The sequence below is a fragment of a genome, unplaced genomic scaffold (assembly GCF_019419815.1).
Source record: "Pyrus x bretschneideri cultivar Hongxiangsu unplaced genomic scaffold, Pyrus_bretschneideri_v1 Contig72, whole genome shotgun sequence".
Lineage (NCBI taxonomy): Eukaryota > Viridiplantae > Streptophyta > Magnoliopsida > Rosales > Rosaceae > Pyrus > Pyrus x bretschneideri.
This window is the reverse complement of record NW_025999812.1, coordinates 940,467-1,012,555: the sequence shown is the minus strand read 5'-3', so window position 1 is coordinate 1,012,555 and position 72,089 is coordinate 940,467. Positions and strand designations below refer to the sequence as shown.

Sequence of the window (72,089 nt, the reverse complement as noted above, 5' to 3'; positions counted from 1 at the left end):
TTGTCCCCAGAGTCAGCAGAGGCCCCAACAGACTTTCTTGCCACCACATGCACCGATCCAGCAGGTTCCTGGTCTTGGTAGTTATGGGCAAACGGGTCAAGGTGGTGCCTATTACTATCAAGGCATTTATATTCCTTATGCCTTATGACAGTATCCATATCCCCAGGATCCATATTCTCAGGGTGGTTATCCCTAGTATTCTGGTGGCTATATGTTGTATCCTCCAGTTCCAGCAGGTAGGTCACAGTGGTTTCAAGGAGGATAGCCTCAGCAGGGGGAGATTGCTGCGGGTAGTGAGGGGTCTTTGAGGCAGTCTGGTCAGCCCAATCAGAGGCATGGTGCACAGAGTCGTGAGGGCCAGATGAGTAGAGGTCGTGGTGGACGACAGCAAACCCAGAGGCGTATTCACAATATCTCTCTGCAGGACACTCAAAATAATCCAGACTTGATCATGGGTACATTAAATATCCTTGGTTATTTTCCTAGAGTATTAATTGACTGTGGTGCTACACATTCTATGATTTTTCATACATTTGCTCAAGTGACGCAACCTCACCCTACGCCTCTAGGGTATGATTTAGAGTTTGCTATGCCTAGAGGGGAAAGATGTATTGTTAATTGTGTGTACCCAAGATGTCCAGTGATGGTGGAGGATGTTATTATGCCAGCTGATCTTATCCCGTTGGATATTGTTGACTTTGATGTGATTTTTGGCACAGATTGGTTGCATTTCAATCGTGCCAATAGTGATTGTTACGAGAAAATAGTTACTTTCCATCGTCCTGGATTACCTGTGGTTACTTTTGTGGGTGAGCAGAGTGGGGTGAGACATGGCGTTATTTCTGCTATGCGAGCGAAAAGATTGTTATCTAAAGGTTGCCAGGGGTACTTAGCTTATGTGGTGTTGGACGATGCTGCTCCTAGTAGTGTAGAGGATGTAGTCAGGCATTTTCCTGATGTTTTCCCTGAGGATTTACCTGGTTTGCAACCAGACCGAGACGTGGAGTTCACCATTGATTTGCTTCCAAATACTAATCCTATATCTTTGACTCCTTATCGTATGGCTCCTACTGAGTTGAGGGAATTGAAAGTTCAGTTGCAGGATTTAGTGGATAAGGGTTTTATTCAGCCGAGTACTTCACCTTGGGGAGCCCCAGTGGTGTTTGTGAGAAAGAAAGACGGAACCTTGAGGTTATGTATTGATTACCGGCAACTAAATCGGGTAGCAATTAAGAACCGTTATTCGTTGCTGCGTATTGATGATTTATTTGATCAGCTTCGGGGTGCTTATGTATTCTCCAAGATTGACTTGAGGTCTGGATATTATCAGCTGAAGATTAGTAGGGAGGATGTCCCTAAGACGGCTTTCAGGACTCATTATGGTCATTACGAGTTTCTGGTAATGCCATTTGGACTGACGAATGCACAAGCTGCTTTTATGGATTTGATGAACCGGGTATTCCAGCCATATTTCGATAGGTTTGTTATTGTCTTCATTAACGATATTCTAGTATACTCTAAGTCTAAATCGGAACATGTTCGACATCTTACTTTGGTGTTGAAAAGGTTGAGGGAACACCAATTGTATGGTAAGTTTAGCAAGTGCCAGTTTTGGTTAGACCAAGTTGCATTTTTGGGGCACGTCATTTCAGCTCAGGGTATCTTGGTGGATCCTCAAAAGGTGGCAGCTGTGGAGAAGTGGGAACAACCGTGAACTGTCACTGAGGTGAGGAGTTTCCTTGGTTTAGCAGGTTATTATCGACGATTTGTTAAGGATTTTTCTGTGATTGCTTTATCATTGATGAGGTTAACGAGGAAAGATGTTAAATTTGAGTGGGATGATAAGTGTGAGCAGAGTTTCCAGCAGTTGAAGTATTGTCTCACTCATGCACATGTTTTGGCACTCCCGGACGATAGTGGTGATTTCAAGGTCTATAGTGATACTTCTTTGAATGGTCTGGGATGTGTGTTGATACAGCATGGTAGGGTAATTGCTTATGCTTCACGACAATTGAAACCTTATGAGTTGAATTACCCTACGCATGATTTGGAGTTAGTTGCCATTATTTTTGCGCTAAAGTTGTGGAGACATTACCTTATGGAGAGAAATGCAATATCTTTACCGATCATAAGAGTCTTCAGTATCTTTTTACGTAGAGGGATCTTAATCTTCGTCAGTGGAGGTGGTTGGAACTGCTTAGTGATTATGACTGCACGATTGATTATCACCCTGGTCGTGCAAATGTGGTAGCTGATGCACTTAGCAAGAAGTCTCAGGGCCGTATCAATGCGTTGTACGCTAGTCACGTTCCTTTCTTGGCAGACTTAAGATCCACGGGAGTGAGGTTGGAGGCAGAAGATCAAGAGGTGGCTTTACTTGCTAGTTTTCAAGTTAGGCCAATTTTAGTTGATCAGGTGCTTGAAGCTCAGGTAGCTGATGAGGAAACTCAAGAAATAATCCAAGCTCGAGATCAAGGGAAGAGGAGAGACCTCAGAGTTCGTGAATCGGATGGCATGCTAATACAGGAGGGTAGGATGTTTATGCCTAATAATTTGGATTTAAAGAAAGCAATTCTTAATGAAGCACATATCTCGGGTTATGCTATGCATCCAGGAGCTACTAAAATGTATCATAACATTCGACCATTTTATTATTGGCCGGGTATGAAGAGGGAGATAGATGAGCATGTGAGTAGGTGTGCTGTTTGCCAGCAAGTTAAAGCGGAAAGGAAGAAGCCTTTTGGGTTGTTGCAGCCGTTTCCCGTTCCAGAGTGGAAATGGGAAAACATTACTATGGATTTTGTGTACAAGCTTCCGCGTGCACATAATGGTTTTAACGGCATTTGGGTGATTGTTGATCGGCTTACTAAGTTAGCACATTTCATTCCAGTAAGGGAGAAGTATTCTTTAGGTCGATTAGCTGAGTTATTCATCTCGAAGATCATGAAGTACCATGGTGTCCCTGTGAGTATTGTCTCGGATCGTGACCCAAGATTTACTTCCAAATTTTGGGTAGCTTTTCAGAAAGCCTTGGGTACAAGACTACTTTATAGTATGGCATATCATCCTCAGACAGACAGACAGTCAGAGAGAACCATTCAGACGTTGGAGGATATGTTGAGATCTTCGGTGTTGCAGTTTGGTGATGCTTGGCACAAGCGATTGGATTTAATGGAATTTGCCTACAACAACAGCTTTCATTCGAGTATCGGCATGGCACCATTTGAGGTGTTGTATGGTAGATCTTATCACACACCTTGTGTTGGTCAGAGGTCGGAGAAAGAGTTTTGGTGCGCCTGGAGATTGTTGAGGAGACTACTCAAAATGTTTAGGTAATCAAGTCTAACCTGAAGGCGGCCCAGGATCGACAAAAGAGTTTAGCAGACCGGCATGCTACTGAGAGACTGTATAAGGTTGGCGATTGGGTATTTCTGAAGCTTTCACCGTGGAGAGGCATTGTACGATTTGGAAAGAAAGGTAAGCTGAGTCCTAGGTATATTGGACCGTACATGATCACTGAGCGAGTTAGTGAGGTAGCTTACAGGCTGGAGTTGCCTTCTGAGCTAGCTAAAGTACATAACATTTTTCACGTGTCCATGCTTCGACATTATGTTGTGGATCCGTCTCATGTGATACCTCCTCAACCCTTGGAAATTAATCCGGATTTGACTTATGATGAGGAACCAGTGACAATTCTGGATTAGAAGGAAAAGGTTCTGAGGAACAAGACTGTGTGTTTGGTGAAAGTGTTGTGGAGGAATCATTCCGTGGAGGATGCTACTTGGGAAACTAAAGATCGGATGACAGATTTGTATCCTTGGTTGTTCTTTGATCGCTAGTGGTTGCTGTGAGTGGTTGTTTTGAATTTCGGGACGAAATTTTTTTTAGGTGGGTAGGTTGTGACAGCCCATCCCGGACTTTTCGTACCGTAGGGGTGAAATGACGGTTTTGCCCCTAGTATGTTTGTTTCGTTATGTGGTTGTTTTTGGGTTTTGGTTGGCTGATTTTGGACCACACACACACCCACACTTATTTCTCTCTCTACCCCGTCCCGAGTCATTCTCTCTCTCTCTTTCCTATCCTTTTTGTACGGACAACACCAAAAACCCTTGGATTCGTCACGGATTGAGGAAACAAACTACATATTTGTGCTCATGAGGTCCGTAGGAGTTCAACCATACCCATTTCAGGTAACGGAACCTTCATTTTCACGTCAAACCCGAGAGGTGTAGATCGGGGTACTGTTCATGCACACGTTAATTCTTGTGTTTTTAGGAATTTCAAGCTTGTAGGAAGCTTGGTGAGGTCCTTAGGAGGCTTGAGGTGGTTCATTTGAAGGTTTTGGACGTCAGGATCATGAGTTGCAGGTTTGGCTGGAGTTGCTGGTGTTTGCCTAGCGAGATTCTGTTGGTTGTGGTGCTTGAAAGTGGTAAGGATTTGTTCTTCTTGTTGTAAGCTTCATTTTGGTACCAATTTTGTGAAATTTGGATGAAAAACGAGTGAGATATCAAGTTTTGAATTTTCCCAGTTTTCCTGTGTCGGCGACGGCACCAGAGTTTGGCCAAAGAAGATGACGGAATATTCCTAAAGGCATTAACGGAATCAGTTAGACTTAACGGAATATTCCTGGCGGCATTAACTGACGCTGTCAATGTGCCAGGCACGTGCCTGCGCGTAGGCGGCGCGTGTGGCTGTGCCTTGGTCGGCGCGTGGGGGCGCGTGCGGTGTCAGAAAATTATTTTAAAAATATGGGGATGTTTGTGAGGTTGAGTAGATCACGTTGGTGTATTCATTCACCCCATTTGAGCATTGTATGAGAAGTTATTTTGTAATGTTGGTTATGTGCTTTAAAATTTACGTTTTTATAGTTGTTTCACATATAGGTGAGACCTATCCCGAGAACGAGCGCAGTCACTCGAGGCAAGGGGTTTACGACCCTTCTACATACCAGTGAGTGGGCTTTTGGTTTTCCGTATATACCTATATACTTATGTTTTTCCCAGAAAGTGAAATGAAACGTTTATACGTTTATATGCCATGCATTATGTTTGCCCATTTAATTATGCATTATTAGTTGTGCATATATATATATGTTGGTGCTGCAGACACAGGGGTAAGTGCCAGGTATGTTATGGTTTATATTTATGTTTAGTAGTGATTCGAGATGCATAGAGAGCTCATAACCTGCAACCCCGGTGTTAGTGCTCCCGCCTAGAGTTAGGCACAGTCCTTCATGTGATGTTCACCTCCCGCACCACATGCTCATCTTAGATCCAAGTTAGGTGCACAATCCTATCGTACAGACCACTTTAGTTGGTTACGACTCATAGATGACCTGCGATCATTTGCCCAGTCTTCACGTGATCGTAGCACTTGAGCGTATTTATTTTACACCCAGTCCTGTCGTACAGACCACTTTAGATGGTTCCGACTTGTGTGCAGGTATAGTTAGTGAGTTGGGGATTTGAGCTCTAGATTCAGCCGTACAGGTCACGTTAGGTGACTCCGGCTGACAGATTACATGGCATTGATTAGCATTACCTGAGTACTTGGATTTTATTTAGAGGCTTTTGACATGGCATATTTCTGAGCATGACTTATATATGTATGTATATTCTATTTTCTGGGAAGTATACAGGTTTTACGGCGAGGGGTTAAAACTTTGTTTATGAAATGATTTTTGAAAAGCTTTGTTTTTGCCCACTCATGTTTTTTGTTTTGCGCCCTTCCAGGTTCTAGTTTGGCTAGCACTTTTGGTGGTTCCCCAGAGGATTTCCCAGCTTATCTGACTGATTACCACCAGTGTAGGACCACCTTTGGGTGTGTTTATTTAGTGTTGTTTCTCTCGGACTGCACTAGGTCTTCCGTGCTCTGAACTTTGTTTTCCAGACTTACACTTGCACATTTATGTTATTACCTTGTGTATAGCTAGGTTTGTATTTATTCGTACTCTTATTATTATTTATTAGCTTCCGCACTGTGCACATGGTTACGTCACTTCTACGTGGCGGCTAGCATGCCCTGATCTCGATCGGGGTGTGTTAACAATCCTTCATGGGAAATACCCTTATTTTTGTATGCTACAGTTGACAAATTTTAGTGTAAACAACGAAAACCAATAGGTCATTTGTGTGCTATATTGTGGTATGCTTTTATTCCTATCAAATTTTTGGTGTCATATCATCGAGAACTGTTATTTCTAATTACGTGGTTATTTTTGTTTTCTTTTTCTTGTCTAATTAGCACTTTTGTTTTTATTGTACACGTAGTAGTATATGCATACTCGACGGTCCAAGAGTATTGACTTTGCTACCTACGATCCTGAGATTGAACTGCAAGTGTAGCAAGCTTCAAAGAACAATCAAGCTGAAACAGGCATCGATGTCCTTACCACGATCTTCTCCACCACGTTTGAGTTCAAAAGATGAGGGATAATAACAACAAGACATTATAGTTATCAGTACCCTTTGAGAGAGTTGGCAATGCCAAATATGATCAATAACTGTTGTGCATCACATATCCAAATGCAGAAGGAGATGTGAGCTCAAGTTTCGCATGATTCGCTACTTGCCTAAGTTCCATGGCTTTTCAACAAAGGATACCAACAAGCATTTCATGGAGTTTCATGTGGTATGCTCAAGAATGAGACCATCATATGTAAAAGATGAGCAAGTCAAGTTGTGAGCATTCTTTTTACATTTGAAGACAGGGCTAAGAAGTGGCTTTACTATCTACCTCTTGGATCAATGAACACATGGAACCAGGTGAAGGAAGCATTTCTTGAACTATACTTCACAGTCACAAGGCTGCAAACATAAGGAAAGATAAATTGCAATCCAGTAGCAACATGGAGGGTCCTTTAGATTACTATGAGAGGTTCACCCACTTAGTTACTTTCTATCGTCATCATCAAATTTTAGAGCATTTTCTTATATAATACTTCTATGAAGAATTATGTGGCACATATCGTGTAATGCTTAATGCAGCAAGTGGAGGATTATTCATGGACAAGACAATAATCTTGTGCAATAGGTTATGGTGGCTCCAAAACAAGTGTGGTGTATGTTCAATGATAGGACATGTGACATACATGTTCCCTTCATTGATGGATCAAGATGGTTTTGAGCAAGCTAATGCAGTAGAAGGATTCCAAGGGCAACAAAGGAAAAACCTATGATCCATTCTCCAACACCTATAATGCGAGGTGGTGTGATCATCCACCCTTTAAGGAGAATAATCAAGACACTATGAACAATTTGCCCCAACATCTAAAACCGTCCACCTGGATTCTTTCAAGAAAGACTAAAAGAACATCAACATTTAGACCGTGTTTTAGAAGTTTCTGGAATCGTGATGATGAATCCTGTGAACGAGTTTGTAGCTGAATAACCTTTAGTGTCAGGAACGTGCTTGATAACGATTTGTGAATTATTTTAGTAAAGGGAGAGAGAAGGTGTGGCATCAGAGAGAAAAGAGAGAGTTGGATAATTTTATGATGTTTCTCATCACTTGTGCCTTTATTTATAATAAAGTTAGCAGACTTATTTGCCTTGCAAGCAATACAAACTTAAAGGAATAAGATCTTTTAGATTACCTGGGAATTCTAAATACAATCTACTAATGATTTACAAAATCATACATATGTTGTAATAATATTATAATATTATAATAAGGGTATTATGTTATTATCAATAAATACAAAATAAATAGAAAAAAAAATGAGAAGTGTCATTGTATCTGTAGCGGGGTCATAGTTATAGCAGGAATATAATATAGGAGAGAAACATAGGGAGAAAGAGACATTGGAAGCATCAGAGGCAGCAAGAAGGACAAGGCATAGCTGATAACCCTATGCATTTTATACCTACATGATAAACTATTATATATATATATATATATATATCATAAATCTGAATTCCACAAAGTCATAAAACATCACGTCCCCTTTCTTCAATTGGTGGGGATTTTGGCACCATTTGTGCTGCGTGCATGGTTATTGTGGTCCAGAGGTGTTGGAGTTGGGTGGAAGTTAGGCAAATGATCTGGTGGGAATGGGAAGGCTCTTATTGTTTTGTCTTGTGACATCTCACTTTGACACCCACCAAAAAGTGCCACCACATTGCTTTTAAGTTTTTACCCCCAATGATAAAGTTTGAAAACTAATATTTTTGTTACAAGTAATACCTTACACCAATCAAAATTAAAAGGGAAGAGAAAATATTTGAACCTGAGAGGCGCAGTAAGTTGAAGTGAAAACCCTAAGCTCCAGGGCAATATACCGCTTGGTCGAAAAGTAGTTAATTTGGACATTTTTCCTTAACTTTATATATATAAACTTTTACCACTTGAGAGAGATTCTTATGATTTGAGTAAGGTTAAATTACTACTCGAAGGGATTTCGAGTGATTTCTCTATATCCAATTTCTGTATATGTACCTGTTTATTTGTGTTCTTTAAATTGAATAAATAGAATGAGAATTTAAGAACATAAGTTAATAGAGATATATGAAAGAAAAAAAGTGCAGAAATGATTTACTTGTGATGAATATTGGGAAGGAGGACACACTTCTACTTGGATGTGGATAACATTGATGAATCGTTAAATCTTTTAGTACAAACTTTGATTGATATGTCTCTTGTTTAATAGTTGCCATTTTTTGGGGTATGCTTGGTGTCAATTCAACTAATTCTTAAGTAACTACCTACACCTACCTTTATCATTGTTAGGTTTTGTGTTAATTGACCTAATTTTAAAGATTATGACATCTCTCTCAATGACTTGATAGGCCATGTCGAAAAAAATGAGATGTCAAATTTTAAACATAAAATTTAAATTTGAAGGCTTATGTGTGGCATGTTGGTCTTTTGATAAATTTTGTTTTCCATCCAAAATGTCAAATTTAAACTATTATTTATTATATTATTTACTTTCCAGAAGTGTAGTATTTTTAAAACAAAAGATAATGATAAAAAGCATTTATTATTGACTAAATATAGATTTGAAACTACTGTTAAATTTGTAGCAACTCTTTCTGTTGTTATTCTATGTCATATCTCATAGAAATTGATATTTCGGTTGAAAAACCACAAATATCATCTTCTTTTTTTTACAATTATTTTTTCTTAAATATTGATGAGGACATTTTGACCATTTCCTTTGATTTCATATAGGATTTTATAAAGATTGAAGACTCTGGTCCTTGAGCTATCTATCTACAGATTAATTCCTCTCAAATCTTTCAATCTGCTAACTGACAGCTGCCCCCACCCAACCACTTGTTCCTACAATTTGGTTCTCTTACCGGTGGATGTTTCTCTGTTTCCGCATGCCATACTGTTCATTGCCTTACCATTGTTGGGCTCCTTATGTATAAACAATAATTTCTTTTTTACTTTCGACTCACAATTAGGAATGAGTATCATCTTTAGATTCTCTTTGTGATTCTTTAATTGTGTTCATTCATTGTACATCGTGTAATCAGAAATTATTTTAAAATTTTTATGTAAAATTGAATACAACTAGTACCTGACGAAAATTAACTGCATAATTTATGATGAACGAATATGATTAGAGGATCTGCTATATCCTCACAAAGAGGATCCAAAGAAGATCCTTACAAAAAAGATCCAGAGAGGATCCTCATTCCACAATTAGACACACGTTAAAAGCTATTTAAAACTTTAAAAATTGTTAGGAGTCATTTAATAATTATTTGCATTTTAAGTTTTTAGCTTTTGTCTTCAATTTTTTTTAATTGAAATTTTATTTACTAACTACTCTTATATTAAAAAACATTAGCATATGCCCCACACTTTGTGTATGAAAATAAGTTTTACTTTTATTTTAAAATGGAAAGGAGAAGGGGAGAAAAAAGGAATGTGGATTAGAGAGAGAAGTTTTCTTTTTGTATTTTATTTTTCAAAATTAGAGGATGTTAGGATCGCCCTTGGATAAGGCTTTGAAAAAAAAAAAAAAAAAAACTGTAAAATTTTGCTTGTGTGTGAATTTACTTTACTATCTATGATTTTGTTTTGTGGTAGAAGACAAAATTATCTTTTCATCCTCTTTTGGTTGACAAATAAGATTTTATTAATGTAGTTTAGATGAAAACTGAAGAAAAAAAATACTTGTTTTATTTCAAACTTTAGCTCACAGTTTAAGTTTTCAAATTTTATTTGTGAAAAAACTAAAATAATTATCAGACAAGTAAAAACTGAATAGATTACAAATATATTTTTTTTTAAATGAGAAGGAAAGAGGGAGAGAGAAAAAACATGGGAGTGGAGATGGGGGAGGTTTTTTGTTCTTTATTTTTTATTTTTAAATATTACATTTATGCTAAAATTACATGTAGATGATGCTTCAATAAAAAACAACAAAATTTAGTTTTGTAAAATTACATTGTTGCTTATTATTTTTTTGTAATAAAAGACTAAATAAGATTTTCACTCTCTTTTAATTAATAAAGAGAATTTTATTAATAAGTTGTTTACATTAAACCGCCATTTGTTCTCTGCTCCCTAATTTGTAGTACATGCAATAAAGGCTGGTCGGTTGGAGTGTAAAGGAACTTGTCTTGAAAAGGAGGCCCACTTCCGTTGGCCAACCTAGCTAATAACTACATACTCAAGATGTCAACTGTCATTGGTTCATCTTTCTTTGCCAAGTAAAATAAAAAACAACCCCCTTCTCTTCTCTTCTCTTCTCCTCTCCTCTCTCATACATTATATATTTGCATCGATTCAAGGCTAGGAAGAATTACTTCAACATTTTGATGCCAAACTCCAATCAATCACTTCAAACTTTGAAGTTTCACTCGCTCACTCCATCCCTTCCCATCCCATTCAATCCAATCCAATGCTTTGCCTCCTTATCTCTTGTGCCTCTTTCATCCTCCTTTTTAAGTCCTTCATTCACCACAAACCAATATTACAAACATGGGAGGATAGCCTCAGATTAATCTCACTCAAGTTTTTGGGTGGATTTTTAAGTTTTCTCCGCAAAAGCAGGATTTCATTCCAACCCATCGCCTCCAAATTTAAAAAGATGGTGACTTTTGGCTCAAATGTGGAGGTGGAGAGAGTGGAGAGAGAGGAGAGAGAAACCAGTCTCTCTCTCCTGGATTTGCCTTACTTGGCCTTGGACTGCATTCTTGAGAGGCTTCCCCCATCTGGGTTGTGCTCCATGGCAGCAGTTTGTGCTTCTTTGAGGGAGAGCTGCACAAGTGATCACTTGTGGGGGAACCATATGAACCACAAATGGGGTCGACTTATAGGGCCTGCTGCTTACAGAGAGTGGCAGTTGCATGTGGCCTCAAGAAACAGAATCAGAGATTACTCTGTTCGGACCGAGAAAAAAGGTCTAATAGAGTCCCTTGTGGCTAGTATTTTGCCTTCCTCGTGGATTACTAGGCAAAAATTAACTTCTGTATGTAAAGTGAAGGCTAGTACGAGTTGTTTACCGGTCGATTCGATCATGTCTCTGTATCTCTCTCTTGAAACTGGCAAGTTTTGGTTCCCGGCTCAGGTCTATAACCGCGAGGTATTGCCGCAAACTTGATATTATCAGTAGTATCTATCTCTGGTAATATGTAGTTGCACAATTTTTTTTGTTTGTTTGTTATTTTCTTGCTTGACAATTCACGAACACCTTACACATATGTGTGTGCGTGCGTGTGTCTTTTCCTGCAGAACGGTAATGTAGGGTTTATGCTTTCTTGTTATGATGCACAAGTGCGCTATGATTCGACGACAAACACATTTCAAGCAAGGTGAAGTAGCGGTCTGCTTTATATGTGTTTTGACTAGAGAAGTACATATATTAATGATTAAAGTTCTTAACATGTGTTCAATCTAAATGCTATTTCAAAATTTTAACTTGCAATTCTATTCGTATAAGTTTCAATCGTCTATTGGACTAAAGTTCGATTCTGGAAAGGCTTATTTCTGAATGGTTCTCCCTTGAATTCAAAATTTACAGTTGCAGGTATTCACCTTACGGGCGGAGGGCAACAGAGGAAAATATACCATGGGATAGACTAAGAGCGGCTCCAGTTGATACTCCTCCTCACAAACTTCATGTCTCCGATTGTTTACGTGACTTAAAACCCGATGATCATATTGAGATCCAGTGGAGAAGAAACAAAGAATTTCCTTATGGTGTGTTTCTAAATCCCGCATTAAAATGTCTCTCAATTATCCTTTAATTTTGGAATTTAGCAATAATTTGGATTCTTATGTGCTTTAGGTTGGTGGTATGGTGTCATTGGTCACTTAGAGTTTTGCGATGGGAATGAGAATCGCTGCCGTTGTCACTGCAATGGTGAGAAAACATTTCGGTTTCTGCAATTCTGCTGAGTTTTCTTTGTTTTGTTTTCATTAGTTGGAGAAACATACTTCTTTCTCCTTTTTTTGTTTGGGAATTGTTATTAGCACTCCAAAAATCTCATTTGGCACTTCAAACTTTCTATAATTAGAAAGAAAAATACACTTGTGAGGAGTGTAGAATGAGATTTTTGGAGTGCTAATAACAGTTGCCCTTTGTTTTTTTTTTCGGTTACAAAATACAGACTTCCTTCCTATGTCAATCAATAAACATCACGCATGAGATGCCATATTAAACTCTCCATATAGAAATCTATGGAGTTTATGATATCTCTTTCCCCGAATAGTTTGGCATTCAAGCACTTTTAGCATGGGAATCCATGCCCTGCCTTAACTTGGACACTTCAATAGGGTTCCCTTTTACTCCAAACGAAGGCAAACGAATATGTGAACCATATAGCTTTTCCATACAGAATCACTTGTTAGTCTCGTCCATTGACTTGAGATATGATGCACATACGTTTCTTATTGGTTCTATTTTTGTTTCCCTTTTTCTGGAAGTACGATGGCATGTTCATGCCTATGAATTAGTGAACTTAGACGGCAGAAAACTCAAAATCTAGACATAAAGATGACTTGACTCAGAAACTTCCTACTCTGTTTCTTACATTTGAGGAATATGTGCCAGCTACGGTTGTTTGTCATGACCAAATCTGACGTCTTATCTATGTTCTTAGCGGACAGCCCTTTTCCCATTCCTTGCATTTTAATCATTGTTTTATAAACGAAAGAACTGTTACTTGACTAACAAGGAAAAGGGAAACCTATGTGCTAGTCTTGCTGAATTCATTTTTCTCATATCAACACAGCACCAAGTGCTTGATATTTGTTACATATGTAAACTATCTGTTTCATGCATTCTGTTGTTTCTTCTAATCACTATTGACCCTTAGGCTATCTGAAGGAAGCCGTTTGCTCAAAACCAAGTGCAATGGCATTCTAGGATTCATATAGCCGATCCCACTTAGTGGGATAATGCTTTATTGTTGTTGTTTGTTTGCAGGATTCTAGCTAGGACTATTTTCTTGACTACCACTACTGTATATAAGTATCTGACAAACAAGTACTCTTTTATTACAGATATAGTAAAACTGGAGTTCAATCAGTACGCTCCTGGTTCCCGATGGAGAGAAATGACGATAAACAGGAAGGACCATCGCGAAGAAGGCAATGAAGCAGACGGCTTCTATGCAGGAATCCGAAAGATTTACAACGAGGAGGAAATTGCAAGGTGGAAGCGCTTATGGCCGACCCAGGTTCTGGGATAAACCTTCCACTCTCAATCCTAACCACACTATAAATATTAGGCCTGGCAAACGGGTCGTGTCTATCGTGTTCGTGTCGTTTTCGTGTAACACCTGTTATCTTAACGGGTCGTGTCGTGTCACACCCGTTATCTTAACGGGTCCTTAACAGGTCGTGTCACTTTACCCAACGGGTAAAGTGACCCGACCCGTTATGACCCATTATGACCCGTTAAGAAAAAAATATATTTTTTTTAAATTGGCACATACCACACATTGCCACATAAATATTACTTCAAAACATTAAAACATTTCTCGTTCAAGTACTATATCTACACTCGAAAATAAAAGCCTAATAAAAAAAATAATACATACACTACTAATATATTACAAATATTAAATGTGCAAGGATAAATAGTTTTTGTTTTTAAGATTGTAAGTCTTTCTCAAAAGTTTACACCTCCATTTACAAAATCTTCAATTTACATCGATCATCATGAAATTGTATTCAATTTACACCTACATCTATATAATTATTATAGTTTTTACTTTTTAGGGATATAAAATTATTAAATTAATGTATATAATTATTAATATTATAGTTGATTCATACTTTTATTAAGTATATAAATTATAACATAATATTTTGTGATATCCACATCCACTAGTGTAAATATTTTAAATTGAAGATCAAATTCATTCTTTGTATTCATATAGGGTCACGGAGTGTAGCTGTAAAAATTCATCAAAATCAGAGTTAAAATAACCGTTAAATCTTGATTTTTCGTTTATAACCGTCGAAAAGCTTTGTCCCGTTACTTGATCTCTGAATGTTTTTTTTTTTTGTGATTTTTTGCTGATGTGATCTCCAAGCATATACAAACAATTTTAACGATTTGGATCGTTGAAATTAGTTTTGGAGAATTCGTAAAACGATAGATTGACTAACACTTAGAGTTTATTTATACTTTCATTAAGTATAACATAAGATTTTGTGGTATCCACTTGTGTAAATATTTTCAATTGAAGATCGAATTCATTCATTGTATTCATATAGGGTCAAGGAGTGTAATTATAAAAAATCATCAAAATCGGAGTTAAAATAACCGTTAAAACGTGATTTTTCGTTTATAACCGTCGAAAAGCTTTGTCCCGTTACTTGATCTCTGAATGTTTTTTTTTTTTTTTGTGATTTTTTGCTGATGTGATCTCCAAGCATATACAAACAATTTTGACGGTTTGGATCGTTGAAATTAGTTTTGGAGAATTCGTAAAATGATAGATTGACTAACACTTAGAGTTTATTTATACTTTCATTAAGTATAACATAAGATTTTGTGGTATCCACTTGTGTAAATATTTTAAATTGAAGATCGAATTCATTCATTGTATTCATATAGGGTCAAGGAGTGTAGTTATAAAAAATCATCAAAATCGGAGTTAAAATAACCGTTAAATCGTGATTTTTCGTTTATAACCGTTGAAAAGCTTTGTCCCGTTACTTGATCTTTGAAAGGTTTTTTTTTTTTTTTGTGATTTTTTGCTGATGTGATCTCCAAGCATATACAAACAATTTTGACGGTTTGGATCGTTGAAATTAGTTTTGGAGAATTCGTAAAACGATAGATTGACTAACACTTAGAGTTTATTTATACTTTCATTAAATATAGATAAGATTTTGTGGTATCCACTTGTGTAAATATTTTAAATTGAAGATCGAATTCATTCATTGTATTCATATAGGGTCAAGGAGTGTAGTTATAAAAAATCATCAAAATCGGAGTTAAAATAACTGTTAAATCGTGATTTTTCGTTTATAACCGTTGAAAAGCTTTGTCCCGTTACTTGATCTCTGAATGTTTTTTTTTTTTTTGTGATTTTTTTGCTGATGTGATCTCCAAGCATATACAAACAATTTTGACGGTTTGGATCGTTGAAATTAGTTTTGGAGAATTCGTAAAACGATAGATTGACTAACACTTAGAGTTTATTTAACTTTCATTAAGTATAACATAAGATTTTGTGGTATCCACTTGTGTAAATATTTGAAATTGAAGATCGAATTCATTCATTGTATTCATATAGGGTCAAGGAGTGTAGTTATAAAAAATCATCAAAATCGGTGTTAAAATAACCGTTAAAACGTGATTTTTCGTTTATAACCGTTGAAAAGCTTTGTCCCGTTACTTGATCTCTGAATGTTTTTTTTTTTTTTTGTGATTTTTTGCTGATGTGATCTCCAAGCATATACAAACAATTTTGACGGTTTGGATCGTTGAAATTAGTTTTGGAGAATTCGAAAAACGATAGATTGACTAACACTTAGAGTTTATTTATACTTTCATTAAGTATAACATAAGATTTTGTGGTATCTACTTGTGTAAATATTTTAAATTGAAGATCGAATTCATTCATTGTATTCATAAAGGGTCAAGGAGTGTAGTTATAAAAAATCATCAAATTCGGAGTTAAAATAACCGTTAAATCGTGATTTTTCGTTTATAACCGTTGAAAAGCTTTGTCCCGTTACTTGATCTCCGAATGTTTTTTTTTTTTTTTGTGATTTTTTGCTGATGTGATCTCCAAGCATATACAAACAATTTTGACGGTTTGGATCGTTGAAATTAGTTTTGGAGAATTCGTAAAACGATAGATTGACTAACACTTAGAGTTTATTTATACTTTCATTAAGTATAACATAAGATTTTGTGGTATCCACTTGTGTAAATATTTTAAATTGAAGATCGAATTCATTCATTGTATTCATATAGGGTCAAGGAGTGTAGTTATAAAAAATCATCAAAATCGGAGTTAAAATAACCGTTAAATCGTGATTTTTCGTTTATAACCGTTGAAAAGCTTTGTCCCGTTACTTGATCTCTGAATGTTTTTTTTTTGTGATTTTTTGCTGATGTGATCTCCAAGCATATACAAACAATTTTGACGGTTTGGATCGTTGAAATTAGTTTTGGAGAATTCGTAAAACGATAGATTGACTAACACTTAGAGTTTATTTATACATTTATTAAGTATAACATAAGATTTTTTGGTATCCACTTGTGTAAATATTTTAAATTGAAGATCGAATTCATTCATTGTATTCATATAGGGTCAAGGAGTGTAGTTATAAAAAATCATCAAATTCGGAGTTAAAATAACCGTTAAATCGTGATTTTTCGTTTATAACCGTTGAAAAGTTTTGTCCCGTTACTTGATCTCTGAATGTTTTTTTTTTTTTTGTGATTTTTTGCTGATGTGATCTCCAAGCATATACAAACAATTATGACGGTTTGGATCATTGAAATTAGTTTTGGAGAATTCGTAAAACGATGGATTGACTAACACTTAGAGTTTATTTATACTTTCATTAAGTATAACATAAGATTTTGTGGTATCTACTTGTGTAAATATTTTAAATTGAAGATCGAATTCATTCATTGTATTCATATAGGGTCAAGGAGTGTAGTTATAAAAAATCATCAAAATCGGAGTTAAAATAACCGTTAAATCGTGATTTTTCGTTTATAACCGTTGAAAAGCTTTGTCCCGTTACTTGATCTCTGAATGTTTTTTTTTTTTTATGTGATTTTTTGCTGATGTGATCTCCAAGCATATACAAACAATTTTGACGGTTTGGATCGTTGAAATTAGTTTTGGAGAATTCGTAAAACGATAGATTGACTAACACTTAGAGTTTATTTATACTTTCATTAAGTATAACATAAGATTTTGTGGTATCCACTTGTGTAAATATTTTAAATTGAAGATTGAATTCATTCATTGTATTCATATAGGGTCAAGGAGTGTAGTTATAAAAAATCATCAAAATCGGAGTTAAAATAACCGTTAAATCGTGATTTTTCGTTTATAACCGTTGAAAAGCTTTGTCCCGTTATTTGATCTCTGAATGTTTTTTTTTTGTGATTTTTTGCTGATGTGATTTCCAAGCATATACAAACAATTTTGACGGTTTGGATCGTTGAAATTAGTTTTGGAGAATTCGTAAAACGATAGATTGACTAACACTTAGAGTTTATTTATACTTTCATTAAGTATAACATAAGATTTTGTGGTATCCACTTGTGTAAATATTTTAAATTGAAGATCGAATTCATTCATTGTATTCATATAGGGTCAAGGAGTGTAGTTATAAAAAATCATCAAATTCGGAGTTAAAATAACCGTTAAATCGTGATTTTTCGTTTATAACCGTTGAAAAGCTTTGTGCCGTTACTTGATCTCTGAATGTTTTTTTTTTGTGATTTTTTGCTGATGTGATCTCCAAGCATATACAAACAATTTTGACGGTTTGGATCGTTGAAATTAGTTTTGGAGAATTCGTATGCCATCAATCAAGTTCCGTGTGTGTGTGTGTATATATATTTATTAAGTAGATTTAAATCTATTTATTTTGTATGTATAAATTATAATTGACTGGTACACGGAATAGTACATACATCACGTGTCACGTGTGTCATTATAAAAATAGTGAGATATGTCATGACAGTCATGTGTGTGATAAAAAGTTAATAACTTAAAAAAAAAAAAAAATTTCTCACCACATCTATTAATTTTCATTTTTCCCTCTCTTTTTTGTTTCCTTTTCAACTTTTTCTTATCATTTTCACTTTTCCCTCCAACATCTTTCCCTAATTCCCTCACTTTTTTGTTTCATTTTCAACTTTTCTTAACATTTTCATTTTCCTTCCATTTGTTTTTTCAAAAAGGGCGGCAAGTTGGCAACGGCAAGAAATTGATTATTGAAATTTGAATGGAAAGAAATCACATCAAATTTCAATGGATGCAAAATCATGCAATGCATCATGCATATTAAATTATTAATTAATAATTATTATAGTTTTTATAAAATTTAATATATATATATATATAATTATTATAGATAGACTTAATATTTTGGGGGTATAATTATTATAGTATATATAATTATTATAATTATTATAAATTTTATAGTTAATATAATATATATATATTTATTATAATTTTTAGGGGTATAAAATTGTAAAATTAATGTATATAATTATTATAGTATTTTTTTAGGGTTATAAAATTATAAAAATAATATTTTGCTTATCGTGTATCGTGTTACCCACGTGTATACCCGAACCAACCCGTTATCTTAACAGGTGCTTATCGGGTTACCCGATAACGACCCGATTCGTTATCGTGTCGACCCAAACACCTGTTAATTTCGTGTCGTGTCGTGTCGGGTGATCGGGTCGTGTTAGAAATTGCCAGGCCTAGTAAATATCAAGCCCCCCTTCCCCCATTCTTTTTTGCTGTTGACCCGTGCCTAATATGATCCGGGATTATCCGGATGCATATATACGTACATCAGTATTCTCAAAGCACAAGGTCCAGTTTACTCATTGGTGAGAGGGACATGATATAGGCCTGTTTGAGCCACGAATGAATTATAAATGGTTGCGATCGCGACCTGTGATTTTAACAAAGATGATCCAAGCTTTTTCAATAAAGTTAGTAAGATTGCATGATTGGTCCGAGATACCAAGCCAAGCCCAAGACTTTAAATTAAAATATCTAATCCAAGGTCCATTACCAATCCAAAGAGATCAAGGTCTGTGGTCCACAAACGAAGAGTAGAAAAAAGCTCACAAGTGAAAACGTAAGGATAGAGAAGATCGAGGCAATCAAGGTCCATGTCCACCAAAGATTTTTGGTCCACGGCCTTTTGAGAGAAGTGCATGGAAGATCATCACATCCAGAAATTCCGAATAGGCAAGAATCAAAGACAATCAACTCAAAAATGCATGAACATTCCAAATAAGCTTATGTTGCAGATATCGTATTACAAGATTAAGGGGGCCGCGAAAAGAAAGTTTGCAAATTGGGAAAGCTTACAAGCCAAATAATGGCTGATCCAGGGCCAATGTTGCCCTATAAATGTGAAATTTAAAGAAAATAAGAGCACATCTCAATTGAAACGTAAAAGCACAATTCATATTCTTGTTATTCTTGAACGTTTGTGATTCTACAAACTGTGTTTAGTTTATGGAATCACAAACATTCAAACATATATATCACAATAATTTAGATGTAAGAAATTAAGAAGGAAATGGGTTTTGTACCCTCTATTTTACAGGTTTGCTTTGAGATATTTGGAGTTTCTTCGGCAAATGGATTTTTTGCATTTGTTTTTCTTTGAGAAATTCTAGTTACGAAGTCGGGAATTGAAGTTCAAATGGGAGCTGAAGTTGAATTTTTAGGCCTTATGAAATGGGATTTTGTGTTTATGAAAATAGGACGATTGGTGATTGTATTAATGGATAGGTGCTCTGTATTAATGGAGGTTACCGAGATTGGATTGGTAGAATCGTGAATATTTTGAAGTTGGGGTTAACGGGGTTCGGTTAGGTTCCCTTAGGAGCAGGTTTGAAAAAAATATTTATTGTGCATTGGGCTTTTAATTCAGCCTGTGACCTTTTATGTTTGTAAGGCATGTTATATGAATAATTTTGTCCTTATAATTAAATTTAGGGAGCTTTAATGAAAAGGGTTTGGGTCAACAAATATTTAATCAAAAATCATCCAAAACTATTGTCCACGGGTCAAACTTACAAGCCCAACCCGTTACAAATCTACACTTCCATAAATATCCCTAAATGATTCAATATTGTCCTGATTTTTCACCAACCTCAACCCAGCACGATTCCCCCATTTCAAAAACAACTAAAACAAAGTTGAAAAAAGAAGCATTCATCGGAACAAAGCCATCGAAATAAGTTCAAAGAAATATAATGGCAGAAACCGACGAAAAAGTGTTAGAAAAAAAAAGAACCAAAACAAAAAATTGAACCCAAAACATAACACTGTTTCTTAAAAAAAAAAAAAAAAAAAAAAAAAAAAAAATCAGATATAGTGTTTGTTTTGTCTGTACACAAACAAACATTGTATCTAGAAAGAAAACAATCAAATTTCAGAAACAGTAACTTAGATTCCATAAACGGTCTATGTTTTAACCTTTGATTGTTTCTTTTCTTTCATGCATCGGTTGATTATATTTAAGAAACAGGATGCTTATTTTGCTTTGAATCCAAATACATTGAATTTCATTATTTATTTTCTAGTTTACATTTAAGAAACAGTGTGTTTATTTCATTTTGATCCCTGAAATAGTGACTTAGATTCTAGAAACAGTAACTTAGATTCCAGAAACAGTTTATTTCTATAGTTCAGAAACAGTAACACTTCGTTATTATTGAATAGCATGCAGATCTCAAATTTATTTTCTAGAAAAACAAACGATGAACTCTACTGACGAAGAAAACTTGAAAAACAATACCTCAAATACACTATGAATAATAATGACAATCACATTTCGACGAAATAATACAAAATATAAATTAAATAGCATGAGGATCTATATTTTTGTTTCAAAGAAAAAGAAGAAGGTCTGCAAAACAATGATGAATTCTATTAACGATGAAAATCTGGAACTCAATCTAAAAAAGTTAGGGGTAAAATCGACAAATCATAATTTATTATAGTTGAGCCATTTTTAGTTGGACTACTTTAATATGGGCTTTGTAGTAATCATTAAACAAAAACTTATAACATGGTTTTTTATTAAAACAAAAATTTTTCAAGTCATTTTCATTAGTTTCCCTTTAAATTGAAGCCCTTGTGGTTAAATAATACTTTAAGGCGCTTTTTTGTTAAAATAAAGTTTGTCCACACCTTTTTGGTCTAAAAAAAAAAAAAAACAGAGAAGAATTTAATTTTAAAAAAATAAGGGAAAACATACACCCACTTAGGAAAAAGGGAGGAAGAACAGGCATTCCTTTTCTTTTCTTTTTGGCTTAATTTTATCTAGGTTCCTTGGATCTTGATTTAATTTCAATTTGCTCTCTGTAACTTAAAAGTCACCACTTTACTTTCTGAAAATCAATGTTTGCTCCACTTTGTGCCTTAGAACTCAATTTGAATCTCATTTTGCCCCTAAAACTTGAAAGTTGTATCTATAAAATTCAAAAATTCCTCCACATTACCTTAGATTTGTTAATTTTTTATGTGGATTTGATTTGGGTGCGACATGATAATCAATTTTTTTTTCATGTCTTGACTTTCTTTTAAACTTAATATCCTCTGATTGTTGCATGGTTAATGCATTGTAGAGATTTATAATATGTTAGAGTCCTATTTGATTAGGAATGTGATTGTGTAAATCCTAGTGTATCTAGGGATATCTTGGAATATTCTCTAGGGTTAGATATTATCCTTTAGAGTTGTAATCCTATTAGGGTAAGAATTTAACCTTCTCTACTACTATAAATAAAGGCACAATGGGGTGATACAAAATACACCTCACAATTACACATCTCTCTCTTTCTTTCTACTATTGCCTCACCGCCCCTCTCTCTCTCTATGTCCTTTTTATAGTTCAGTAAATTAGGCCCACAACACGTTATCAGCACATTCTTGACGATGCGCTAAATTTTTTTTTTTCTTCAATCAAGGAAGTATTACGTTTTAATCATTCTTTTTATGATTAATTTATTCTTTTATTGAATTGATCTACATGCTATTGATTCAATTTAATTTTTCTTTGTTGAACATGGTACAACGCATTAGAGATGCAATTCCGACTTTCTGAGAAGGATCTTTTACAAATTCAAAGGCTTAGTTGTTTTCTGTTAATCAGGTTCTTTTAAAATAAATTAAGATATTTGAAACAACCATGAAGCATGAAAACATTCCCCATAATGTATGAACCCCCTACATTTATCTTTTCCTTCTGATACACACACACACACACGTTTCATGCATTATGCAATTATGCTATGTGAAATTTGTGAGTCAAAGCATTAAAATTAATTTAGAAGAAAGTAGGGTTCTTAACCTTAGACTTCGGAAAAAAAAAAAAAAAAAAAAAATCTGGGATTTTTTCGTGGCTGAGCCATGGCTCCACGCAGTGCAGAGCTGGCTGGCCTGCAGCCGTGCCGCAGCTAGGACAACGTCATTTCGACGCCCTGCATAGCACCATGCCTCGACCTGAAGCCTTGAGTTCGCCAACAGGACTCAAAGCTTTGTTGGGCTCTGCCTTGTCCCGGCCCACCTCGCTTATAGCAAGCTTTGCTTTCTGAGCTTGTCATCTATCTCGGCCCACGATCACCAAAGCCAGCCCACGTGGCTGGGCTCACCTAAAACTGGCCCAAAACCAGTAGCTTGGTTGCTGGACTTCTTCCCAGAACTAGCCCATGGTTTACAGCCACACATGGGCTGCCTTGGCAGCCTACCCGGAAGCCTACTAAGCCCTCTAGGGCCTTGCCTTGCACATGGTAGCCAGCCCACTGAGTTGGGTTACGATTTTTTTGAACTTAATGTCCCCTTTTTGGCATTCCCACTTCATAACCATACTACTATAATTTTTGGGACGTTATTCGTTAATGTTTATAAAGCTATAATTTTATTATCGCTTAGCCCGAAGCAAAAAATTCAAGCTAATATTAACCCGAATGTCATTATTTTGCTTCTATGATCAAACCTAGATGGTTACAATCTATTAAATTAATTAAAGTGATCAGCAGTCTATTAATCTGACAATTAATCCAAAATTATTGGCTTGAAGTCTACTTTTTGGCAATTAATGATTCAATAAATTATTTATTTTCTTTGAAGCGTTAACTCACTTTCGTAGTCCTGAAGCACTCGCACTTGAGTTCCTGAAGCAACCTAAATCCACTACACTTAGTTGTCTATTGTATTCTGTGTTCTTGCAAGAACCTCTCTTTTATTAACTAAACATTCATAAACTAAATTGAACCTGTAGTTTCAAATTTAGTGCATTTGAAACCTGAAGTTTTCATAAAACAATACACCCATGAAAACTCGACGTTTTTCATGTAAACCATGTCTTAGAACCCCGAATGTTCTAACTTTGATACTTATGGATATCTTATTTCCATAGCACCAATCACAATTTTGTTCCATCCATTCAATTAACTATCAAACTATAACAAGTTCGATTTCACTGATTTGGACATTTCTTGACAGAAACTACTTTATGTGTGTACAAGACGTGAATCTCCACTTGACTATCAAGAAGCTGAGAACCAATTGAAGCCAACAATGGCATGGAATTGCTGAATAAGCCTCTACCATGATCTTCATTCAAAGGCTTATGCCCGAAGTATTACAAATGGAAATACCTCCAAAACGAGGATTCCATGGCTCTTTAGCTCACTTCTATAACCCATTTAATCATGAATGATATTACCTGAAGCACACCATGATTACGTCCATGAATGAGTACGATTCTGAAGTTTATACATTCGATTGAATTTTGATTAGAATACTTTTCTCGTCCTTCCTTGTTTCTAACTCGCTCTCGAAGCAGCAGTGTAGAGAGAGGAAGTTTACCAAATTCTTGGATATGATTACTACCACATTTGTGAGAGAAAGGTACCCCAACAATTCGGTTGGGAGGTTTTGAACCATATAGACCCAGTTTTCGCTAGAGTTTACTAAATGGTGGTGCCTTGCTTCTATAGGGATGCACCGAAGGGCTTCAGTAAAGGTGCACCGAGCGGTATTGCTCTGCTTCGGCAGAGGCCTACCGAACAGACCCCTCCAGCTTCGGCTGGAGCCGAACAAACCTAAGTTTGGGTCTGTCTCTCTCACAATCCAATTTCGAGTTTGTTTTAACACAACATACGGTAGAATCAGGGTATGCCAAGGTGTGGATATTGTTCCCAAACCTTAACCCTGCAGAATCTGTCTTGAAGAAATAAATCATTGGTTAAGCACCTGTTCGTGCCCCTACCAATGTCATTGAGGAGTACCATTCTCGTAGTCAATATGTGAGATTAATTTTGTTCCACCAAACATTGTTGGAAGAGCAGAATTTGGACATGGATAACCTTGTTGGCCGAATCCCCTTAGTAAACCATTTACTTTGTGAACATTTTTTTTATGTTCTTGGATTCATATTTAGTGTTTGTTTTAGTCATGAATAATCTTATCGATATTGTCCTCGAATATGAATTAATTTAATCATGTTTCTTGAATACGTATGACCAAATTCAATTAAACACGTGATTAGGTACGACTGCGGGAAAGTTAGTTGTCTAGATGAATGCGATACTACGTACAATAACTTTATACTTAAATCATATCTTTGGCAACGACTTCAAGTCTATTGATGAGTATATTTTATATTATATATTTAACCCTATTCTTAGTATATTTTGGTTAATAATTTGGAAGAATTTTGATACTTTGAATTATATTTCCAATATAGGACTTTCCACTTCCTCTGGAGCAAAACATGGTCAAATGGACGAATTTTGGAGTAATTCCAATTGGAGGACGTTCATGAGTCACGTAGCTTGATCATGTCAAAATATTAGATTTTTCTACCAAGCGATTATTTTCTGGTAATAAAATAAAGCAGCAATGTGCAGTGCTGGAATAGTAACGTTTCGGGCTTGAATTGCGTTTTTAGAGCCCAAGATGACCTCGGATGGGTTTGTGGCCTTTTGGAGATGTGTTCAGAACGTTTTGATCCTTAAAACAAGCTATTATATAGGCTTGATTTGGAGGAGATTTGAAGCTAAAACGTGGCTAGACAAGTACTTGGCAGATTCTCCTAGTTTAATTAAGGTTTTATATTCTAAGATATTTTATTATTATTTAGTTTTCTAGTTGGAATAAGAGACCTATGTTTTAGAGTTTGTGAAGGGCTCAAAAAATAGAGGGCTTGGCCGTTCTTAATCTTTGATAGTTTTTCTTTTATGGTACCTGGGGAGACAGAGAACTTGGCTAGGATTCTTGGAGATTTTCTACTTTAAGGTGTTTTCATTCCTTGTATTCTTAATAAAATTTTCTATGATTTCAATTATGAATATGCATAACTAATTCCGTTTTGCTAGGGTGGAACCGTAAGCCTTAGCATGAATATGTGATTTTTATTTAATTGCTTATGATTGATTGCATGCATACTTTGAATTATTGATCATCGTGATTAAAACTATCTAATTGTCTTAATGCCTAATCACCATTAGGTTCCTTAGAAAAGCAATTTGATACAATTTTGGTCGGAAGGTTCCCTGAAATTGAGGCCGGCTTCTTGTGATTAATAATTGTAATTTCACTTAAGATGAACACCACATCTTAAGGGTTGCATGGTTTTTTAAAGGGTTTTCATAAAACATAATGAGTCTCTCATGTTCAGATTTGATCCGAACGTCCAGACGGGTTGCATGTTAGATATACGTTATATGTTGGAGGTTCCAAGTAGAATATAAATTAGGAAAACCTAACTTTCAATGTGACATCCCACATCGCCCAGGGGAGTGATCCTTAAATGTATATTCCTATCCCTACCTAGCACGAGGCCTTTTGGGAGCTCACTGGCTTCGGGTTCCGTAGGAACTCCGAAGTTAAGCGAGTAGCGCGCGAGAGCACTCCCAGGATGGGTGACCCATTGGGAAGTTCTCATGTGAGTTTCCAAAAACAAAACCGTGAGGGTGTGCTGGGAGCCCAAAGCGGACAATATCGTGCTACAGTGGTGGATCGGGCCCGGGTTGTGGTGGGGGCCCGGGCCGGGATGTGACAATTTGGTATCAGAGCCTAACCCTGGTTGTGGTGTGCCGACGAGGACGTCGGGCCCCTAAGGGGGGTGGATTGTGACATCCCACATCGCCCAGGGGAGTGATCCTTAAATGTATATTCCTATCCCTACCTAGCACGAGGCCTTTTGGGAGCTCACTGGCTTCGGGTTCCGTAGGAACTCCGAAGTTAAGCGAGTAGCACGTGAGAGCACTCCCAGGATGGGTGACCCATTGGGAAGTTCTCATGTGAGTTCCCAAAAACAAAACCGTGAGGGTGTGCTGGGAGCCCAAAGCGGACAATATCGTGCTACGGTGGTGGATCGGGCCCGGGTTGTGGTGGGGGCCCGGGCCGGGATGTGACATTCAAAGTGGCATTTGTAGATTATAAGTAATTGGTAAAAATACATAGGATTGCTAGGTGATGGTGGAACCCTAGTGCTTTCTTAATTTGATTTTTCCAAAAATGTTTTCTTTCCCTTTCATCTTTAATATTACAGATTAGTTTATTTTTATTAATTAAATTCGTTTTAATTTATGTAGTTTATAAAACCAATCATCTCAACTTTCTGCTTTACAATAATTAATTGGAATTTGTTTTGTTTTGAATTATTTAATAATCCATGTGGAGAACGACCTTACGAGAACCGTTTATACTACAACAACCTTGTCATTCTTGCAAGTAATATAGGAGTTTTTAACCCGTTTGCGTGTGTGGTAAAATCTCTATCAAGAAATTGGCGCCGCTGCATTGGATTATTTAAAATAATTCGTTCTAATCAGATTTACAGTTAGTTATTGCTGTCTATCCACATAAAAAAAAAATTACTTTTCGTTTTTATTTTATTTTTATAGATTACTTCGTTACAACAGTGCATATTACAACAATCTGTGCATGGTCAGCACTAGATTAGCAGCACAAAAATTAATTCCATTTGATCCGGAACCTGAGCAAATTTTAAGGAGACGCAGGGAGCCAGTGGATTCCTTCTTTGCTGGGGACTTTTTTGCAGTCTTTATTTTTTGAGGATCTGCATAGTAAGGAAACAATGGCATTTGTTATTACAGAGGGTGGTCAACCTTTAGGGGATCCATTAACAGCTCATGCCACTAACATACCAAGTTGCATTACTTATCCGGGGGTGGAGGAAGGGTTTGCATTCGAAATAAAGCAACATATGTTGAATATTCTACCTACATTTCATCGGTTCTCAACTGAGGATCCTAACATGCACATTGCAGAATTTTTAATGGGATGCAAGAATATTTTGGTAAGAGGATTTTCAACCGAATCCATTAAGCTCCGTTTATTTCCGTACACTCTGAAAGATCAAGCAAGGAGATGGCTCCTCACACTTCCATCTGGAAGCATTAGCACTTGGAACCAACTCAATGAAAAATTCTTAAGCAAGTATTATCTAGCTTCAAAGACTCCTGACATGAGAACTCAGATTCTATCTTTTGCCCAAAAACCAAATGAAGAGTTTCATGAGGCGTGGGAACGGTTCAAAGAGTTGATTAGAAAATGTCCGCATTATGGTATTAACAGTATTGATCAAATGCATATATTTTTCAGAGGACTAAATATGACTACAAAAACTCTTGTCAATGCTTCATGCGGAGGTTCGCACAAGGATAAAAATGCACAAGAGGCTTGTTTATTATTTGAGAAAATGGCAGTAGACACACGGTAATGGGCAATTGAGCAGCCACAATCTAGGTCAGTTTTTGAGATGTCTAATGGTTCTCCACATGTATCAGTACAAATTGAAAACATGGAGAAAAAGCTTGAAAGATTTGCTGCAAAATTTGACATGTTATTACAAAGAATTCCAGGTTCACAGGCTACTGTACAGCAGCCCTTACAAGTTGCTTGCAGTATTTGCAGTATGACAACCCTTATTTTTTGAGCTGTCCACATAAAGCTGCTTATCCGGAGTTTGCAGCGGAACAGGTTGATGCATTTAACAATTTTCGGCGTCTCCGAAATGACCTATATTCAAATTTCTACAACCCGGGTTGGAGAGATCATCCTAATTTGAAGTGGGATAGAGATCAGCATGCAAAGCCACAATTTCAACAACAGGTATAACAACCTGTTGCACCTAAGGCTACTTGGGAGATTGCAATTGAAAAATTAGCAAACACTACCATTGACCCTAAAAATTACAAACCCTACGCGGCACGCAGGGCGAATAACTGATAAGCTAACTAAGTCCTTCAGTTGAATGTGAGGCGTGCCAACTCGCTAACCGAGTTTGGCCGAGGAGTAAAATTTGTTGATGTTACGTTAAGCGAGTTGCTGACTTCTCTATCTTGCGACTGCGACCGAGGAAGGAACACTCTCGGTCCTTAGGTTCTAGAGCCTTAAGACAAGGCTGCTAGTTCTGTGAAGTTCACAAATCGTTGGCGCTGGATTCGGTCACAGTGATCATATTTGTGAGAGTGTAAGCACGTCGAATCGACACTAGACTTTACATATATAAGTATTCAAAGGTGATGTATGTCTTGATGGTAAATATGGTTCGGCCGTCAGAATGTCGAACTCTGAAACTCACTTGTGAGTATCCAATCATATAATCACTCGGCGTTCAATATGCCGAATATCGTAACTCGTAACACCTTACTTCGCCGCAAAAGCTAATAAGATGACCTCTACCAATAAGGATTCGAAAACCCTTCTCGATCGAGACTTGGATAGGTAATCAATCGGCCTCGATGCAATGCTATTTATCCAAACTGAAGGTGCTCCTCGGTCGGCTAATTCTACGACAACAGTGATGTTTATTCGAACTGAAGGTGTTCGCCGATTGCCTCCACAGTGCTGTTTATCCAAACTGAAGATGAGTCGGCGGGAAAAAGAAAAAAAGATCTCAAGATGTTTGAGAGGTTTTGCGTAGAGCAATTGTGTGTTGAATTGGCGGTCCTTCAATTATTGCATGATTTCTTGTATTTATAGCACCAACTCCTTGAGATCGAATTAAACTCCTACCCGGATTAGGAGTTCTTGTTTCGTTCCGACTTTGCTTCGAACAACCCTACTCCCACTAGGACCTTTGAACTCACCCCCCTTTTGGGGCTTTATTCATTGTCGGTCGAAAATCCTTCCTCGACCCTCTTTGCTCATCTGAACTACTCCTTTTTGAGATAGGACTTGACTATTCCTGCTAAATGGCCTAAAATCATTAGGCAGCCCATGGTATTTTTGACATGGCTTTGGGCCGAGCCGGACCGTACACTCGGCCTAACAATATTATTTTGGGCCCAAACAACTACCAGTCAAGAAATCCAAAATCTACATGCATCAATGAAAAGTATGGAAAAACAAATTGAGCAGATTGCATTGCAAGTTTCAAAAAGAGCATCGGGTACTTTTCCCAGAAAAACAGTACCTAATCCAAGAGGACGAGAAGAATGCAACGCTATATGGACTTTACGGTCTGGCAAAAGTTATGACAACAGACATGAAAACTGCCCTGAAAATTCGCAGGCAGCACCACAACCACAAATAGATTTGAGAAATTTTGCAAAATCTAATATTTTTGTAGATTCTGTAGTTTCTGCAAATTCTGGGCAGCCACAAGACAGATCCGAAAATACTGCAGAAGCTACCACAAAAACTGCAAAACGTGTTTATGTGCCTCCAATGCCTTATCCTGGAAGGTTGAGGCCTAAAGCTAAAGATCAACAGTTGACAGATTTTATGAAGACTTTGGCTAAAGTTCAGATTAATCTACCATTAATTTATGCAATCAAGAACATTCCATCTTATACCAAGTTTTTGAAAGATGTTTGCACAAAGAAAAAGAAGCTTCTGGATTTCGAAAAAGTGATTCTAACGGAATATTGCAGTGCGGTCTTATTGCATAAATTGCCTCCAAAGAAGAAAGATCTAGGGAGTTTTACTATCTCTTGCACCATTGGAAATTGTGATTTTAGCAGTGCTTTAATTGACTTAGGTGCTAGTGTAAACTTAATGCCCTATTCTGTTTTTAAACGTTTAGGTGAAGGAGAGCTGAAGACAACCTCCAGCATTATTCAATTGGTTGGCCATTCAATTACCTATCCTAGAGGAGTCATTGAAGATGTTATTGTTAAGGTTGACAATCTATATTTACCAGTTGATTTTATGGTGTTGGACATGGATGAGGATTTGACAGCACCCATCATTTTGGGCCACCCATTCCTGGCAACAGCCCGGACTCTTATTGATGTTGAAGCCGGAACTCTAACATTTCGGGTTGAAGATGAAACGGTTGTTTTTAGGTTGTTTGAAGCTACCACACTTCCAGGTGATAAGCAAGAATGCATGCGTGTTGATGCATTAGATGGTTTGCCTCGTGCCAAATTTGTGACAAGATCATTAACTAACAATCTGCCCATAAAGACTCAAAATGTGATTCGTGAGTGTGATAGTAAAGCACATCAACACAAAGTTCAGTTGCTTGAAGTGCAAAAATCAAAAACAGATTCGAGCAACTAGATGGACCAAAAACACCAAAATGTCAAGATCAAGAATAAAAAGTTGCAAGGTAGTCCAAGTTATAAAAAAATACAGCTTGGAAAAAAAGTATGGTTGTTAAGTTCAGATTTCAAGTCAATTCCAGGGAGACAAGAGTCTCGGTGGAAGGGCCTTTATATGGTTATGCAGGTTTTTCATAACGGTAACGTGGACATTGAAAAAGAGGGCAGGGGTTGTGTGCTCAAGGTCAAGAAGTATTTACTAAAGCCATGCATAGGGAAATTTGGTGCAAGCAAGTCTTTGACTCTGAAGGAACCAGTGATCTGACCACCAGGCTTTTGCGACATCTAGCTATAGACTTAAAATAAAGCGCTTATTGGCTGACGACCCAATTTTTCTAAACTCATTCCTTATTTTACTTTTTGTTTGATTTTTTTTTATTAGTTAAATTTCTAGATGCATTTACATACCTAAGTTTTATTAAAAAAAACGAAAAAAAAACATTCAGAAAACAGATTTGTTTTTAAATTAAAAAAAATCAAAAAATACGTTGCTTTCTTTATTTACCTAGTTAATTTCATTTTTTTTTAACGCATATTGGCTAATTGCAGGTTGCAGCGCATGGAAAATAAAGAGCATCCTATACTGGAATCATGCAACCAGTAGCAAATCTACATTAACATCACCGTATCTACACTATGCTGGAAGATTAAGCAATCAACATGAGTTCATTCGAATTTTACCTCCCAGATGCACAGATCTGGGTCCTGAGACCTTCGCTGTTTTTGTCCGTTGAGCTTGTGTTTGATCCAGGGCTTACTTATTTTCCGGAAGCAAATGTGTTTTAGTCCGCAGTTGTTACCAGAGCAAAAGTAGAAGAACAAGATCTTTACCTTCCTGATTTGTAGAGGCCGAGACATTTGCTGTATATTTTGCCTTCTGGGACCACTGGACGGGTAGCTTATGGGTTGTTTTCTCTGGGTTCTACGCTGGTTTTGAGTTTTATTTTTCAGTCATAGTAGTGGTTTTTTTAATTAAAATACCAGATCATAGGCAATCAGTCAAGAGGGTTATGGTTTCTACCTCAACAATTTGCAGATCTGTGAGTTTGGGGACTATTCGAGTCAGACTCTTCAGTCTTTTTGTGAATCTCGGGTACCTAATACAGAAGAACATCAGTGTAAGATTTTACAGAGACTCATTATGAAACATAGCTCTCAGAGATTTTTCACAAGCTGAGCAACATGTATATTGAACCAAGTGGGAGATGATTACCGTTGCATGTGCGAAATGGTCTCGATCTACATGAATGGAACTCGAATTCGTGATGGTTTGAACTTAGGTGACACACGGTTTGGTTGAGAAGAGCTGGCGACTCAGGGTGTTTTTCTTGTGTTGTTTGTCTCGGATTTGCAACAATTGGGAGTCCTCACACAGATGAAAACACATGCATGTGTTAGTTTACCACATAAATCTAAAAAGAAGAAGAGAAAAAAAAAATACAGACACACATGGAGGAGGGATTTACTTTCATGCATCTCAGTTTTCATGCTTACTCCACCATGGATGGGTTAGAGAGACACGGAAGTGTGTATGCTCCTTGGTTTTTGGTTGCAGAATGAGTGAAGAAACTGCTGCAAATAGGAGGTTTGTACGAATGGGCACTGGACTTGAGAGGAAATGAAGAAAAGAAAGCCTTTCCAGATTTTCTAGAGAGAGGGCTGAGAGGAATAGGTTTGAAATGAGAGTAATGAGAGATGTCTCTCATTTTTCTAGAGAGAACAAAGGGCTTCGGGGTTTACGACAAATAATATTATTATTCTTTTGCAATGGGGATGGGAATGGACAAGAGAGAGCCATTTGGCTCTGGGCTCGAGGCTAGTGGAAGGGGATCCAATGCGTATTCAAGAATAGCTAGGGTTTTTTTCAAATGACAGATGCAGCTGCTACACTAGCTTATATTGTAGCTGTTGCTAGGTTTTCACACACGTGTGGACTTATACGTGTTGGTCAGCGTGTCTTTGCAAGTTCCCAACTACCAGGTTCTGCTTTCGAATCCCCGAAGTGTCCAATAGTGTTTTAGTTCTCCACATTTTTTGTCACCACACCTTGGCAAATTCACAGTTTCCCCCTTCGAATCTCTGGTGTGTTAGTTTCTTTTTCCTTTTCTTTTCTTTCCTGTTTTCTGTTTTATTTTCTTTTCTTTTCTTGTTTCTCTTTCCTATTTTGTTTGCTTAGGGTATTTTCTTTATCTTTGATATTTGTTTTACATTTTCTATGATTTAGTAGTTTTGTTTCTTTTCTTGTTTCTTCTATTTATTTTCCACACCTTGAGGACAAAGTGCGAAATAAGTTTGGGGGTGGGAAATAACATTTTAGGTTTTTAATTTTTGTGTCAAGTTAAAATTTTCATTCTTTTTAAGTTAATATCCATAGATTATTTTAAACGTTATAACAAATGGACATGGTGAAGGTTAATCCCGCATTAGAGTCTTTTCTATTTATCGTTGCTTAGACATTAATTCATGAATTATACTTTGACAACTTGCACATTCACATCAACATGGTTTGTGGGGAGTGAGATTGAAACACTTGCTTTTAGTCTAAGTTTCATTTTTAATTTTTGTTCTAAATAAAGTAAAGTTAGTTTGTGTTATAAAGTAATAATTGTCTCACCCGAGACTTTGCCTAGTAACTGGGCCAGTCCTGCGTAATCAGCAGTGATTCTCGCGTCAAGCAGTAGAGTTTTGGCATGGGGCAGAGTTGTTAGTTGGTTTCGTAGCCTTTTCAACTTGGGTTAATAAGTCCTTAAGGGTGTTCTACACCTAGTGCCCTAAAGCCCTAGTGGTTTGGGAGTCATTGACCTAAAGCTCGCTATATGGGTTGGATCGAAAGCTTAAGTGAATCGATATTGCACGACCACTACTGTTATTGGAAAAAGAAAAAAAAAAGAGAAAAAGAAAAATAGTTATATTTAAAGTTAGTATGTGTGAAATAAAGAAGGACGAAAGGTAAGGGTTTTAGTCGAGTCTCTTTAGCTATGTTGATTCACTTTACACCAAAGGAAGTTCGGAAATTCTTTTCTAATTGATTCTAAATGGCTTAGACTCTGTGGTGGGATTGGTTGGAACTTTTGAAAAGATGTTCTGATTTTTAACATGTTCTATGGATTGCAACTTTGAACGTGAAAATCTTTGTTAGTTAGTTTTAGTTAAGTTCTAGTTTGTTAGTGTTTATTGTTGTTTTCTAGTTTTGTTTTGCTTGAGGACAAGCAAAAAGCTAAGTTTGGGGGTATTCTGATGGGCATATTTTATATTATATATTTAACCCTATTCTTAGTATATTTTGGTTAATAATTTGGAAGAATTTTGATACTTTGAATTATATTTCCAATATAGGACTTTCGACTTCCTCTGGAGCAAAACATGGTCAAATGGACGAATTTTGGAGTAATTCCAATTGGAGAACGTTCGTGAGTCACTTAGCTTGAAATATCAGATTTTTTTACCAAGCGATTATTTTCTGGCAATAAAATAAAGGAGCAATATGCAGTGCCGGTATAGTGACGTTTTGGGCTTGAATTGCGTTTTTGGAACCCAAGATGACCTCAGATGGGTTTGTGGCCTTCTGGAGATGTGTTCAGAACGTCCTGATCCTTAGAAGCTATTATGGGCCAGATTTGGAGGAGATTTGTAGCTAAAACGTGGGTGGACAACTACTTGGCAGATTCTCCTAGTTTAATTAGGGTTTTATTTTCTAAGATATTTTATTATTATTTAGTTTCCTAGTTGGAATAAGAGACCTATTGACACACCCCGACCGAGATCAGGGCATGCTGGTCGTCACGTGGAAGTGACGTAACCATGTGCACAGTGCAGAAGCTAATAAAATAATAATAAAAGTACGGATAAATAAAAACCAGCTTTACACAAAGTAATAACATACATGTGCAAGCGTAAGTGTGAAAACAAAGTTCAGAACACGAAGACCTAATGCAGTTCGGGAGAAACAACACTACATAAACACACGCGAATGTGGTTCTACACTGGTGATGATTTGTCAGATATGCCGGGGAAATCCTCCGGGGAGCCACCAGAAGTGCTAGCCAACTAAAACCTGGAGGGGCGCAAAACAAAAAGTGTGAGTGGGCAAAAACAAAGCTTTTCAAAAACCATTTCATAAACAAAGTTCTAACCCCTCGTCGTAAAACTTGTATACTTCCCAGAAAATAGAATATACATATATATAAGTCATGCTCGGAAATGTACCATGCCAAATGCCTCAAATAAATGCAAGTGCTCAGGAAAATGTCAAACTCAATGCCATGAATCTGTTCAGCCGGAGTCGCCTAACGTGACCTGTACGGCTGAATCTAGAGCTCAATCTCCATCTCACTAACTATACCTGCACACAAGTCGAAACCACCTAGGGTGGTCTATACGACAGGACTGGGTGTATAAATAGTACGCTCAGGTGCTACGATCACGTGAAGGCTGGGCGACTAGTCGCGGGTCACCTATGAGTTGGAACCACCTAAAGTGTTCTGTACGGCAGGACTGTGCACCTAACTTGGATCCAAGATGAGCATGTGGTGCCGGAGGTGAACATCATGTGAAGGACTGTGCCCAACTCTAGGCGGGAGCACTAACATTAGGGGTGCAGGTTATGAGCTATCTATGCATCTCAAACCACTATTGAATATAAGCATAAACTATACTCACCTGGCACTTACCTGTGCGCCCACAGCACCAACATACATACATATATATAAGCTACTAACAATGCATAAACAAATGGCAACATAATGCATGGCATAAAAACGTACAAACGTTTCAATTCATTTTCTGGGAAAAATATAAGTATATAGGTATATACAGAAAACCAAAAGCCCACTCACTAGTATGTAGAAGGGTCGTAACCCCCTTGCCTCGAGTGACCACGCTCATCCTCAGGATAGGTCTCACCTATATGCGAAACAACTATAAAAACGTTAATTTTAAAGCACATAACCAACCTTATGAAATAACTTCTCATACAATGCTCAAATGGGGTGTATGAATACACCAACGTGATCTACTCAACCTTAGGAACATCACCATATTTTCAGAAAAATTTTCCACCGCTACACGCGCCCCCACGCACCGGCCAAGGCATGGCCACACGTGTCTAGCACACTGACGGCGTCAGTTAACGCCGTCAGGAATATTCTGTTAAAATTGACGGATTCTGTTAACGCCTTTAAGAATATTCCGTCCAAACTGACGGAATATTCTGTCATCTTCTCCGGCGAAGCTCCAGCGCCGGTGCTGGAAAATCAGGAAAACTTTAAAACCTCGTATCTCACTCGTTTTTCAACCAAATTTCACAAAATTGGTACCAAAATGAAGCTTACAACAAGAGGAACAAATCCATACCACTTTCAAGCACTAAAATCCACGGAATCTCGCTGGGAAAACACCACCAACTCCAGCCAAGCTTGAAACTCACGATCCCGACAACCAAAACCTTTAAACGAACCACCCCGAGCCTCCTAAGGACCTCACCAAGCTTCCTACAAGCTTGAAATTCCCAAAAACACAAGAATTAACATGTACATGAACAGTGACCAAATCGGGGTATCCCGAGTTCGACGTGAAAACGAAGGTATCCTTACCTGAAATGGGTATGGTTGAACTCCTACGGACTGTTGGAAGTATGCCCACAAAGCCACTCATTTGATGTAATAGCTTTTTGGAATACTTAATGTATTAAACTTTTATATGTTTAATGGAGGGCAAAGCTTATTGTTAATCACTATTTATTGTATCTTGTGTTTAAGCAATAAGGGAATCCAAGGAATGTATTTGATCTAAGAGATAAATGATCTAAGTAAGTTAGATTTTCGAGACCTTTCTCTTATGTTCATTCCTAAAACGTTCCTAGCCATAGGGTTGCCAATTGGGCATTGACAATCCGCTAAGGTTAGTATGTGTTATGTCGACTCAAGTATGGATATGACAAGTCTCAAGTCATTTAGTGTTGGACACTAAGACAAACACATAGGTGCTCAAAAGAGTAATCGAGTACACTGAACTATGATCAAAAGAGAGTTCAAACATACATGTCATGTAAGAACTCGATGGTTACAATATGCAAAGTAGTCCTTTGACCTGAGGCATCATAGATGTCTAATGGTTAGGTCCTTGATCTTTGATCGTGTCAAATGGCATTCCTTTGGAGTGTCCACGGCATGGTTGGGGTCAAGCTATCTAGTCATGTAGGCATATGAATGCACAACAAGGGATCTCTAACCTTCCATGGTGGAAGGAGAATACTCTAAGATATGATTCGAGAGTCTTTGGCCAAAGCATATGAATATGACTTAGGAAGTTTGTTCCAAATCTTATTCAAGCGAATCATATAGGGAAGTATCACATTGGATAGTAGACATGAAACAAACTATCACTTCAACAATGTGATTAAGAGTATTGTATTAGAGAAGGACCGTATTGCATTGTAGTTGTAACTGGATAGGTTCTCCAACCACTTCTACTTAGCTTGGGTAACCATGACATGCTGCTAGGTGTCACTCATGGTTTGTGGAAGCCCTAAAGATTAGCAAACACTAATCTTAGGGGAGAATTGAAATATGGTTTAAATTCACAATCGATAGTTAAGAGTAACATCGCCCACTGCCTCGCTAATTGGAACCTAATGGATCGTACACCGAGTAAGGATGAGAAAGTGAGGTAATTAAATGAAATGGATAAGCAATTAAATGGTTAATTGAAGTATGGTCAAAGTTAATTAATTAGTTAATTAATTATACGAAACGTTCGTATTGGACTTCTAAGTTGGTTTTGGGTTTAGGGGCCCAAAAGTGTTTTGGTCCACAAGGCCCATTATGTTTAAGTTGTATGACAACTAAAACAAAATGGGCAATTAGCCCAAACACTTAGAGAGGCCGGCCATTAATAGTGAGGGATACCAAACTTGTGTTAATTACAAGTTTGCCACTCACAAGAAATGAAGTATAAATTCAAAATTATAACTTTATTTTGTTAAGGGTTTTTCTTGATGAAATTAGAAAAAAAAAAAAAATTATTCTCTCTATTTCCACAAGGGAGGCCGGCCACTTAGGGAGGGATATCTAGCAATTTCCTCTCCCCTAAGTCATCCACTTTTATCTTCACAATTAATCTTTGGTGTAGAGACTTGGAGACATCAAGCTTTTGGTGTTTTGGAGAACATATCCTCAAATCCTCAAGGAAGCAAAGGAGGTGACTTGAAGGCCCTCCACTTGGGTGAATCCCTTGTGTAATCAAGGATGAGCTACAAGGGTAATGATTCTCTAAATCCTTTCTTCTCTTTAATGTTGTTAAAGAGTTATGGTTCATGATGCGAGAATTACTTGACACTCAAATTAAACCCTCGTTTGACAATTGTAGTAGAATGGATAAGTGAGGGATCGTTCTAGACCGGGGATTAGGAGGGCTTGCTAAAACCTTCTAAATTGACTTAAAAACGTAAAAACAATATAAAACACTAAACTAGACTCAAAGAATGTGAAACTAAACGTTAAAACACTAAGACAAACCAAAAGAATCAAAATGCTTTAAAAACACAAACTAAATTGATTTCTAACTATATTGAACATTAAAGAAAAAGGGGGATTGAGGTTTGACGAAAATTGAAATAACGAAACAAGTTAATAACTAGACAGAATGTAAATATGAAATTGATGAAATAAGATGGTTGGTGAATTAGCTAGAGGTTCTTTCTCCACACATGATATTTATGCATATGAATCAATTTCCGGTTATTCCTTCATTGAATTATGAACGACAATGCCCCAAATTAACCGTGACATCACTAGTTAACCCTCAGATTTTCCTTATATTATTGGATTGGATGGCATCATTCGACAACCCAAAACATTCTCAAAAGTTCCCTACATGTCATCATAATAGAGATACAATCGAAGATCATTAAGAATAATGAAAACCATAAGCATTGACAAAGCATTTGCAACTATGACATCATGTTACTCATGCTAAGAATTAAACTTAACGCGATCGTGACAAGCGACCTTCACTACTTTCAAGTATAAGTTAGTAACGATTATGTGAAACCTTCTTAAACTTTAGCCACATATTCATACATGCTAATTAAGTGTCGACCCTCAATCAACAAACACAAATAAGTTAATCATCAAATAGTTAAGCCAATTGCATTCACGAATCAAGAGTTCATAACCGGAATTCATCAATTCATATTACATAAATAATCATGGTATTGAAATCACCCCTAGCCAAAAAGGGTTTAGTTCCTCATAACTTTGAAATCAAAGAAACACCTAAACATTCCAACAACTCAAACTTGAATTGTATGAACGTTTAGGCACTCTTTTCTTTCATTCCTCAGATTACAAAACAAGAGAATTGAATTTAAACATTGAAATCAAAGAAGCGCGTAAACATTCCAACAACTCAAACGTGAATTGTATGAACGTTTAGGCCCTCTTATCTTCCTCTTTATTGTGGCACAAGGACTAAGGGATGTTGTTGGTGTGTTGAATGGATTGGGGGATTATGGAAATGGATGAGGAGTGGTGGAGAAAATGGTGCAGAAAATGGAGAGACTCACGGCTAGGGAGAAGATGGAAGTGTTTGTGGTGTGTTGTGTATGAAATGAGATGATTTTTGAATGAATGAATGCAAGGGTATTTATAGGAGGAGTGGAGATGTATATGGCTGTTTGTTTAATGTGTTTGTGTGGAGGAATGATGAGAAAACAGCTAGGACACATGTGAAAAGCTGGAAAGCAAATGAAGATGCTGGAAATGCATAAGGAACCCACGGCATTGCTTCTTTGGTGCTGAAATGGGTGCTGTTTTGCATGCCAAGGGATGTGTGATGAATGATGAAGAGTTGCATGTGTTTAATGATTAAAGGGTGAGGGGATGCAGCTGCAATAATGCAGTGGGGAAGCTGGAAGTTTGAATGGGGAATGCACATGCAAAACAGCTAGGAAAAGTTGTGGATTAGGTAGGAAATGTCAAGGTTATGCACGGCAAAGGGTGATGTTGTTGATGTGTGAATGCATGTGTTGAATTGGTGGTGCAATGATGAAAGAATAAGTGCATGTGGCTGAATTGAATGAATGCAAAGTGAATGAATAATGAAATGAGAAATGTTGGAAAGTGATGGTAGTAATGCACGGCATTGTTGTTGTTGGTGTGTTGATGGTTGTTGTTTTGCATGTGAAGTGTGTGTGAATGTATGTGGGTTAAATGATGAAAGGTGGTGGAAGATGGTGGAATGATGGATTGAATAATGAGGCTCTAGGGTGGAATAAATGGTGATGCATGAGATGGAATGATGAATGAATGGAATGAAGTGTGTATGCACGGTTTTGGTTGGTTTTTGATGATTTAAAATGTTGATGCATGATGAAGAGTTAATAAATAATGCATGTAGGGTTAGCTAGGTTGTGTGATGATGAGTGTATGTGACATTGTTTTGTGACAAAGAATGGATAGGGTGAATGATTATGTGGCTACATGTTTGAATGATTAAAGTGCATGTGGGTTGATGAATGAGATTGTGGAGATGCACGGCATGGGGTGTTTGTTTGTGTGAAGTGTTTGCATGTGGATGTCAACTAGGAAAGTGGGAATGCATGTGGAAGATTGTTGTTGTGATAAGTGATAAGTGATAGGTGTATGGTTATGATAAGGAGATGAATGAATGATATGTTAAGTGATAAATGAATGATATGTGGTGAGTGATAAGTGAATGGTAGTGATAAGTGATAAGTGAATGGTTTGATAAGTTAATGGTATGATAAGTGATAATAGGGCTAGTTTAAAGGGCTAGGGTTTAAGTACATAGAATGGGCCTAAAATAGGTTGGTTTGCATGGCATAATATGTTTGATTGGGCTAGAGGTTTTCCATGGCTCAAAGGATTTGTTTGATTGGGCTAGGCCCTTTGTTTGATGTCCCCAAAGAGCATACAAGGCTTCAATTTCGTCCATCCTCTTTGCTCCATGATTAAGCTATCCAATCCATGCACAAAAATGCTCCAAATAGCCTCAAAATGCACTTTCTTGCTCCCTAAGCCCTTAGAACCTGAAAACACACAAAAGAAGAATAAAGGACTAAAATAACGAGAGAAACATAACGTAAATGCACGAGAACAAGCCATTTAAGTCGCATGAATATGCTCCTATCAAACTCCCCCACACTTATCTTTTGCTAGTCCTCGAGCAAAACAAAACAAAAGAAACCAAAAACAAAACGACACTGAACAAGAAAAACACGACCTAAACCTTCCAACAATCGTCTCAGGGATTTCCAATGTACATGACAAGTTAAAAATCATTATTCCCACAGATTTTAGCCATCTTTACCCTTAAGTACATTCTTAATCATAGTCACCACATACTAGTTCGCAATTAATCATTTAAAACCATGTTTTGAATGTAGTAACATGCCTTAGAGAATTTGCTCAATTCCTTACAAGATATGCACTCAATTTTCACTCAGATTTTCTAACTACACACCCTAATCTAGTCATATGTGAGAAGATTGATGTAAACATGAAAACGAACACTCACATATATGTATCACAAAGAACGCAATTTTTGGAGTTAATAAGCATGTTTAGATATGATCTCATGAATGGAATGCTACTACTTAGACGCGAGAACCAGTGACACCATATGCTCATACCAAGTTCAAACTCCACAAATTGAAACACATAACACTCAAGATTGAAGTCACGGGTTGTAATGGGGCTTGGGGCGTGTGGATAACAAAGAAGGGATATGGAAAACAAAGGTTCTCAAAGAAATAGTGAGCAAGGCAATTGAATCAACTTAGAATTCACTTTTGAATGAAAACTCAACTTTGGAACAAAAGGGAGAATTTAGACAATTTTGGGCCAGAATTGGTGTTTTGAGCCCTTTCTTCAATCACTCATTCTTTCATTTTTTTTTTCAAGCTCTTTTTTCTTTCTTTCTTTCTTTTCTTTTTTTTTTTTTTTTTTTTTTTTTTTTTTTTTTGTTCTTTTCTTTTGAAACTCAAAACATACTTAAGAACAAGCATTCCTTCCCCCACACTCATTTTCTTGCATAATGTAACTCAAAAGGAATTCATTTAAGTCATGCTCACTATCTTTTAAGAACAAGGGTAAGGACGGTCATATTCTAGGTTAGGTGAAGATAAAGTGGGTTAACAAAGAACATGGGCTAACATGGCTCAACGGGGGTAAAACTTACAACATATACGAAATATGGGAAGTGAGGCTATTTGGCTATGGTGGCAACTACACAACTTCATCTTGATATATGTTATGCAAATCAATAACATGCTTTGAATGAAATGGGCATGAGTTCTAGCATTTGGAACTATATGATGAAACGCCTTCTAAGTAGTAACCAAGCAAAGAATAATGAGATCATGCAACAACTTTGGAAAACAAGAAATCACAGATTATACTCTCCAAAGAACGTTATAGGCTCAAGTCTCTCAGGGTTGTAGCGTTTGTTTGAGTTCCTTCCTTCAAGCATGTTACATAACTAATTTTTTCTTTTATGATTGCATGTGAAGTCATACATTATAACCATAACTGATAAGTCACATTTTGCATGCATTTATATCTTCCTTATTTGGTGTCTTTGTGATTGTTTTGGATTAAACTAGTTGCATTTTACGTTATTTGGTGTTAGTGTGCAGCCAAGTGTGAAATTGGATCAATGGGAAGGCAAATGAAGTAAAAACATTCCAGAAAAGATGTGAAGTGTTAAGAGATGCAATTCGGCCATATTGGGTGATTCTAAACAAAGCAAAAACATGGAAGTTAGCTATGTGGTTCCAACATCAAAACATGCATTCACATGCAAGTTCTCAACCTTGGCCGTGCATTCTCATGCCATCCCATCATTTTATGCACTTCTAGCACCAAATCAGTTTCTTTACACCTTGTGCCGTGCATTCCACTACTTGTCCATCTCCCTTGTGCGCCAAAACCATCCACTTCCATTACTTAATCCACTCAGCCACATTTTCACCATGATCACAAGTTGGCCGTGCACTCCCATGTGATTGCAAGTCAGATTATGCACTTCTAAACACCAAACATGCAGTCACATGCATGCTAACATTCATTCCGTGCATTCCATTACCTTTCTACACTCCATCTTTGCAGAAATCCACATGCATTTTGATTAAACAAACCACATACCTGCAGATCATGTCCACTCCTTGCAGCCATCATTTCAGAAATCCTTTTCATCCCATCATTCCATGTGATTCCAACCCCCTTTGTCCATGCCGTGTGCTCCTTTTCCCTTTCCAGATTTGTTCAAAACAATTTCTGGTGGTCCAATTCACCTTTTGCAGGTTCCACTCACTTGTTGCAGCAAGGGCACATGCTTCTTTGAATACATTAACACATATTTGCAGATTTTGTCCATGCCATGCGTCCACTACCTCAGAAACCCATCATTCCATCACTTATGCATTGCCATCTGAGTTAAACATATTTAAGATCCAATCTGAATGTTGGAGCCACATTCATTTCTATAAAACAAGTCTCACTTCACTCTTCAAGGGGTTCCGCATATTTTCTTCTTCATTCAGTCCATTACACACACTTAACCTCTCCCATTTCACTCTATTCTCTGTCCATTTCTGTCCCAAGGGCAGAAACCATTCAAAGATAACCATTCTACCTTCATCCGCACCACATTTGGAGAAGCAACACCAAGGCACTCTTCAAGGACTTCAACATCAGTTTTGCTTCAAGGGTTTCTCCTTCTTAATCTTATGTTCACTCATGTTATTTATTTTTATGTTAAACCTTTGTAAACATGAAGTGTAACTAAGCTTCCTCTAGGGATTCGATGTAACCTTGCAAAGTTTGCCATGTAATTAAGTTAGAATGCTCAGTTTGTCCATCTATTTCTTGTTTCATTCTTTGATTTAATGGTGACTTAGTGTGTTGATTTTAATGTTTGATCATCATTTGAATTAATCACAAAGTTGTGTAGCCAAGATTAGAACACACATCATGTATAATCTTGGTAGATATGTGAATGAATGAAGGGAATGTTTAGCACACATCCTGCCGAGTTAATCCCTTTAGTTTTATGAAAGTTTCTTGTGCATTACATACTCTTGATTATGAACCAAAGTTGCACATCACAATTAGGTTCATGATTAGAGACATTTGATCAAATCCACACATCATATGGTTGATCATGTCCAAGTGAAACAAACTCAAGAAATAGGTAGATGAATGAGTACAAACTAACTTAACAAACATGGACTTAGTTGAGCAATGGTGAAATCGAATCCCTAGCTTCATTTCCATTGGAACTATCTCATTGTATTAGTTGTTGATTCATTTATTTGTGTTTACTTCATTTTCTTATACTTTCAAGTTACAACAACAAATCTGCCTATTTAGACTAGTTTGATTCATTTCCAAATCTGCCTATTTAGACTAGTTTGATTCATTTCCAAATCTGCCTATTTAGACTAAGTTTGATTCATTTCATAGAGTTCTTGCAAAACAAGTAATTACATAGGTCCAATTAGTCCCTGTGGATTCGACACCCTTGCTTGTGCCATTATACTAAATATATTCAAGCATTAGGAAGGAAATATACATCAACAAAAATGGCGCCGTTGCCGGGGACTGATTTCAGTCCCTTGTAATTGCTTGTTTGCTATTTAAACTTTGTGTTTTTCATTGTTGTGTGCTAGTTAAACTTTGCTCTTTTCAGTTTAGGTAGATTCTTGATTTTCATTCAAACTTGTGTTACTTTGTTTCAGGTAGTATATGTCAAATAGACTTGTTGAGTTAGGCCAAAGAATTGAAAGGTTAAAGGGCCACACTTTGGACAACTTTGTGCCATCAAGTTCATCCTTTATCCGTGAGGAAGAGGAAAGGATTTCACCTAGTTCAACAAGTAAAGGATCTGAGCAAGTTAATTGGGAAAGAGAGGAAGAGATGGCGGGCAACCAAGATGAACTTCGAGCTTTGGAGGACTTTGCTCAACCAATCATACCAAATTCACCTTCATGCATCTTGCTGCCCACAGAAGCTAGAAACTATGATCTCAAATCTTCACATTTCCATATGTTTCCCTCATTTTATGGCTTACCTAATGAAGACCCTTTAGCTCATATTAAAGAGTTTTACAATGTTGTGAGTGGTTTACCTTTGCAGGGAGTAAGTGAAGCAAATTTGAGGATGAGAGTGTTTCCTTACACCTTGAAAGATAAGGCCAAGAGTTGGTTGATGACTCTAACACCAGGTTCCCTCACCACATGGGATGCCGTGGCTAAGAAGTTCTTGGAGAAGTTCTTTTCCACTCAAAAGACAGCCACATTAAGGGGACAAATCTTCAACTTCAAACAAGATGATGGTGAACCTTTCAATGAGTGTTGGGAGCGTTTTAAGGGCCTCTTGTTGCAATGTCCACACCATGGGTTACCTTTTCACTTACAAATGCAAATTTTCTATGATGGACTAACCCAAAATTGTCAATCAACTGTTGATAATGCAGCAGGTGGAGCATTGAAGAAAAAGAATGCTCAAGAGTCATACAACATTTATGAGATGTTGGGGTCTAATGCTCAACACAAAGATTTAAGGGGTAAGAAAGTTGGAGTCTATGAAACAAGTTCTAACCATGAGCTTTTGTTGCAGGTAGCTAACCTAGAAAGGAAGCTTGAATCCGTGCTCAATATGGTGCCAAAAACTAATGAAGTGTGTGCCATTTGCAACATACCAAGCCATCCTACTCACCAATGTCCATCTAGGGAGGCTTACCCCGAGTATGTTCAAGAACAAGTGAACCTCATGAATTCTTACAATCAAAGGCCAAGGAATGATGTGTATTCCAATACATATAACTCAAGTTGGAGAGATCATCCCAACCTTTCATGGAAGAACAACAATCAATTCCAAAATTTCCAACCAAAACCTGCCACTACCCTTGAGGACACGGTTAAATTGTTAGCCCAAAACACCTTGCAATTCCAACATTCCACAAATAGCACTCTCCAACAACATTCAGCAGCCCTAACCAAAATGGAAACACAATTGGGGCAGATTGCAGATGCTTTGAACCAAAGAGAAGTTGGAAAGTTTCCAAGCCAACTCGTGATACTCCAAAGGAACCAAGAGCAAGCCAAAGCAATCACTACACTTAGAAGTGGTAAGGTTATTGATAATAGAGTTGGCAATGAAGTTACTAATGAATATGATCATGTGAATGCAGGTGTTACTCAAGGAGACAATGAGAAACCAAATGAGGAACCAAGCCATGCTACTTCCTCATTTGAAGCACCAAATCTTCACAAAGCCGAGAAACCATACACTCCACCAATACCATCCCTGGAAGACTTGCCAAGAGCAAGCAGGATAAGTCATTTAAGGAGATTTTTGATATACTAAGCAAAGTGAATGTTAACTTACCTTTGCTTGATGTCATTAGGAACATGCCAGCATATGGGAAATTCTTCAAGGAGTTAAACAGCTACAAAAGGAAGTATGGACCACATGAGAAGGTAGTGGTGTCTGAGAATGTGAGTGCAGTTTTGCAAAGAAAACTTCCACCAAAACTCAAGGATCCAGGAAGTTTCTCTATCAACATCACCATAGGGGACAAGAAAGTAGAGAAGGCAATGCTTGATTTGGGTGCTAGCATCAACTTAATGCCTTATTCAGTGTACCTTCAACTAGGTTTGGGAGATTTGAAAGCCACCACCATTTCATTACAACTTGCAGACAGATCTGTGAAATATCCAAGAGGTATAGTAGAAGATATTTTAGTTCAAGTTGATAAACTAATCTTGCCTGCAGATTTTGTAGTGTTGGACATGGAAGAAGCTCCTATACATGATCGTGAGTTGCCTATATTGTTTGGGAGACCCTTCATGGCCACGGCCAAGACCATCATTGATGTGCAAAATGGACTCCTCACTATGACAGTGTTAGGAGAGACAGTTCAATTTAAAGTGTTTGAATCTCTTTCTCATCCTTCTTCATCCCTTGATTGTTATGCCATTGATGTGCTTGATTCACTTGTATTCTCTAAGTTCTTGCAGGCACAATCGAATGAACCATTACAAACTGTTTTGAGTCAATCTCAAGATGAGTTTGATGAAGAAGATGCACTCATGGAAGAAGTAGCTGCCTTGGATGCATTAGCATTGTATCCTTTGAATGTTTCACCTCTTTTAGAGCCTTTAGAATCATCAATGTCACATCTAACTCCTTCCACTGTTAAGGCACCAAAACTTGAACTTAAACCACTTCCACCACATCTAAAATATGCATATCTAGCTGAATTTGAAACTCTTCCAATTATCATAGCTTCTGATCTCACCCCAAATGAAGAAGATAAACTAATTAGGGTGTTAAAAGAGTTCAAATCAGTTTTTGGTTGGTCTATTGCAGATATTAAGGGAATAAGCCCTACCATGTGCATGCATAGGATTCTTTTGGAGGAAGGGGCAAAGTCAACCCGTGAGCCACAAAGAAGACTCAATCCACACATGAAGGAGGTTGTTAGGAATGAAGTGTTGAAATTGTTAGATGTGGGGATCATATATCCCATTTCTGATAGCAAATGGGTGAGTGCCATTCAAGTGGTGCCTAAGAAGGTGGGAATCACAGTGATGAAGAATGAAAACAATGAGCTTGTGCCCACAAAGCCCACAGCTAGTTGGCGTGTTTGCACCGATTACAGGAAGTTGAATGCTAACACTAGAAAAGATTACTTTCCTATGCCTTTCATAGATCAAATGCTTGAGAGATTGGCAGGTTACTCACACTATTGTTTTCTTGATGGTTACTCAGGTTACAATCAAATTGCAATCGCTCCGGAGGATCAAGAGAAAACAACCTTTACTTGCCCCTTTGGCACATTTGCATATAGGAGAATGCCTTTTGGACTTTGCAATGCTCCAGCAACATTCCAAAGATGCATGTTGGCCATCTTTTCTGACATGGTAGAAAGGTTCATTGAGGTATTTATGGATGACTTCTCAGTGTTTGGTTCCTCTTTTGATGAATGTCTTAACCATCTATCGTTAGTACTTCAAAGATGTCAGGAAACAAATTTGGTTCTCAATTGGGAAAAGTGCCAATTTATGGTGAAACAAGGAATTGTGTTAGGACATGTAATCTCTAGCAAAGGAATGGAGGTAGACAAAGCCAAAATTGACGTCATCACCAATATGGTAGCCCCCACCACTGTGAAGGGAGTAAGAAGTTTTTTGGGTCATGCGGGTTTTTATCGTCGTTTCATTAAGAACTTTTCAATGATCACTCGTCCATTATGCAATCTGTTAGCTAAAGATGTTGTATTTCAGTTTGATAAGGCTTGTATGGATGCATTCAATACTTTGAAAAATGAACTAACCTCGGCCCCTATTATTATGGCACCAGATTGGTCGTTACCTTTTGAATTAATGTGTGATGCCTCTGACTATGCTGTTGGTGCAGTTTTAGGGCAAAGGGTGAACAAACTTCCACATGTGATCTACTATGCAAGCCGGACTCTGCATGATGCTCAACTTAACTATTCCACAACTGAAAAGGAGTTGCTTGCTGTTGTTTTTGCCTTAGAAAAGTTTAGGTCATATCTTGTGGGATCTAAAGTTATTGTGTTTTCTGATCATGCAGCCCTTAGGTACTTGATGACAAAGAAAGATGCTAAACCACGCTTGATTAGATGGATACTATTACTACAAGAGTTTGACTTGGAAATTCGAGATAAGAAGGGCAGTGATAATGTTGTGGCTGACCATTTGTCCAGGCTTAATGAAAACCATGGAGTGGGGCAACCCTTGCCCCTAAATGAATCATTTCCAGATGAACAACTCCTTGTTGTTCAAGAACAAGAACCATGGTATGCTGATTTTGTTAATTATCTGGCTTGTGGTGTAATGAGAAATGACCTTTCTTTTCAGGAAAGAAAGAAGTTCTTTGCCATGGTAAAGCACTACGTTTGGGACGAACCATATTTGTTCAAATATTGCCCTGATCAAATCATTAGGAGATGTGTCCCAGAGAGTGAGCAACAAAGCATTCTAACATTCAGCCATACATTGGCATGTGGAGGACATTTTGGTGCCAAAAAGACATCTCTAAAGGTTTTACAATCTGGTTTCTTTTGGCCCACTTTATTCAAAGATGCTTTTGACTTTTGTTCTAAGTGTGATAGGTGCCAGAAAATGGGGAACATTAGTCGAAGAAATGAAATGCCATTGAACAACATTTTGGTGGTGGAGCTCTTTGATGTTTGGGGAATAGATTTTATGGGACCATTTCCATCCTCTTTTGGCTACTTATACATATTAGTGGCAGTGGATTACGTATCCAAATGGGTTGAAGCCATGGCTACAAGAACTAATGATCATAAGGTTGTTTTGAATTTTCTTAAAGATGTGATTTTTTGTAGGTTTAGAACCCCAAGAGCTATTATTAGTGATGGTGGCAGCCATTTCTGCAACAAACCCTTTGAATCCTTGATGAAGAAGTACAACATCAACCACAAAGTGGCAACCCCCTACCATCCTCAAACCTCAGGACAAGTGGAGATTAGCAACAGGGAGATCAAGAACATTCTGATGAAGACTGTGAGTCCTACAAGGAAGGATTGGTCATTGAGGTTAAATGATGCACTATGGGCATATAGAACAGCATACAAGACCCCCATTGGCATGAGTCCTTATCGCCTTGTGTTTGGGAAAGCTTGTCATTTGCCAATGGAGCTTGAACACCGTGCATACTGGGCCATCAAGAAGTTCAACTTTGATTACAAGGATGCTGGAATAGCAAGGAAGCTCCAACTTAATGAGTTGGAAGAGCTTAGAAATGAGGCATATGAGAATGCCAAAATCTACAAGGAACGGACTAAGCTCTATCATGACAAGGCCATCCTAAGGAAGGAGTTTCACCAAGGTATGAAAGTACTTTTGTATGACTCACGTTTGAGACTTTTTCCAGGAAAACTGAAGTCTAGGTGGGTGGGACCATTCAAAGTGTTACAAACATTTCCCCACGGAGCTGTGGAGATAGAGAACATGAAGAATGGCACTTCTTTTAAAGTCAATGGGCAGCGATTGAAACCATACTTGGAGAAAGTGGAGGAAGAGCCAGTGTATCAAGTTGTAGATTTTCTTGAGTTTACAACACCATGAACAAGCTACCATGTCTTGCCTAGACATTAAATAAAGCGCTTGCTAGGAGGCAACCTAGTGTGGTTTGTGTTCTTTCCTTATTTTGTGTTTATGTTATTTCCATTCCATATTCTTTGCCTATTTACTTTGCAGACAATTTTAAGCATCGAGGACAATGCTTAGTTTAGGTTTGGGGGTGTGGGATGGAAAGTTTGTCTTGTATTTGTTTTATGTGTTAGTTTGGTTGAAAGTTTGTCTTGTATTTGTTTTATGTATTAGTTTGGTTAAGAGTGTTGAAAGTTTGTGTTTTGTGTTGTTTTATGTGTTTGTTTTAGTTAAGTGTGTTTTGCTTACTAATATGAATGTATATGAGGGTTATGTTTGAAAATAAACGATTGGGTTGCTATGAAAAAGTGTTGCATCTTGTTGTCATGTATAAAGCTTTAACTCTTGGAATTATGATGATAGAGGTACCATACTTAAATTCTGGAAGAAGAATAGTGGAGACTACCCTAGTGAGTTATTTTGAGCCTAATTGCTTCTTTGAGAGGGTTTAAAGTGTTTCTACTCCTATCTTTTTCTTTCAATTTCACTCTAAATGATCTCATTACTTCTATTTTGTTTGGATACTAAGAATCATTCTCCTTTGCAGATACCATGTGTTTAGTGTCATTCATGAATGAACTCAATGAGATGATGTTAGGCTATGCATGTTTAACTACTAAAAGGCTTAAATCCTACCCATTTGTGTGCTCCATTCACCCTTGTTGCAGCCAAACACTTTAGCCTAATTCTTTCATCACCCACACCATAATCTACCCATTCTAGCCCATTACAAGCCATACCTTATAGTTTGGGGAATACCAATGTGATGAAGACTAAGGGCAGATTGAGTTATAAAGCAAGATTGTGGCGTGTACCGAGGGCACCTATGTTGAAAATGTTTCTAAAAAAAAAAAAAAAAAAAAAAAAAAAAAAAAAAAAAAAAGAGAGGATCAAAGTGGAGACAAATTCCAAATCGCCTAATTATAAAGCATAGGGCCTGGACGCCAAAAACAAAAGAAGACAAATGCCAGTGAAGAGCCTCAAAGACACCTTGGTATGCCCCAAACTCTAGCATTTCATATCAAGTCTTTCATAACCTATACCCTAAGCCTTGCATTACAACCTTGAGAAAGACCTAGCTGATCATTGAGGATGTATTCATGGGTGATGGTAAGTGTGTGTGTTATCTATATTCTTAGCATTTGATTCATTTCATGAGATCTACTCAGAAACTGTGCTTCCATTTCAGATTTCATATGTGAGAATTTTGATTTCCTTTACATAATTTCACTCATATATGTTGTTGAGAGACTAAACCTTAAGATCTGAGTGAAAACTTGAGTGGAAGCTGTGAGGAGTAGAGTTGAGGCGAATTCTATCTTAAGCATTTGGGTATGGTGACTTTGAAGTTGTAAGATATGGAGAAATATCTTTATACGTTACAATTGATACGATTCTTTGAAGTGGCAAACTTTTGAGTTGAATGTATGACAAAACCTTCATTGATTCTTATTAGTTTGTTTAAAGCATGTATTAACCAAATTGTTTGCAGTGTTTGTAGATGTTTGTGGGTGTCATCACTGTAAACCCTCAGGAGACACAACTCCTCCAACTAGGGACACCTAGGGGTTCAAAGGCTTGTTGCACATGCTCAGTGCAATCGTTTAGCCAGCGAAAGTGGTTTAGTTAGATGTTTGTGTTTTGTGTGTTTTAGTTTTAAGTTTGCTCGAGGACTAGCAAAAACCAGGTTTGGGGGTATTTGATAAGTCACATTTTGCATGCATTTATATCTTCCTTATTTGGTGTCTTTGTGATTGTTTTGGATTAAACTAGTTGCATTTTACGTTATTTGGTGTTAGTGTGCAGCCAAGTGTGAAATTGGATCAATGGGAAGGCAAATGAAGTAAAAACATTCCAGAAAAGATGTGAAGTGTTAAGAGATGCAATTCGGCCATATTGGGTGATTCTAAACAAAGCAAAAACATGGAAGTTAGCTATGTGGTTCCAACATCAAAACATGCATTCACATGCAAGTTCTCAACCTTGGCCGTGCATTCTCATGCCATCCCATCATTTTATGCACTTCTAGCACCAAATCAGTTTCTTTACACCTTGTGCCGTGCATTCCACTACTTGTCCATCTCCCTTGTGCCCCAAAACCATCCACTTCCATTACTTAATCCACTCAGCCACATTTTCACCATGATCACAAGTTGGCCGTGCACTCCCATGTGATTGCAAGTCAGATTATGCACTTCTAAACACCAAACATGCAGTCACATGCATGCTAACATTCATTCCATGCATTCCATTACCTTTCTATACTCCATCTTTGCAGAAATCCACATGCATTTTGATTAAACAAACCACATACCTGCAGATCATGTCCACTCCTTGCAGCCATCATTTCAGAAATCCTTTTCATCCCATCATTCCATGTGATTCCAACCCCCTTTGTCCATGCCGTGTGCTCCTTTTCCCTTTCCAGATTTGTTCAAAACAATTTCTGGTGGTCCAATTCACCTTTTGCAGGTTCCACTCACTTGTTGCAGCAAGGGCACATGCTTCTTTGAATACATTAACACATATTTGCAGATTTTGTCCATGCCATGCGTCCACTACCTCAGAAACCCATCATTCCATCACTTATGCACTGCCATCTGAGTTAAACATATTCAAGATCCAATCTGAATGTTGGAGCCACATTCATTTCTATAAAACAAGTCTCACTTCACTCTTCAAGGGGTTCCGCATATTTTCTTCTTCATTCAGTCCATTACACACACTTAACCTCTCCCATTTCACTCCATTCTCTGTCCATTTCTGTCCCAAGGGCAGAAACCATTCAAAGATAACCATTCTACCTTCATCCGCACCACATTTGGAGAAGCAACACCAAGGCACTCTTCAAGGACTTCAACATCAGTTTTGCTTCAAGGGTTTCTCCTTCTTAATCTTATGTTCACTCATGTTATTTATTTTTATGTTAAACCTTTGTAAACATGAAGTGTAACTAAGCTTCCTCTAGGGATTCGATGTAACCTTGCAAAGTTTGCCATGTAATTAAGTTAGAATGCTCAGTTTGTCCATCTATTTCTTGTTTCATTCTCTGATTTAATGGTGACTTAGTGTGTTGATTTTAATGTTTGATCATCATTTGAATTAATCACAAAGTTGTGTAGCCAAGATTAGAACACACATCATGTATAATCTTGGTAGATATGTGAATGAATGAAGGGAATGTTTAGCACACATCCTGCCGAGTTAATCCCTTTAGTTTTATGAAAGTTTCTTGTGCATTACATACTCTTGATTATGAACCAAAGTTGCACATCACAATTAGGTTCATGATTAGAGACATTTGATCAAATCCACACATCATATGGTTGATCATGTCCAAGTGAAACAAACTCAAGAAATAGGTAGATGAATGAGTACAAACTAACTTAACAAACATGGACTTAGTTGAGCAATGGTGAAATCGAATCCCTAGCTTCATTTCCATTGGAACTATCTCATTGTATTAGTTGTTGATTCATTTATTTGTGTTTACTTCATTTTCTTATACTTTCAAGTTACAACAACAAATCTGCCTATTTAGACTAGTTTGATTCATTTCCAAATCTGCCTATTTAGACTAAGTTTGATTCATTTCATAGAGTTCTTGCAAAACAAGTAATTACATAGGTCCAATTAGTCCCTGTGGATTCGACACCCTTGCTTGTGCCATTATACTAAATATATTCAAGCATTAGGAAGGAAATATACATCAACAATAACCAAGCATATACCAAGAGTAAATCAAACTTTTCTCCATGTTTCTAACTCTTTTTAACAGTCATGCAATTAGAAACCAAATCCTTATCATTGTGTTGGAAGGTGACCTACGACACAAAAACGACTCAAAACACTCTTTTTAGGCTTCTCAAAACATGTTTTTCAAATTTTTATGTGATTTTCGAATTTTTAAGTCAAAACACACTAAACACACTTAAAAACAGCAAGAAACAACATTTGAAGTTATGGTGGATAAAACCCTACGAATTTGCATCAAAACACTTTAGTAACTCCCCCACACTTAAATCAAACATTGTCCTCAATGTTAAAAACCACACTAAACACAAACAAACATATAAACAGCAATTAAACATACTAAACATGGCAGAATGTATCTAACAAAGAGAAGAGTTTAGAGATGCAAATCTGGTTATGGAGTGTTCGTTCCATCTTCTCCTTGGTGATTGCAGTGAGGCTTGGATCTTTGTGATTCCACAGGCTTACTCTTGAACTGCGCTGCTCCCATCGTTGATTTTCCTTTGTGCTACTCTTGAACTGGGCAGCAGGCTTCCTTTGGTCTCCCCCGAAGGTCTGAGCTTCCTCCTCTTATCTGTTTCTTTGTTCAATCTCTCCAATTCGTATTGAAGAGGGTTAGAGGATAGCTCAGCAAAGCTAGGTAAGCAACCAGGGAATAGAGTCCAGATAGACTCCAAGTGCCGGCTGATTGCTTCTTTCACTTTGCCATGCAAGTAATATTAAGGACAAAGGAAAAGACAGGGAAAGAGCATGATATGAGATACCTTTGCTTTCGCCCTTGATGATATGAGATACCTTTGCTTTCGAAGAGGCAGCGAATGAATCCACATGTTTCGATCCACCGTTTCCTCTTCCTCATTCGTACTGCAGGCATTTGGTATCTTCTTTGGGGGATACATCCATGTTTGAAAGTGTGTTCTCAAGAGAAGGAAAAATCTGAGCATGTTTGAGAGGGTTGGTTGCAGCTTACATTTTCGGCCGAGAAGGAAAGTTATGCGTTTCTGGGTGTATGCCTTGCCATGAATGTTGATGTATATAGGAATTGTAATGGCAAATGGCAGTGCTGATGCGGCAATGTCTTCCACGCGTCTTCTGAAAAGCCGTGAGCTTTTGACAAAGTTGCACTCGCTTTCTGGAAAGCCGGGAGCTTTCGGCTTTGTCACCCACGTTTGTCGGCTAAAGTGTGCAGCTGATTTCTCGCCTTCCACGCGTCTTCTGAAAAGCTGGGAGCTTTTGACAAATTTGCACACGCTTTCTGAAAAGCCTGGATTGCGTCTGAAGAGCTGGCGATCTTTACGCCGGGAAATCCGGTTTTGAAGAGTGGTGTCTCTTCATTTCTGAATCGGTGAACGCATCTCCTTTAATAGAGGTGATCGATCATCTCTATCTGCACACTTTGAAGACTTCCCAAAACTCATCTTCGGCCCGTCGAGATTTTCCTCCATCCAACCCTTTTCTTTTAACTTCTTGAACAATGGCTAGCTCATCCAACCCATCGAACATTTGCTTAGATTTGAGTCTAAGCAGTGACCCGGTCGCGCCTCGTCAGGGTAAGGTATGGTGCCCGTCTTTCTTATCTTCCCATGGCCCTCTTACAGATGAGGACTCTGTGATGACGGATCCAACAACGGCTACGATAGTGGCTCGGAACCTCCTCACTCCCAAAGACAGTCAGCTGCTTTCAGGACGGTCCGATGAGTTGGCCGTTCAAGAATCCCTGGCTCTGAGTGTTCAGTGCGTTGGCTCTGTGTCCAACATGGGCCAACGCCTTCTTGCTCGCTCCCGTCAGGTTGAATCCTTGAAGGCGGAGGTGGAGAGTCTTAAGCAGGAGATCAAACAGCTTAAGTACGAGAACCGAAGTTTGCACGTGCTTGCCAACAATTATTCGTCAGGCATGAAGAGGAAACTTAATGAGCTTGATGACCGTCAAAGGCTTGCAGCTTTCTTCCAGAGGCACCTCTTTCCTGGGTCATCCAGTGTTCCACCAAGGTTTGGGGCCTTGAATGATCTATCTTCGGTGCCTCCCGCTCCGATGCCTTCCGCTCCGATGCCTCTTGCTCCAATGCCTTCTTCTCCGAGACCTCCTGTTTCGAGAGTGTTGCCACGTAGTGGGGCCTCATGTACACAACCTTTGTAAAGGCTCCATCTTTCTGCCATGTTTTTTTTTTTTTTTTTTTTTTTTTTTTTTTTGTAATCACTCGGAACTCAATGAACAAGCGTTATTCACTGTAATGGGTTGCCTCCCACGAAGCGCTTTCTTTTACGTCTTGCAGCCGGACGAGTACTCTCTTCAATCTTCATTTGAGCCCACGGAATGGAAAGGAATGTCTTCCACCACTTGCCCCACACCATGCTCATAATATGGCTTCAACCGATGCCCGTTCACCTTGAATTCTACGCCATTCCTTAAGCTTTTTATGTGGACTGCACCATAAGGTAAAACGTTAGTAACAACAAACGGGCCAATCCATTTAGAACGCAACTTACCAGGAAACAAACGTAGGCGAAAGTTGAAAAGTAACACTTTCTGCCCAACTGTGAAGGTCTTGGTTCGAATCATTTTATCATGGAATGCTTTGGTCTTGGCTTTGTACATCCAGGCATTCTCATAGGCTTCATTTCGAATCTCCTCAAGTTCATTCAATTGGAGCTTCCTATGAACTCCCGCTGCATCTATGTCCATGTTGAAAGTCTTCACGGCCCAATGTGCCTTGTGCTCTAACTCTACGGGCAAATGACATGGCTTACCATAGACGAGCCGAAAAGGTGACATCCCAATGGGTGTTTTGTACGCCGTACGATATGCCCACAGTGCATCATCTAAACGTAAGCTCCAATCCCTTCTTGTTGGTCCAACGGTCTTCTCCAAAATTTGTTTGATTTCTCGGTTAGACACCTCGGCTTGGCCATTTGTTTGGGGATGGTAAGGTGTGGAGACCTTATGGTTGACATGGTACTTTCTTAGCAACGCCTCAATGGTCCGATTGCAAAAGTGAGACCCTCCATCACTTATGATTACTCTCGGCATTCCAAACCTAGCAAAAATGTTAGTTTTCACGAAATCTGCAACCACCTTAGAATCGTTAGTACGGGTGGCTTTTGCTTCCACCCATTTAGAAACATAATCAACGGCTAGCAAGATATAAGTGAAACCATAAGATGGAGGGAAAGGGCCCATGAAATCAATGCCCCAAACATAAAAAATTTCAACATTAAAGACAGGGGTTTGCGGCATTTGGTCCTTGGTACCTATGTTACCCATTCGTTGGCAACGATCACAAGACATACAAAAGGTTCTAGCATCCCTAAATATAGTCGGCCAATAAAAACCACACTCTAAAACCTTGAGGGCAGTGCGTTGTGTGCCAAAATGACCACCACATGCATATGTGTGACAAAAGCTTAGAATTGAGTGAAATTCAGAATCATGCACACATCTACGTACAATTTGATCTGAGCAATACTTCCACAAATAAGGGTCATCCCAAACATAGAAACGTGCATCATTTTTAAGCTTATCACGTTGGTGCTTGTTTAGTTCATTTGGAAATTGTTTAGCCACCAAGTAATTCACTAAATCTGCATACCATGGTTCACTTACCTCAATGGATAGCAGCTGCTCATCGGGAAAAGTTTCAGGGATAGGTACGGCATGTTCATGCTCCTCGTGGATCATTCGGCTTAAATGGTCAGCCACTACATTCTCGCTTCCTTTCTTATCCCGAATTTCAATATCAAATTCTTGAAGAAGAAGAATCCAACGGATAAGCCTCGGCTTTGCTTCCTTTTTCGTGAGCAAGTACCTCAAAGCTGCATGATCAGAATAAACGATTACTTTAGTACCAATTAAATATGAACGGAATTTATCTAAAGCAAAAACCACAGCTAGAAGTTCTTTTTCCGTCGTGGAGTAGTTTAATTGGGCATCATCGAGAGTCCGAGAGGCATAGTATATGACATGCGGCCGTTTGTCTCTTCTTTGTCCTAGAACAGCTCCTAATGCATAGTCGGATGCATCGCACATGAGCTCGAACGGAAGGCTCCAATCTGGAGGTACAATAATGGGGGCCGAGACTAGCTTCTCCTTGAGTTGGTTAAATGCCGAATTACACTCTTCATCAAACTTAAATGGCACATCTTTTTGAAGCAATCGGCAAAGAGGGTTGGACATCTTGGAGAAGTCCTTGATAAAACGCCTATAGAACCCTGCATGACCAAGAAACGAACGTACCTCTCATACACCTTTGGAAAGTGGCCGGTGCGTTGCATAAGCCAAATGGCATGCGACGATAAGCAAATGTTCCAAAGGGACATGTGAATGTGGTATTCTCTTGATCATCCGGGGCTATCACAATTTGGTTATATCCAGAGTATCCATCAAGAAAACAGTAAAAAGCATGACCGGCTAACCTTTCGAGCATCTGGTCGATGAATGGCAAAGGAAAGTGATCTTTCCTAGTCATGGCATTTAGCTTCCGGTAATCGATACATACTCGCCATCCAGTCTGAATGCGTGTAGGCACGAGCTCATTCTCATCATTCTTGATAACAGTTACTCCGGACTTCTTGGGAACGACTTGAACTGGAGAGACCCAACGGCTATCGGAGATAGGGTAGATCACTCCGCAATCCAAAAGCTTGATTATTTCCTTCTTCACCACTTCCATCATCGGAGGGTTGAGACGGCGTTGAGCCTCTCGGGATGGCTTAGTCCCCTCCTCAAGAAGTATACGGTGCATGCATGTGGTAGGGCTTATTACTTTAATGTCGGCCAAAGTCCACCCTATGGCTGTTTTGTGTTCTCGCAGCACCCTCACAAGCTTCTCCTCCTCCATTGCCGTGAGACTTGATGAAATGATGATGGGCAATGTTTCGCCTTCTCCCAAAAACACATATTTCAAATGGTCCGGCAACGGCTTAAGTTCAAGCGATGGTGCCTGAACAACAGAAGGTAGCATCTTAGTGGAAACTGAATTTGAAAGTGAGAGTGGAACCTTACCATATTGTTGTGGCAATGACTCAAGGGCTGCCACAACCTCAATTATTTCTTCACTAGAACCCATGGCAAAGAATTCCTCCTCCTTGTCGTGGCCTTGCATTGGCCCAAATCCTTCATTTTTGCACTCTATGGCCTTAGTGATGGTTGTTTCCAGGGCGTCATCGTTCAATTCTTCAAGGTATACCTGCGCCAAAGAATCGATAACATCAATGGAAAAACAAGAATGGTCATCAACGGGATATCTCATAGTTTCAGAAATATTAAAATCAATCACTTCCCCATCGAATTCCATTGTCAAGGTGCCTTTGTATACATCAATCTTCGTTCGGGCCGTCTTCATGAATGGCCTACCAAGGAGAATCGGCAAAGATGTAGAATGGGCTGAATCCTCCATGTCTAGGACGTAGAAATCAGCCGGAAAAATTAAATGGTTCACCTGCACAAGCACATCTTCCAAAACTCCTTTTGGATACGCGTTAGAACGATCGGCCAGTTGTATAATTACACCATCTTGTTTTAATTCACCCAAATTCATAGATGCATAAATAGAATAAGGCATGACATTTATGGATGCACCTAAATCAAGCATGGCATGTTCAAAACGATTATGTCCAATCACACAAGGAATCGTGAAACTACCGGGGTCTTTGCACTTGGTAGGCAGTTTACGTTGCAAAACAGCGGACACATTCTCGCTTACCTTCACTACCTCTTTGTTTGCCCTTCTTCTCTTTGTATTGCATAGGTCCTTGAGGAATTTAGCATACTTTGGAACCTGTTTGATTGCATCGAGAGGCGGTATGTTCACTTGCACCTTCCGGAACGTTTCAAGAATGTCCTTCTCGCTTTCTTCCTTTTTTTCTTGCATGAACCTGCGAGGAAAAGGTACATTGGGCAGATTAGGACGTGAAGTACATGAATTTGAACTTAAATTACCTGATTTGGCCGAGTTAGGGTGATTGGGGGCCTGCGGCATTGGGTTTTTCACCCTTGCTGTGGGTGAGCTAGACACTTCCTCAGGTTGTGTCGTCTCTTCATCTACTTTCTGGGCAGATTTGGGATTGTTTGGCTCGGTCCCAACTTCTTTTCCACCCCTTAGGGTGATGGCCTTGGCGGATTCGAATCCTCCCTTTGGATTGACTGTGGTTGAGCTAGGAAGCTTTCCTTGCTCTCTAATCTGTCTAAGGAACTCAGAAATCTGCCCTATTTGTTTCTTCATATCCATCATCTCCTTCTCGTTATTTTCTATCCGGTTGTTTTGATTTTGCAACCCCTGCGAAATAGAGGTTAGTAATTGCATAGCTTGATCACTTCCTAAGGACGTACCTGAATGAGATGATGCCGAAGGTTGTTGGGGTGCATACGGCTTGGAATAAAAACCAGGGGGGTTTGGCCTAAATCCTCCTTGTTGGGCAGCTTGTTGTGGCTCCCTCCATTTGAAGTTTGGATGGTCCCTCCATCCGGCATTGTAAGTGTTCGAGTATGGGTTGTTTTGTTTTTGTCCTTGGAAACCAATTGCATTGGCAGATTCCCACCCACCATTCTCGATTAGTTGAGGGCACTTGTCGGATGGATGCCCTTGAATTGAGCACACGCCACAAACTTCGTGTTCTTGTGCTTTTGGACCAATCACAACCTGAGAAACAAGAGAAGTAAGATTAGCAAGTTGTGATTGAATTTCAGAAATAGCACTCACCTCATTTACACTTTGTTGCCGTGGGGCTTCCCTTTGGCCCACTCCTTCATATTGTTGAGCGTTGAGCCCTCGGTTGGCTATGAGAATCTTGGCATCCCTTGGTGTTTTGTCTACCAATGCTCCTCCCGCTGATGCATTAAGCATTTGACGTTCGATAGGAAGGAGGCCCTCATAGAAATATTGAAGGAGAAGCTCCTCCTTCATTTGATGTTGAGGACATGAAGCTACAAGGCCCTTGAAGCGCTCATAATAAGCCGGGAATGTCTCACCATGATTCTGTTGAATACCACTAATTTTCTTCCGTAGGAGAATCACTCTCGAAGTAGGGAAGAATTTCTCCAAGAAAGCACGCTTCATACTCTCCCACGAAGTCACAGTTTCCGGGGCTAGTTCGTAGAGCCAATCTTTGGCCTTGTCCATAAGTGAAAATGGAAAGGCCTTCATCTTCAATATACTCTCGTCCACAGTGACGGGGGTCATGCTCGAACAAACCACCTCGAACTCCTTCAAGTGTTTGTTGGGGTCTTCCATAGACAAGCCATGGAACTTCGGAATATGGTGTAACAAACTGGATTTGAGTTCAAACACCTCAGTTTTCCCTTCTGCAGCCGTGGGGTATTGGATACAAAGAGGCAATGCATTATCCAAACCCGAGGCCGAAAGCTCCTTGATGGTTCTATTATCTCCTGCCATGGCTTGTTCTTCTTCAAAAATCTGATCTGTGGGCTTTTCTTCTACACCTACTTCGTCTTTTTCAAGCCCAAGTTGTGGTGGAGGTTGTGGTGGCTCTTGTTGACTCCTCGTTCTCCTCAAAGTGCGTTCAAAATCACCGTCAAAGTTGGAGATGTTCTCTATAATAGGCCGAGAGCTACGAGTCATACACAGTACCTGAAAAACAAGAAAACAAACAAACTAAGAATCTGAAATAAGAATGCACGAAAAACAAAAAAAAAATAAAAATAAAGATAAGGGATTAGCAAAGTTGCTAATCCCCGGCAACGGCGCCAAAATTTGATGCGAGAATTACTTGACACTCAAATTAAACCCTCGTTTGACAATTGTAGTAGAATGGATAAGTGAGGGATCGTTCTAGACCGGGGATTAGGAGGGCTTGCTAAAACCTTCTAAATTGACTTAAAAACGTAAAAACAATATAAAACACTAAACTAGACTCAAAGAATGTGAAACTAAACGTTAAAACACTAAGACAAACCAAAAGAATCAAAATGCTTTAAAAACACAAACTAAATTGATTTCTAACTATATTGAACATTAAAGAAAAAGGGGGATTGAGGTTTGACGAAAATTGAAATAACGAAACAAGTTAATAACTAGACAGAATGTAAATATGAAATTGATGAAATAAGATGGTTGGTGAATTAGCTAGAGGTTCTTTCTCCACACATGATATTTATGCATATGAATCAATTTCCGGTTATTCCTTCATTGAATTATGAACGACAATGCCCCAAATTAACCGTGACATCACTAGTTAACCCTCAGATTTTCCTTATATTATTGGATTGGATGGCATCATTCGACAACCCAAAACATTCTCAAAAGTTCCCTACATGTCATCATAATAGAGATACAATCGAAGATCATTAAGAATAATGAAAACCATAAGCATTGACAAAGCATTTGCAACTATGACATCATGTTACTCATGCTAAGAATTAAACTTAACGCGATCGTGACAAGCGACCTTCACTACTTTCAAGTATAAGTTAGTAACGATTATGTGAAACCTTCTTAAACTTTAGCCACATATTCATACATGCTAATTAAGTGTCGACCCTCAATCAACAAACACAAATAAGTTAATCATCAAATAGTTAAGCCAATTGCATTCACGAATCAAGAGTTCATAACCGGAATTCATCAATTCATATTACATAAATAATCATGGTATTGAAATCACCCCTAGCCAAAAAGGGTTTAGTTCCTCATAACTTTGAAATCAAAGAAACACCTAAACATTCCAACAACTCAAACTTGAATTGTATGAACGTTTAGGCACTCTTTTCTTCCATTCCTCAGATTACAAAACAAGAGAATTGAATTTAAACATTGAAATCAAAGAAGCGCGTAAACATTCCAACAACTCAAACGTGAATTGTATGAACGTTTAGGCCCTCTTATCTTCCTCTTTATTGTGGCACAAGGACTAAGGGATGTTGTTGGTGTGTTGAATGGATTGGGGGATTATGGAAATGGATGAGGAGTGGTGGAGAAAATGGTGCAGAAAATGGAGAGACTCACGGCTAGGGAGAAGATGGAAGTGTTTGTGGTGTGTTGTGTATGAAATGAGATGATTTTTGAATGAATGAATGCAAGGGTATTTATAGGAGGAGTGGAGATGTATATGGCTGTTTGTTTAATGTGTTTGTGTGGAGGAATGATGAGAAAACAGCTAGGACACATGTGAAAAGCTGGAAAGCAAATGAAGATGCTGGAAATGCATAAGGAACCCACGGCATTGCTTCTTTGGTGCTGAAATGGGTGCTGTTTTGCATGCCAAGGGATGTGTGATGAATGATGAAGAGTTGCATGTGTTTAATGATTAAAGGGTGAGGGGATGCAGCTGCAATAATGCAGTGGGGAAGTTGGAAGTTTGAATGGGGAATGCACATGCAAAACAGCTAGGAAAAGTTGTGGATTAGGTAGGAAATGTCAAGGTTATGCACGACAAAGGGTGATGTTGTTGATGTGTGAATGCATGTGTTGAATTGGTGGTGCAATGATGAAAGAATAAGTGCATGTGGCTGAATTGAATGAATGCAAAGTGAATGAATAATGAAATGAGAAATGTTGGAAAGTGATGGTAGTAATGCACGGCATTGTTGTTGTTGGTGTGTTGATGGTTGTTGTTTTGCATGTGAAGTGTGTGTGAATGTATGTGGGTTAAATGATTAAAGGTGGTGGAAGATGGTGGAATGATGGATTGAATAATGAGGCTCTAGGGTGGAATAAATGGTGATGCATGAGATGGAATGATGAATGAATGGAATGAAGTGTGTATGCACGGTTTTGGTTGGTTTTTGATGATTTAAAATGTTGATGCATGATGAAGAGTTAATAAATAATGCATGTAGGGTTAGCTAGGTTGTGTGATGATGAGTGTATGTGACATTGTTTTGTGACAAAGAATGGATAGGGTGAATGATTATGTGGCTACATGTTTGAATGATTAAAGTGCATGTGGGTTGATGAATGAGATTGTGGAGATGCACGGCATGGGGTGTTTGTTTGTGTGAAGTGTTTGCATGTGGATGTCAACTAGGAAAGTGGGAATGCATGTGGAAGATTGTTGTTGTGATAAGTGATAAGTGATAGGTGTATGGTTATGATAAGGAGATGAATGAATGATATGTTAAGTGATAAATGAATGATATGTGGTGAGTGATAAGTGAATGGTAGTGATAAGTGATAAGTGAATGGAAGTGATAAGTGAATGGTTTGATAAGTGAATGGTATGATAAGTGATAATAGGGCTAGTTTAAAGGGCTAGGCTTTAAGTACATAGAATGGGCCTAAAATAGGTTGGTTTGCATGGCATAATATGTTTGATTGGGCTAGAGGTTTTCCATGGCTCAAAGGATTTGTTTGATTGGGCTAGGCCCTTTGTTTGATGTCCCCAAAGAGCATACAAGGCTTCAATTTCGTCCATCCTCTTTGCTCCATGATTAAGCTATCCAATCCATGCACAAAAATGCTCCAAATAGCCTCAAAATGCACTTTCTTGCTCCCTAAGCCCTTAGAACCTGAAAACACACAAAAGAAGAATAAAGGACTAAAATAACGAGAGAAACATAACGTAAATGCACGAGAACAAGCCATTTAAGTCGCATGAATATGCTCCTATCAGTTCACCATATACTAGGCTTTGAAAGTCATGGGTTTTATGAATTGTTTTTGGATGCATGCCTACTTTAATTTGTTAATAGTTTGCCTATGTATTCAAATGTTCTTTACATGTTCTTGGTAAGGACATAAATTTTCCTTCAAGTGGTATCAGAGCCTAGGCCTAGTTTATGGTGGATCCTTTTGGGTTTTGTGATTTTTCATAATATGTGATTTAAATGTTGTAAATGTTACAAGCTTTGTTCTTGCTTTGAATATAAATTTTGTTTGAAAATTTAGCATCTCAAATGTTGTAGATGTAGTTCATATAAGCATGAATATTGGAACTAAAATTTGGTGCCAAGTATTTTGGGATTTTCGGCCAAATCCAAAGGGTGATTTTTTGGGTTCATGTTAGGCTTGTTAAAATGGTTTTAAAGTGCTTTTTGGAACCCCTAAGTACCCTAGGATATTAACCCTCTTTTGAGTTGTGAAAAATTGAGTTTTGGTAAGTGAAAACATTCATGGAGCTATTATGAGTTTTCATGAGTGTTCTTCAATGTTCTTGAAGTTCTTGCCAAGAAAAAAAAAATGTTTTGATTATTAGTTGATGGGTGATGATTATTGGTGAGAAATGATTAAATGGCTTTAATTATGTCAAAGATATATTTTCTTTTCAAACCATCCCCACCATCTTTAATCTCACCCACCAAAATCCACTTACAAAAATTTTTTTTTTTATCAAAAATCTCAATGATTCTATCCTTGGCCGGCCACCCCTCTAGTGGGGTACTTTTGTGCAATTATATAAAGTTTTGATACTTTTGTGTATTTGTATTTTGGCCCAAAAGTTTGTGTTTTTTTGCAAAATGGCCCAAATAAAATGAGAACAAAAATTGTTTTGTCTCTTTAATGAGAATTGGATTTTCATTATATTTAGTTCCATTTAAATCAATTCTATGGATCCAAAAACCAATTGTTTAAAGTTGCTTTCTTAGTTAATTTGATTGATTAAGAAAAGGGTGATTATGAACCAAATGCCTCGATAATTGAGCTATGTGATTGGCCGCTTAACGTTATGAATGTTTGGGTTTAGTAGTATAGATTTGAATGCAATTTGATTAATTCAAGTTTGTTGTAAAGGGCATAAGTCCTCCAATGTGTTGTAAAGGGGCATAAGCCCTTCTCTTTATTTCATGTATTCCTATTTGTTTAATTGTATGCAAATTGGAATAGTTGGGTCCAACGCCCAATAGGAAATAACGGTTTAATTAGATTAAACGCGTAACTAAAATCAACAAACTATCTACCTAAAACCCAAGGTCCAACACAAGGCTAGTGTTGGATCAAATCAATCGGTTCATAATCATCCTAAAAACCTAAAACGACTATATAGTCCATATGAGGATGCAATGCGTTCGTTAGTAGTTCCATATAGTCTCGCTTGTTTCAACGAAACAGTGGGAGTATTATATGCTACTAATTCATATTAACTTGGACCAATAGTTGTGATAGGCCCATGTTCTTTTAATATGATTAAAATGTTTTTGATGTAGCCCAACACTACTCCCTCAAATAAAATGGATATTAAGTTGATAAGCGAGAGATGCTTTGAACATCTCTTCGTAGGCCTTCCACCGTGGTGGACTCCAATCATTTGTGACTCCTACACCGGCTTCACCCTATCATGGGGAAGTTCAAAGTATGTGCTTACATTCAGGAGGAGTCCATATGTACATACATGATGTGGTGAGGTAGGCAACGAGGATAGCCAACATCGTATCATCGTGAGGTTATTCTTGAACCCCTACACGAACTAAGCATGGTGGGAATAACTTAACTAAGTGCAATGGTGCCAACATCGTATCATCGTGAGGCAACATTCTCTAGAGGCCAAACAAGATGGGTAATTACAAACGTTGTAATGAGTAAAGCGTTATTCTCTCATCATTATTTTTGCTAACCAACATCGTATCATCGTGAGGTGGGCTTGGTAATGGTGAGTCTCCCATACCCCGCTAAGAGTTCAATATAACTCTCGGATTCTATTAAGGGATATGGAATTTGCCAAAAATAGTGGGTGGTACTATTTGATTCAAGACCCAATCAAGTAGTTTATCAACAATCTAATACGATTTCTGTTATGTTATGTAGTGAACGACATGCCTAAAATTATACCCACCATTATACTTGACAAAAGGGGCCTTAGGGGCCAACGTTTCCTTGCTTGGTATCGCCACATTGAGAATGTCTCAAAGGTGAAAGACATATTGTATGTGCTTAAGCAATCCCCTCCTCATGTACCTCCTAAGAAACTAGCTTCGAAGGAAGAGTGTCATGATTATGCAAGATGCTATGAGGATGACTTACAAGCCAAATGCTTAATCCTCACTTCACTTAGTGAGGAGCTTATGAAGCTACATAAGCACATGGACACTTCATGTGCCATGGTTGAAAGTTTGCATAAGATGCATGACATTGAGAATAGTAAAGTACGATTCTCAAATGTTTGTAATCTATTAAATGCCAAAATGGCAAAAGGGGCATCGGTCCATAAACATGGACAAAAGATGGAAAGGATCTTTCAAGATCTTGAAAGTTTAGGAACTTCCATCGATGGGAAAATGGCCCAAGTTTTTTTCCTTGCATCTCTCTCGGATGATTTCACTAAGTTTATTGTAAACTATAAAGTGAATAGATTCGATCATACTTTTAACGAGATGATTGACATGTGCTGTAAATTTGAAAAAGGTTTCAAAAGGGACAGTGGGAGTGAGAATGAAAACACAAGGAAAAGGTTAAATAAGAAGAAGGCAAGAAAATCCAAAGGAACATGCTTTCATTGTGGAAAGGATGGACGTTGGAAGAAGAAATACAGGGTGCGCATTGCGAGCCTTATGACACGAACTTTTGAAGAGACTATTTCTGTCATAGAGAGTGCTTTTACAGTGAGCTCTAATTCCTGGATATTTGATTCAGGTGCTAGTCAACATATCTGTAATACGATACAGGGACTAGCAGGGAGCAAGACACTGCGCAATGGGGAGATGGTTGTGCGAGTTGGGAACGGCGCTAAAATCTCTGCAAAAGCAATAGGCACCTACATGCTTAACCTACCCTCTGGGGAAGTCCTGGAACTTAAAAATTGTTTATATTTTCCTTCATGTATAAAGAATTTGATTTCTATCTCTAAGCTTTTACGAGATGGGCACTCAGTATTGTTTGACAAAATGAGTTGCACTTTATACTTGAACGGTCGTATTATCTCTCATGGTAATATGATAGAGGGACTTTTTGTTGGAAGTATGCCCACAAAGCCACTCATTTGATGTAATAGCTTTTTGGAATACTTATTGTGTTAAACTTTTGTATGTTTAATAGAGGGCAAAGCTTATTGTTAATCATTATTTATAGTATCTTGTGTTTAAGCAATGAGGGAATCCAAGGAATGTATTTGATCTAAGAGACAAGTGATTTAAGTTAGTTAAATTAACGAGACCTTTCTCTTATGTTCATTCCTAAAACGTTCCTAGCCATAGGATTGCCAATTGGGCATTGACAATCCGCTAAGGTTAGTATGTGTTATGTCGACTCAAGCGTGAGTATGAACTAGTCTCAAGTCATTTGGTGTTGGACACTAAGGCAAACACATAGGTGCTCGAAAGAGTAATCGAGTACACTGAACAACGATCAAACGAGAGTTCGAACATACATGTCATGTGAGAACTCAATAGTTGCAATATGCAAAGTAGTCCTTTGACCTGAGGCATCATTGATGTCTAATGGTTAGGTCCTTGATCTTTGATTATGTCAGCGGCATTCCATTGGAGTGTCCACGACATTGTTGGGGTCAAGCTATCTAGTCATGTAGGCATATGAATGCACAACAAGGGATCTCTAACCTTCCATGGTGGAAGGAGAATACTCTAAGATATGATTCGAGAGTCTTTGGCCAAAGCATATGAATATGACTAAGGAAGATGTTCCAAATCTTATTCAATTGAATCATATAGAGAAGTATCACATTGGATAGTAGACATGAAACAATCTATCACTTAAACAATGTGATTAAGAGTATTGTATTAGAGAAGGACCGTATTGCATTGTAGTTGTAACTGGATAGGTTCTCCAACCACTTCTACTTAGCTTGGGTAACCATGACATGCTGCTAGGCGTCACCCATGGTTTGTGGAAGCCCTAAAGATTAGCAAACACTAATTTTAAGGGAGAATTGAAATGTGGTTTCAATTCACAATCGATCGTTAAGAGTAACATCGCCCACTACCTCGCTAATTGGAACCTAATGGATCGTACACCGAGTAAGGATATAAGTGAAGAAATTATATGAAATGGATAAGCAATTAAATGGTTTAATTGAAGAATGGTCAAGATTAATTAAATAGTTAATTAATTATACGAAACGTTCGTATTGGGCGTTTAAGTTAGTTTTGGGCTTCGGGGCGCAAAAACGTTTTAGTCCACAAGGCCCATTATGTTTAAGTTGTATGACAACTAAAACAAAATGGGCAATTAAGCCCAATAACAACATATGGCCGGCCATAAGGGTGAAGGGTAGCAAACTTGTATTAATTACAAGTTTGCCACTCACATGAAATGAAGTATAAAATCAACATTATAGCTTTGTTTCAAATTAGGGTTTTCTAATTGAATTTGGGTGAAACATATTCTCTCATTTTCTACATAGAGGCCGGCCACTTAGGGGAGGAACATCTAGCAATCTTTTCTTCCCTAAGTCATCCATTTCATCTTCACACTACATCTTTGGTGTGGAGACTTAGAGACACCAAACCTTTGGTGTTTTGGAGAACAAATCCTCAAATCCTCAAAGAAGAAAAGGAGCACTAAAAGGGAGGAAATCACAAGGAAGATCCAAGGAGCAAGGAGGTGACTTGAAGGCCCTCCACTTGGGTGAATCCCTTGTGCAATCAAGGATGAGCTTCAAGGGTAAAGAATCTCTAAATTCTTATTCTCTTTAATATTGTTAAAGAGTCTTATGGTTCACCATATACTAGGCTTTGAAAGTCATGGGTTTTATGAATTGTTTTTGAATGCATGCCTACTTTAAAGTGTTATTAGTTTGCATATGTATTCAAATGTTCTTACATGTTCTTAGCTAGGACAAAATTTTTCCTTCAAGTGGTATCAGAGCCTAGGCCTAGTTTATGGTGGATCCTTTTGGGTTTTGTGATTTTTCATATTTTGTGATTTAAGTGTTGTAAATGTTACAAGCTTTGTTCTTGCTTTGAATATAAATTTTACTTGAAAATTTAGCATCTCAAATGTTGTAGATGTATTTCATTAAAGCATGAATAATGGAACTAAAAGTTGGTGCCAAGTGTTTTGGGATTTTCGGCCAAATCCAAAGGGTGATTTTTTGGGTTCTTGTTAGCCTTGTTAAAATGGTTTTAAAGTGCTTTTTGGAACCCCTAAGTACCCTAGGATATTAACCCTCTTTTGAGTTGTGAAAATTTGAGTTTTTGGTGAAAGAAAACATCCATGGAGCTATTATGAGTTTTCATGTATGTTCTTCATATTTCTTGAAGTTCTTACCAAGAACAAAAAGTTTTGAAGTTTTTGATTCAAAAGTTTTATGTTTTTCATAAAGTTTTGTTTTTCAAATGGTGGGTGATAGTTATTGGTGAGATGTGACTAAAAGAATTTTAAAAGTTTTATAAAAACATTTTCTTACAAACCATCAAAGTCACCTTTGTCTCACCTACCAAAAACCACTCACAAAACTTTAGATTTTTCAAAATTTTCAACACTATGGCCGGCCACCTTTGGTAAAAGGTGATGGAGGGACTTTTGTGCAATTATATAAAGTTTTGATACTTTTGTGTATTTGCATTTTGACCCCAAAAATTTTTTGTTTTAACAAAGTGACCCAAATTGTTGTGGTCATTGTTTTTGGCCCAAAAACAAAATGAGAACAAAAATTGTTGTCTCTTTAATGAGAATTTGATTTTCATTATATTTAGTTCCATTTAAATCAATTCTATGGATCCAAAAACCAATTGTTTAAAGTTGCTTTCTTAGTTAATTTAGTTAATTAAGAAAAGGGTGATTATGAACCAAAGGCCTCGATAATTGAGCTATGTGATTGGCCGATTTACATTATGAATGCTTGGGTTTTAAGTAATGTAGATTTGAATGTAATTTGATTAATTCAAGTTGTTGTAAAGGGCATAATCCCATTATTTGTGTTGTAAAAGGGCATAAGCCCTTCTTATTATTTCATGTATTCCTCTTTGTTTATATGTATGCAAATTGGAATAGTTGGGTCCAACGCCCAATAGGAAATAACGGTTTAATTGGATTAAACGCGTAACTAAAATCAACAACTATCTACCTTAAACCCAAGGTCCAACACAAGGCTCGTGTTGGATCAAATCAAACGGTTCATAATCATCCTAAAACCTAATATGACTATATAGTCCATATGAGGATGCAATGCGTTCGTTAGTAGTTCCATATAGTCTCGCTTGTTTCAACGAAACAGTGAGAGTATTATATGCTACTAAATCATATTAACTTGGACCAATAGTTATGATAGGGCCATGTTCTTTTAATATGATTAAAATGTTTTTGATGTAGCCCAAAACTACTCCCTCAACAAACGAATATTAAGTTGATAAACGAGAGATGTTTTGAACATTTCTTCGTAGGCCTTCCACCATGGTGGGCTCCAATCATTTGTGACTCATGCACCGGCTTCACCCTATAATGGGGAAGTACAAAGTATGGGCTTACATCCAGGAGGAGTCCATAAACATATGATGAGGTGAGTGTAGACAAGGAGTATGACCAACATGATATAATTCTGAGGTTGTGCTTGAACCTCTACATAAACTAAGCATGGTGGGAATAACTTAACTAAGTGCAATGGTGCCAACATGATATAATTCTGAGGCATTCATTCTCTAGAGGCCAAACTAGATGGGTAATTACAAGAGTTGTAAATGACTAAAGTGTTATTCTCTCATCATTATTTTTGCTAACCAACATGATATAATTCTGAGGTGGGCTTGGTAATGGTGAGTCTCCCATACCCCGCTAAGAGTTCAACATAACTCTCGGATTCTATTGAGGGATATGGAATTTGCCAAAAATAGTGGGTGGTACTATTTGATTCAAGACCCAATCAAGTAGTTAATCAACAATCTAATACGATTTCTGTTATGTTATGTAGTTAACGACATGCCTAAAATACTACCCACCATTATACTTGAGAAAATGGCCCAAGACTTTTTCCTTGCATATCTCTCGGATGATTTCACTAAGTTTATTGTAAACTATAAAGTGAATAGATTCGATCATACTTTTAACGAGATGATTGACATGTGCTGTAAATTTGAAAAATGTTTCAAAAAGGACAGTGGGAGTGAGAATGCAAAAATAAGGAAAAGGTTACATAAGAAGAAGGCAAAGAAATCCAAAGGAACATGCTTTCATTGTGGAAAGGATGAACGTTGCAAGAAGAAATACAGGGTGCGCATTGCGAGCCTTATGACACGAACTTTTGAAGAGACTATTTCGGTCATAGAAAGTGCTTTTACAGTGAGCTCCAATTCCTGGATATTTGATTCAGGCGCTAGTCAACATATCTGTAATACGATGCAGGGACTAGCAGAGAGCAAGACACTGCGCAATGGGGAGATAGTTGTGCGAGTTGGGAACGGCACTAAAATCTCTGCAAAAGCAATAGGCACCTATATGCTTAAACTACCCTCTGGGGAAGTCTTGGAACTTAAAAATTGTTTATATTTTCCTTCATGTATAAAGAATTTGATTTCTATCTCTCAGCTTTTAC

General features: G+C 37.8%; 3 protein-coding genes, 1 non-coding gene and 1 pseudogene across 5 annotated transcripts; 2 read left to right on the top strand and 3 right to left on the bottom strand.

Moving 5' to 3' along the window:
* The first annotated feature begins 10,648 nt into the window (after positions 1-10,648).
* On the top strand, positions 10,649-19,143 carry LOC103933922 (F-box protein At2g26850-like). Of its 2 annotated transcripts, none has more exons than XM_048574489.1 (6): positions 10,649-11,542; positions 11,692-11,771; positions 11,987-12,159; positions 12,248-12,322; positions 13,465-13,680; positions 18,890-19,143. In XM_048574489.1, exons 1-5 carry the CDS (start codon positions 10,859-10,861, stop codon positions 13,650-13,652), a joined length of 1,200 nt encoding a protein of 399 aa, XP_048430446.1. In that variant the 5' UTR covers positions 10,649-10,858; the 3' UTR covers positions 13,653-13,680; positions 18,890-19,143. The 2 variants fall into 2 exon arrangements, with proteins under 2 accessions (XP_048430446.1, XP_048430447.1); XM_048574490.1 differs by having other exon boundaries at positions 13,465-13,684; positions 18,894-19,143.
* An 8,121-nt stretch (positions 19,144-27,264) lies between these two features.
* LOC125472733 lies at positions 27,265-31,004 on the top strand. Its single transcript, XM_048574510.1, has 4 exons — positions 27,265-27,905; positions 28,052-28,301; positions 29,553-30,546; positions 30,823-31,004. The coding sequence occupies exons 1-4, from the start codon at positions 27,265-27,267 to the stop codon at positions 31,002-31,004; spliced, it is 2,067 nt and encodes a 688-aa protein (XP_048430467.1).
* LOC125472741 lies at positions 27,659-27,758 on the bottom strand. The gene has a single exon (XR_007254655.1). It is a non-coding gene; the product is annotated as a small nucleolar RNA R71 (small nucleolar RNA).
* Positions 31,005-45,050: 14,046 nt separating the features above from the next.
* On the bottom strand, positions 45,051-45,161 carry LOC125472740 (annotated as a pseudogene).
* A 13,892-nt stretch (positions 45,162-59,053) lies between these two features.
* Positions 59,054-59,551, bottom strand: LOC125472735 (the record flags this gene model as incomplete). Its single annotated transcript, XM_048574511.1, has 1 exon — positions 59,054-59,551. A coding segment is annotated over one exon (498 nt), but the record flags the coding sequence as incomplete, so codon positions are not given.
* Positions 59,552-72,089: the final 12,538 nt, after the last annotated feature.

What these genes read in the sequence shown, in the direction of transcription:
- LOC125472733 (XM_048574510.1), top strand. Translation starts at nt 27,265, where the DNA reads ATGGCATTTGTTATTACAGAGGGTGGTCAACCTTTAGGGGATCCATTA. An exon ending in AGCCACAATTTCAACAACAG is followed by an intron (nt 28,302 to 29,552) that starts GTATAACAACCT and finishes CAAATTGAGCAG; the next exon opens with ATTGCATTGCAAGTTTCAAA. An exon ending in GCGTGTTGATGCATTAGATG is followed by an intron (nt 30,547 to 30,822) that starts GTTTGCCTCGTG and finishes AGTCAATTCCAG; the next exon opens with GGAGACAAGAGTCTCGGTGG.
- LOC103933922 (XM_048574489.1), top strand. Translation starts at nt 10,859, where the DNA reads ATGCTTTGCCTCCTTATCTCTTGTGCCTCTTTCATCCTCCTTTTTAAG. An exon ending in CTCAGGTCTATAACCGCGAG is followed by an intron (nt 11,543 to 11,691) that starts GTATTGCCGCAA and finishes CTTTTCCTGCAG; the next exon opens with AACGGTAATGTAGGGTTTAT. An exon ending in CTGCCGTTGTCACTGCAATG is followed by an intron (nt 12,323 to 13,464) that starts GTGAGAAAACAT and finishes CTTTTATTACAG; the next exon opens with ATATAGTAAAACTGGAGTTC.